The 72,089-nt window shown below is 45.6% G+C and overlaps 1 protein-coding gene across 1 annotated transcript; it reads right to left on the reverse strand.

The window, feature by feature from the left end:
- Nucleotides 1-7,446: 7,446 nt before the first annotated feature.
- Nucleotides 7,447-34,522, reverse strand: LOC119963599 (collagen alpha-1(XII) chain-like). The gene is made up of 9 exons (XM_038792931.1): nt 34,510-34,522; nt 33,644-33,776; nt 26,427-26,566; nt 25,561-25,693; nt 18,340-18,479; nt 17,474-17,606; nt 10,251-10,390; nt 9,385-9,517; nt 7,447-7,520 (listed from the first exon to the last, which is right to left on the reverse strand). Exons 2-9 carry the CDS (start codon nt 33,774-33,776, stop codon nt 7,447-7,449), a joined length of 1,026 nt encoding a protein of 341 aa, XP_038648859.1. The 5' UTR covers nt 34,510-34,522.
- Between the last annotated feature and the right edge of the window lie 37,567 nt (nt 34,523-72,089).

The raw sequence follows: 72,089 nt of genomic DNA on the forward strand, positions 1-72,089 counted from the left end.
TTAGATAGGGTGGACAGTGAGAGCCTTCTCCCGCGGATGGAGGTGGCTAGCACGAGGGGACATAGCCTTAAATTGAGGGGTAATAGATATCGGACAGACGTCAGAGGTAGGTTTTTTACGCAAAGAGTGGTGAGGCCGTGGAATGCCCTACCTACAACAGTAGTGAACTCGCCAACATTGAGGGCATTTAAAAGTTTATTGGATAAGCGTATGGATGATAATGCCATAGTGTAGGTTAGATGGCCTTTAGTTTTTGACTTCCCATGTCGGTGCAACATCGTGGGCCGAAGGGCCTGTACTGCGCTGTATCGTTCTATGTTCTATGTTCTATGTTCTATCACCATCCGAGGAAAAAGGCTCTCACTGTCCACCCTATCTAATCCTCTGATCATCTTGTATGCCTCAATTAAGTTACTCTTAACCTTCTTCTCTCTAACAAAAACAGCCTCAAGTCCTTCAGACTTCCCTCATAAGACCTTCCCTCCATACCAGGCAACATCCTGGTAAATCTCCTCTGCCCCCTTTCCAATGCTTCCACATCCTTCCTATAATGCCGCGACCAGAACTGTGGTAATAATCCAAATGCGGCCACACCAGAGATTTGTACAGCTGCAACATGACCTCATGGCTCCCAAACTTAATCCCTCTACCAATAAAAGCTAACACACTGTGCGCCTTCTTAATAACCCTATCAACCTGGGTGGGAACTTTCAGGGATCTATGTACATGGACACCGATATCTCTCTGCTCATCCAAACTACCAAGAATCTTACCATTAGCCCAGTACTCTGTCTTCCTGTTATTCCTTCCAAAACGAATCACCTCACACTTTTCTGCATTAATCTCCATTTGCCAGCTCTCAGCCGAGGTCTGCAGCTTATCTATGTCCCTCTGTAGCTTGCAACATCCTTCCGCACTGTCCACAACTCCACCAACTTTAGTGTCCTCTGAAAATTTACTCACACATCCTTCTCCGCCCTCCTTCAGGTCATTTATAAAAATGATAAACAGAAGCGGCATCAAAACAGATCTTTGTCGTACACCACTAGAAACTGAACTCCAGGCTGAACCTTTCCCATCAACCGCCACCCTTTGTCTTCTTCCACCTAGTCAATTTCTGATTCAAACTGCTAAATCACCCTGAATCCCATGCCTCCGTATTTTCTGCAATAGCCTACCATGGGGAACCTTATCAAAAGCTTTACTTAAATGAAAAAAAATGAAATGAAAATCGCTTTTTATCATGAGCAGGCTTCAATGAAGTTACTGTGAAAAGCCCCTAGTCGCCACATTCCAGCGCCTGTCCGGGGAGGCTGGTACGGGAATTGAACCATGCTGCTGGCTTGCTTGGTCTGCTTTAAAAGCCCGCGATGTAGCCCAGTGAGCTAAACAATACACCACATCCACTGCTTTACTCAAGTCCACCTGTTTGTTCACCTTCTCGAAGAACTCAATAAGGTTTGTGAGGCACGACCTACCCTTCACAAAACCGTGTTGACTATCGCTAATTAAATTATTCCTTTCCAGATGATAAGATCATAAGAACTAGGAGCAGGAGTAGGCCATCTGGCCCCTCGAGCCTGCTCCGCCATTCAATGAGATCATGGCTGATCTTTTGTGGACTCAGCTCCACTTTCTGGCCTGAACACCATGACCCTTAATCTCTTTATTCTTCAAAAAACTATCTATCTTTACCTTAAAAGCATTTAATGAAGGAGCTTCAACTGCTTCACTGGGCATGGAATTCCATATGTTCACAACCCTTTGGGTGAAGAAGTTCCTCCTCAACTCTTTCATAAATCTACTTCCCGTTATTTTGAGGCTATGTCCTATCTGTTATGAACCTTTCCAAGACTTTTCCCACAACAGAAGTAAGGCATGCTGGTCTATAGTTACGGGGGTTGTCTACACTCCCCTTCTTGAACAAGGGGACAACATTTGCTATACTCCAGTCAAAGGCTCAGCAATCTCTTCCCTCAGTTCGCAGAGAATCCTAGGATAAGTCCCATCCTGCCCAGGGGACTTATCTATTTTCACACTTTCCAGAATTGCTGACACCTCCTCCTTATGTACCTCAAGCCCTTCTAGTCTAGTAGCCTGTATCTCAGTATTCTCCTCAAAAACATTGTCTTTTTCCTGTGTGAATACTGACGAAAAATATTCATTTATCACCTCTCCTACCTCCTCGGACTCCATGCAGAACTTCCCACTACTGTACATGATTGGCCCTAGTCTTACCCTAGTCACTCTTGTTATCCTGACATACCTATAGATAGCTTGAGGGTTATCCTTGATGCTACCTGCCAAAGGCTTCTAATGTGGAGGGGGATTGGGGCAGAGTGAATTGAGGGTGGTTCACAAAGTAGTAACAGACCCAGCGCTCTGGCCCCCGTGGAGAGATGCAATCGTCTTATTACAACTTGACCCCCAAACTGTGCCAGTATCTGAACGGACTGCTGATACCTGCCGTATTGTAATGATCTACCTATGCCCCCTCCCCCAACAGGACAAGACCGCTCACAACACTCGTGAGCGGAACAAGACTGGAGGGGGTTCGCCCATCCTGCACACCCTCACCACGTTTGAGCAGAGGGAACTGGACCTTGTTGGGGGATCTGCAATGCGAGGTTGGCGGAGCTGCAACAAGTGAGACAACCCTGCATGACAAACACCCCCCCTCCCCCATCCTCTGTCCCTTCACACTCTGCCCACTGGAACACCTACCCCATCCTCTGTCCCTTTACACACCCTGCCCACTTGGACACCTCCCCCATCCTCTGTCCCTTCACACACCCTGCCCACTTGGACACCTCTCCCATCCTCTGTCCCTTCACACACCCTGCCCACGAGGACACCTCCCCCATCCTCTGTCCCTTCACACACCCTACCCACTTGGACACCTCCCCCATCCTCTGTCCCTTCACTCCCTGCCCACTTGGACACCTCCCCCATCCTCTGTCCCTTAACACACCCTGCCCACTGGGACACCTCCCCCATCCTCTGTCCCTTCACACCCTGCCCACTGGGATACCTCCCCCATCCTCTGTCCCTTAACACACCCTACCCACTTGGACACCTCCCCCATCCTCTGTCCCTTCACACACCCTGCCCACTTGGACACCTCCCCCATCCTCTGTCCCTTCACACCCTGCCCACTGGGACCGTCCAGCGCCCGGCCGAGCGTCTCTAAATAACCCGTTTATTCTCTTCCCTAGGACGTGATGCCGAACGACCAGGGCCGTCTGCCTCCAGGCAGACACAGGCATCTGCCCCCACCTCACCCACGGCCGCACGACAGAGGGTGCCCGATCAGCGGGGAGTCTCATCCTCCCCAACCAAATCTGTGGAGCAGGACGCCCAGAGGGCGGCGAGAGAGGAAGAGAGAGTAATGGCCCGCGAACGCCCTGTGGCCTCTCAGCGGGCCGATGACATTGAGGAGACATCCACCCAAGACGACCTCGAGCTTGCGGCACAGCTATCTCCCACACCATCCACCATCCCAGAGACACTCACCCCGGCTGGCCTATTTAGTGATGAGGCTCCTGGGTCACAGTCTGGGTCGCACATCACAGCTGAGCAGGTACAGCAGGTGGAGGTCGGAGCAGCCGAGGGCCCGGACTGGCGGAGGGCATGTCAGGCCCAGCATGCAGCTGGCTCCCAGACGTTTTCCGAGTTCCTGGAGTTTCACAACCCACCCGCATAGCCGATGCATCAAGAAACCCAGGGACACAATGAAGGGATGAGGGCTGTTTTCCAGACTCTGCAGACGGTGTTAGAGGAGTCGAACCGCGTCCACGAGCAGGGAGTGGTGCCGCTCATGGCAGTAACCCAGGCCAACACCGCACGGGTGGCATCCGCGGTGGAGGCAATGGGTCAGGTTATGCAAGGCATTGGGCTTAATGTGCACACGTCATCCTCGGCCCTGGACAGGGTTGCCCTCTCACAGGCAGCAATGCGCCAGTGCCAACACGACATTGCCGGCGCGCTGCGGGCCTTGGCCGAGTCTCAGCAGGTCATGGCCAGTCGCAGCACGCCATGGCACAGTCACAGCAGTCGATGGCACAGTCCCAGCAGTCAGTCACGGAGAGCATCAACCGCCTGACACTTGTGCTGGATGGCGTTGTGCACTCACAGGTTGAGATCGCACAGTCCCTGGCGGGAATGTCTAACTCCCTGGACTCCGTCTCTGCAAACCTTCGGATCCTGGTCGATACCGTTGCAGGCCTCCAGGACTGGCAGCGCCAGGTGTCGGTGGTGCGACGGGGCACCTCCCCGCTCGCACCTCTGTCCCAAAGTGAGGCCCGGGGGCCACCGGGCTCCCCGAGGGAGGAGGAGGTTTCGGGGCCCGTCCCATTAACTCCATCACGGGACGTCCCGGAATTCTCGGCCTCCCCCCGTCCCATCCCTGGTGCATCGGGTGGGCAGCAGGCAGAGCAGGGTGGCACAATGTCACCCGAGACGCCCGCAGAGCAGACTGGCCCATCAAGGCCGGGTCGCCCCAGGAAACGCTTGCCGAAGGAGAAACGAGTCGAAGGGGGCGATTCGCAGCAATCCGCCTCCACTCCTGCTGTATCATCTGGGGAATCACTTAGACGTAGTGGTAGGGCCCGTAAGGCAACAAAGAGGGACACTGAGTAAGTTGGCACGGGTGAAGGGCACAGTTTAGTTGTAGAGGCTAGGGCACCTGTAAATTATTGTTAACATTAAACGCACTGTTCCACCTTACTTGTAATACCGTGTGATTGTTCCACAGCCACAGGAATCGTGATGTTGACCGAGTGTCGCTGGGGTTGACGAGCTGTGAAACTTCGGTGCCGGGTGTGCAGTCCCTGCCCCTCCCCCCACCTCCTCCCACAGTTAGCCCACGCGGGCACGTGATGGAGTGTCCGTGACGAACTCAGCGACCACCAAGGTGGATGGTTCAGCTATTGCCACGGGTCAGACTCTCTCTAACGATTCTGAGCTCACAGCTCTTCGCAGAGCGGGCTGTCATCATTCCACATGGCACTGATCACACAACGCTGACACTGCCATCAATGTTGTGCCATACCGTCTGGACCCAGTGGTAAGAGTGATGTCGAAGTGGAGCAGTGTACACTGAGAGGGGGTGGGGGGTGGGGGGGTGGTTGTGGTGGTGGCAGTTGTGTGTTGACCCTCTGCACGACTAGCGATGCAGGTGGTGGTTTGGTGTTCAGCGGGGACATCGCATGCGACGCGTGAACCGTGCTGCCAGCAAGGCGTTACGTGCCCGCCGTCCTCGCCGGGTCTGTCGTGCCGCCTCCTGGACATCACCAGCACCTGGGTCGTGTCTGCGTGCTGCGCCCGCCACTCCGCCAGCCTCCTCCTCCTCCTGCTCCTCCCTCTCCTCCTTCTCCTCCTCTGTGCTGGCACCACTGCCACTGGCTTCTCCCTCCGCCTCCTGCAGCAGGTCATCTCCCCTCTGCATCGCGATGTTGTGCAGCGCACAGCAGACCACAACAATGCGAGCGACCCTGTCGGGCTGGTACTGCAGGGCCCCTCCGGAGCGGTCCAGGCACCTGAATCTCATCTTCAGGAGGCCAAGGCAGCGCTCCACCACACCCCTGGTTGCTGCATGGGCCTCATTGTATTGTGTTTCCGCATTGGTCTGAGGCTTCCGTATAGGCGTCATCAGCCAAGACCTCAGCGGATAACCCCTGTTGCCTAGCAACCAGCCCTCAGCCGGGGGGGACGTCCCTCAAACATCGCAGGGATGTACGACTGGGCCAGTATGTAGGAGTCATGCACACTCCCTGGGAACCTTGCACAGACGTTCATGAACGTCATGTGGGGGTCGCATACCACCTGGATATTCATGGAGTATGACCCCCTCCTGTTTCTGAACACCTCCCTGTCCCCTGCAGGCAGGCGCATGGGGACATGAACACAATCGATTGCCCCCTGCACCATCGGTATCCTGGCCACGCTGGCAAATCCACGAGCTCGTGAGTCTTGAGTTGCTCGGCCCTCGGGAAAGGTGATATAGCGGTCCGCGATGGCAGAGAGGGCGTCGGTCACATCCCGGATGCACCTGTGGACCGATGACTGGGAGATCCCGGAGAGGTCCCCTCTCGGAGACTGGAAGGAGCCGGTCGCAAAGAAGTTAAGAGCGACCGTCACCTTGATGGCAACCGGGATCGCGTGTCCTCCCCCCTTTCCACGTGGGGCGAGGTGCGCCACGAGGTGACAGATATGTATCACCGTCCGCCTACTCAGCCGGAGTCTCCTCCTGCAGGTGATGTCCGTCATTGTTAGGAAAGAGATCCGGGCACGGTACACCCTCGGCCTTGGTCGTCGCCTCTGGTGCCGTGGCTGCACCCTCACTCACTCCTCCTCCCCCTCCCCCCCCGCCCCCCCCCCATGCTGCTCGACGACTGGCAACTCCTCGGCCCTTCCCTCTGCTGCTGCAGCTGGCCCTGCATCCACTGCGGGTTGTGGCTGTGGATGCTGCTCCATCTCCAAATGCAGTGCAGCGGCCCCAACCTCTGCGCAGAACATAGCCGTTCTGTTCGCAGACATTGTGCTAACCTACAGAAGGGTGGTGGGGGCAGAGAAACGGGACATGTTAGACGGAGGTTAGTCGACACATCGGCACCCGCCTGCCACGGGATACCTGTGTGTCCCGGTGGCCTGGTCGCGCTGCTGACACGCGGGCAGCCTAACCCCTGGTCACTTTCTGCATCCAACGGGCAGTTAACTACGTCCTCTTCACCGGTGCGTCAGTGGCCTGTGGCCGTAAGCCACAGGGGAACCAGCGGCCGTGTACTCGTGACCGGCACGCCATGGCATGGTGGCAGACATTTTGTAACCGGGTTTGGACGAGTCACTTGCTCACTCACTCCCTACCCCCCCCCCCCACTCCCACTCCCCCCCGTCTCTCCCACTCCCCCCCCCGTCTCCCCCACTCCCCCCTCAGTCTCCCCTACTCCCCCATCAGTCTCCCCCACTCCCCCCTCCGTCTTCCCCACTCACCCCCGCTCTGGACACCCTCCCGTTCTCGGGGATGCCTTCCCCGTTGTGGCCAGACTCCAGCGGAGCGCTGAGCAGTGCGCTGAGCGGTGCGCTGAGCGGTGCGCTCACCTCCTCGAAGCTCTCGTCAGCCGGCACGACTGGTTGCCGAACTTGAAAAGCAGGTGTGTTGGCCGGCGTGAAAACAGTGCGTGATGACGTCGGGACTTCGGCCCATCCGGGCCGGTGAATAGCGGGGGGCCAATAAGTCGGGCTTATGGTCGTGTCGGGGGGTCTGTCAAGGCCTTTGCCGGGAATGCCGACGTGTAGTTTGTGCGGGGTTCGGAGAATAGCGGGAGGGCGTCGGACCGGCGTCGCCGTGAAAATATGCGCGGCCCGCTATTCTCCGAACTGGCGTGAGAGCGGAGAATTGCGCCCTATGTGTTTCACTGGAGAATGAAGTTTGAGGAATATTGTGAGTCAATAGGGTAACATTCCATAAAATAAGGGCAAGTTTACTGCGATTGATTGTCGTTTCCCTGTCACCTTACATACTGTGTAAAAATAAAATTAGAGTACCCAATTATTGCTTTTTTACAATTAAAGGGGAATTTAGCGTGGCCAATCCATTTAACCTGCACATCTTTGGGTTGTGGGGTTGAAACCCACGCTGACATGGGGAGAATGTGCAAACTCCACATGCACAGTGACCCAGGGCCGGGATCGAACCCGGCTCCTCATGGAACATAGAACCTACCTCGGATATCCCTCCTATATCTCCCAGCCTGAATCTTATAGTTATGCCCCCTTGTAACAGCTGCATCCAGCCGAGGAAATAGTCTCTGAACGTCAACTCTATCACCCTCATCATCTTATACACCTCTATTAAGTCGCCTCTCATCTTTCTCCGCTCCAAAGAGAAAAGCCCTAGCTCCCTCAACCTTACCTCATAAGACCTATCCTGCAGATCAGGCAGCATCTTGGTAAATCTCCTTCACAACCTTTCCAATGCTTCCACATCCTTCCTGTAATGAGGTGACCAGAACTGCACACAATGCTCCAAATGTGGTCTCACCAGGGAGTTGCAGCAGAACCCCGCGACTCTGAAACTCAAGCCCCCTGTTAATAAACGCTAACACACTATAAGCCTTCTTCACGGCTCCATCGACTCGAGTGGCAATCTTCAGAGATCTGTGGACATGAACACCAAGATCTCTCTGTTCCTCCACATTCCTCAGAACCCTGCCATTGACCCTGTAATCCGCATTCAAATTTTGTCGACCAAAATGAATCACCTCACACTTATCAGGGTTAAACTCCATCTGCCATTTTTCGGTCCAGCTCTGCATCCTATCAATGTCATTGATAAAAATCACACATAGCAGAGGACCCAGTACTGATCCCTGTGTTACACCGCTGGTAACAGGTCCCCAGTCCGAAAATTTTCCATCCATCACCACCCTCTGTCTTCTCAGTGCCGCAGTCCCAGTGCTAGCCACTGTGCCACATGGCGCCCCTTTCACCTTCAGCAAAACGGGATGGGGCAATATTGTTTCAAGTTCTATAAATACAAACATCACTAGTTTAACTTAAATGATTAGCAATCTGCTGATGTCATCCAGTAAAGTTACTTGAGACTGTTAATATATGTTAGATATATGCAAATATGATTGTTATTTATCTTTGTACAGACAAGTCACGCCCAGGTAGTGGGGAAATGGGGTGAGGCCAATCATTTTTCTATAAGGAATAGATAAGGGGTTGGGGAAGCGGGTCCATCAATAAAAGTGGAGGCAAGTTGAAGGAGGCATAAATTAATCAGGGCTTGGGTTATCACTGCTGCCTCACAGCGCCAGAGAATTGGGTTCAATTCCTGCCTCGGTAGATTGTCTGTGTGGCGCTTGTACGTTCTCTCCGTGTCTTTGTGGGTTTCCTCTGGGTCCTCCGATTTCCTCCCACAATCCAAAGATGTGCACATTAGGTGGATTGGTCATGCTAAATATTCCCAGATGTGCCAGTAAGGTGGGGTTTCAGGGATTGGGCAGGGGAGTGGGCCTAGTTCGATTGCTCTTTCAGAGGGTCGGTGCAGACACACAAGGCCAAATGGCCTCTTTCTACACTGTCGGAATTCTATGGTTTTATAGATTTATCTGGCTGAAGGTGCAGTATGGCCCAGGAATATTGGGCACAAGCAGGCCAGCCAATGAAGCCAATAGATACACTTTGCTACAGCAGAAGCAGAGAATCCAGGGGAACATACTAATCCCACACCCCATCCTGAAGGATATTATGATATGCTGCACGTCACAATATGCAGTATGTGCTTTCCATGTCACTTTGTCCTGTTTTCAATATTTGAACATAATTGTTAAGGGGGTAGAAAAGACTAATGGAGATTTTTATATACTGAAGACTTACATGTACGCTGGGAGGCTGAGACGTCTTCACTTTCCGTCTTGTCTGGGTAGATGGCAGTAATGGAAACATCATACAAGGTGTCAGGATCCAGGTTATCTAAAACCTGGCTTGTCGCATTGCCATTTATAATCATCTGGAAGAAAAGGCATAAAGCGAAGGTCAAGATACGTTCAGTGCATGAAACCAATTTGTTTTCTGCAAACTGATTCCCTGAATTAAATGGGGATGTTTGAATTTGATAACACTCAGGGGGCCGCAATGACCTTAAAATCCTTTACCAACCCTTGGCTGCAGCCACCTTTCCCAGTGGCATTCCCTCATGGTCATGTGGAGTATTTCTGCAGAAAATTAAATTGAAGGAATAAACTAATTTGGACTGTTTTGTTCATTGCGCAAATGCTCTTCTTTGAGTGGGCAACTGAGCCCAACATCTCAATACTAAAGAGCATAGGGTACGTGCGGAAAGCTGTTTTCTGATCACCTTCTAGTACAGTAATGCCATTCAGAAAGAATGTGCTGATGTTTCTGCAGGTTACTGTTCAAAGAGCTCATCCCACCCAATTGAGTTTTGGCCGATCTCCACATTTTCCAGTCCTGCCCGTGACTTTGCCTGTCCCAGTTGGGAAAGGAAAATACCTGCTGTTTTCAGTGTGATCATGCCCCCACGACCAACAGAGAATGCAACTCATTAGCAAGTGTGGAAAGGATTACAAGGATGCAATGAAACATCGTTGCTGGAAAGGAGGAACATTTTCATACATATACAGATCTGGCTGACAGCGGTTTTGCTTCACACTCGCATGTTGCAAGGCAAATTTAAAAATCAGCTACAGATACACTGAAGCAGAAAGTATGGATTTCATCACCTCTTTTTTGTCCCCTCCCCCAGATGGAACCCAGCTGATTCTGTATTGGTCCACATCCTCCGATCCATGATCCCAGTCCATCCGGATACTGTCCCCCGTGATGTCCGAGAAGCGTAGGTTTGATGGTGCTGGAACACCCGCTGTGTGACAAGAATGAGACCTTAAATGTACACACGTAGCAGAGAGGTAACAGAATCTGACAGAGTAGAAATGGTGAGGGAAGGGAGGCCATCTGAGCAAAGATTTGAGATACTGGCACTGATCACCAACAACGTGCATTTGTAATAGTGCCTTTAATGCAGTAAAATGTCCCGAAGCACTTCAGAACATAGACAATAGAATATTACAGTGCAGTACAGGCCCTTCGGCCCTCCATGTTGCGCCGACCTGTGAAACCACTCTGAAGCCCATCTACACTATTCCCTTATCATACATATGTTTATCCAATGACCATTTAAATGCCCTTAACACTGGTGAGTCGACTACTGTTGCAGGTCAGGTATTTCACGCCCTTACTACTCTCTGAGTAATGAACCTATCTCTGACATCTGACTTATATCTATCTCTCCTCAATTTAAAGCTATGTCCCCTCGTGCTAGCCATCGCCATCCGAGGAAAAAGGCTCTCACAATCCACCCTATCTAATCCTCTGATCATCTTGTCTGCCTCAATTAAGTTACCTCTTAACCTTCTTCTCTCTAACGAAAAGAGCCTCAAGTCCTTCAGACTTCCCTCATAAGATCTTCCCTCCATACCAGGCAACATCCTGGTAAATCTCCTCTGCACCCTTTCCAATGCTTCCACATCCTTCCTATAATGCGCGGACCAGAACTGCACGGAATACTCCAAATGCGGCCGCACCAGAGTTTTGTACAGCTGCAACATGACCTCATGGCTTCCAAACTTAATCCCTCTGCCAATAAAAGCTAACACACTGTGCGCCTTCTTAATAACCCTATCTACCTGGGTGGCAACTTTCACGGATCTATGTTCATGGACACCGGGATCTCTCTGCTCATCCAAACTACCAAGAATCTCACCATTAGCCCAGTACTCTGTCTTCCTGTTATTCCTTCCAAAACGAATCACCTCACACTTTTCTGCATTAAACTCCATTTGCCACCTCTCAGCCCAGCTCTGCAGCTTATCTAACTCCACCGACTTTAGGGTCATCTGAAAATTTACTCACACATCCTTCTACTCGCTCCTTCAGGTCATATATAAAAATGACAAACAGCAGTGGCCCCAAAACAGATCTTTGTGATACACCACTAGAAACTGAACTCCAGGCTGAACATTTCCCATCAATCACCACCCTTTGTCTTCTTCCACCTAGCCAATTTCTGATTCAAACTGCTAAATCACCCTAAATCCCATGCCTCCGTATTTTCTGCAGTAGCCTACCAGGGCGAACCTTATCAAACGCTTTACTGAAATGAAAAAAATGATATGAAAATCGCTTATTGTCATGAGTAGGCTTCAGTGAAGTTACTGTGAAAAGCCCCTAGTTGCCACATTCCGGCACCAGTACAGGAATCGAACCGTGCTGATGGCCTGCTTGGTCTGCTTTAAAAGCCAGTGATTTAACCCAGTGAACTAAACCAACCAGCACTTGGTCCCCAACTCCAAATCATCTATGTAAATTGTGATCAATTGTGGGCCCAACACTGATCCCTGAGGGCCACCACGTGCGACTGATTGCCTACCAGAGAAGCACCCATTAATCCCCACTCTTTGCTTTCTATTAATTAACCAATCCTCTATCCATGCTACTACTTTACCCTTAATGCCATGCATCTTTATCTGATGTAGCAACCTTTTGTGTGGCACCTTGCCAAAGATTTTCTGGCAATCCAGATATATCACATCCATTGGCTTCCCAATATCTATGGCTCTGGTAAGCTCCTCAAAAAATTAGTATGGCATGTCCTGCCCTTTATGAACCCATGCTGCGTCTTCCCAATGGGACAATTACTATCCAGGTGCCTCGCTATCTCTTCTTTGATGATAGATTCCAGCATCTTCCCTACTACCGAAGTTAAGCTAACTGGCCTATAATTACCTGCTCTATGCCTACCTCCTTTTTTAAACAGTGGTGTCACGTTTGCTAATTTCCAATCCGCCGGGCCCACCCCAGAGTCTAGTGAATTTTGGTAAATTATCAATAGTGCATTTGTAATTTCTCTAGCCATCTCTTTTAGCACTCTGGTATGCATTCCATCAGTGCCAGGAGACTTGTCCACCTTTAGCCCCATTAGCTTGCCCATCACTACCTCCTTAGTGATAACAACCATCCCAAGGTCCTCACCTGTCATAGCCTCATTTCTATCAGTCACTGGCATGTTACTTGTGTCTTCCACTGTGAAGACCGACCCAAAAAACCTGTTATGTTCCTCAGCCATTTCCTCATCTCCCATTATTAAATCACGATTCTCGTCTTCTGAAGGACCAATATTTACCTTCGCCAATCTTTTTTGTTTTATATATTTGGAGAAACTTTTACTATCTGTTTTTATATTCTGAGCAACCTTACTCTCATAATCTATCTTACTTTTCTTTATAGCTTTTTTAATAGTGTTCTGTTGCCCCCTAAAAATTTCCCAGTCCTCTAGTCTCCCACTAATTTGCCACTTTGTATGCTTTTTCCTTCAATTTGATACTCTCCCTTATTTCCTTAGAAACCCACGTTCGATTTTCCCTCTTTCTCCTGTCCTTCCTTTTTGTTGGTATAAACTGTGAAAAATCGCTTGGATGGTTCTCCACTGTTCCTCAACTGTTTGACCATAAAGTCTTTGCTCCCAGTCTACCTTAGCTAGCTCTTCTATCATCCCATTGTAATCTGCTTTTTTTGAGCGCAAAACACTAGTGTTTGATTTTACCTCATCCTCCATCTGTATTTTAAATTCCACCATATTGTGATCACTCCTTCCGAGAGGATCCCTAACTATGAGATCATTAGTCAATCCTGTCTCATTGCACACGACCAGATCTAGGTCAGCTTGTTCCCTTGTAGGTTCTATTACATACTTTTCCAGGAAACTATTACGGATACATTCTATAAACTCCTCCTCCAGGCTGCCTTGACCGACCTGGTTAAACCAATTGACATGTAGATTAAAATCCACCATGATAACTACTGTACCATTTCTACATGAATCAGTTATTTCTTTGTTTATTTCCTGCCCTAACATATTGTTACTATTTGGTGGCCTATAGACTACTCCTATCAGTGACTTTTTCGCCTTACTATTCCTAATTTCCACCCAAATGGATTCAACCTTGTCCTCCATGGCACCGATGTCATCCTTTACTATTGCCCGGATGTCATCCTTTAATAACAGAGCTACACCACCTCCCTTACCATCCACTCTGTCCTTCCGAATAGTTTGATATTTATCAAGGACGACTATAAATGTCCCGAAGGTCTTGCTCACCCCCTCTGAGTCCCCAACTAAGTTCCCATCCCCATCAACCTATTTCCCTATTTCCCTCGCTGCCTCCCTTTTTCTGTGCTGCTGTGCAAGCAACCTACTGGCCTTTTCCCCATGCTCGTACACCGCTTCCTTCACCTTCCTGAGCTGCTCCACTGCCCGACCTGTAGTTAACAAACTAAATTCCGCCTGCAGCATCCGGCTTTCTCTCAATAGCCCCACCTCTGGAGCCCCCGCATACCTCCTATCCATTCGTAAAATCTCTCTTACCAGTCGGTCCGTCTCTGCCCTATCTGTCCTGTATCTGTGAGCCCGGATTGAGATCAGCTCCCCTCTCACCACCGCCTTCTGCGCTTCGCAGACCACCGCTGCTGAGACCTCCCCCGTATCGTTTACTTGCAGGTAGTTCAGCATCCACTTCCTCAATCTCTTGCAGACCACTTCGTCTGCCAACAGCCCCACATCCAATCTCCAGTGTGGGCGCTGCTTACAATCCATACTGACCTGCAGGTCCACCCAGTGCGGAGCATGGTCCAAGGTCGTAATTGCCCAATAGCCCGTATCCACCACCCTCGCCAACAGGGCCCTGCCAACAACAAAGAAATCTATCCGGGAATACACCATGTGAACATGGGAGAAGAAAGAAAATTCCCTGGCTCTCGGCTGCCTAAATCTCCACGGATCAACCCCCCCTCCCCCCCCCCCCCCCCCCCCCTCCCCCATCTGCTCCATGAACCCTTTCAGCTCCATGGCCATTGCTGGCACCTTGCGCGTTCTCGAACATGATCTCTCCAGGCTTTGATCAATAACCGTGTTGAAATGCCCACCGATAATCAGCCTGTGCGATCATCCCAGGTTGAGGGTCCCACTGAACTGTTAACTTTGGGAAAGGTTGACAGAAACAGCATTTATTGCTGCTGTTGGACGGTATGAAAATTCAACAAAAAATCCATCCCCCACAAAAGCCAAGGTAAAAGTGATGTAAAAACAGAAATTGCTGAAAATGCCCAGCTGGTCTGGCAACACCTGAAGAGGGAGAAAAAAAGTCAACAGGTTTTAAGCAGATGGGAGGTTATTAAAAAAATTGGGAAGGTCTGTCACAGGGTGGAAGGCAGGAGAAATTAAATGACAAAAGCATTGTCAATGTGGGGAATGGGACAAGATGTGGGCAGAGGAGGCGTGAATCGCAGAATAATGAGCAGCTGCTGTCTCAAAGCAGAAACAAGAGAAAAAAGGGTTAAAATCAAACTTGCAAATGGAAAGGAACCAAAATGGGGCCTGGATAATGATGTAAAATTGCTGAACACGGTGTTGAGTCCAGGATGCTATAAAGCACCTCATCGAAAGTTGAGGCGGTGTTCGTCAAGCTCTATTGGAATAATGCTGCTGATCAAGGACAGAGAGATCAGCAAGACAGCAAGGCTAAATAAAGGAGATGCAAGCTGAAATGTTGGATACTGGAATAAAGTAGAGCGACTTCACATGCAGCACGGTTCAATTCCCGTACCAGCCTCCCCGAACAGGCGCTTGAATATGGCGACTGGGGGCTTTTCACAGTAACTTAATTGAAGCCTACTTATGACAATAAGCAATTTTCAGTTCATTTCATGTATGGGTAATGGATTGGGGGTGGGGGAAAGGGATTGAAGTGAGTTACTGCAAAGGATCACTAAGCTCAACAGTAGAAGCAGATCCAAAAAAATATGTTTCACTGGAGAATGAAGTTTGAGGAATATTGCGAGTCAATAGGGTAACATTCCATAAAATACGGGCCGATTTACTGCGGTTGATTGTTTTTTCCCTGTCACCTTACATACTGTGTAAAATTTTTTTTTAGAGTACCCAATTATTGCTTTTTTCCAATTAAAGGGGAATTTAGCGTGGCCAATCCATTTAACCTGCACATCTTTGGTTTGTGGGGCTGAAACCCACGCTGACATGGGGAGAATGTGCAAACTCCACACGCACAGTGATCCAGGGCCGGGATTCAAACCCGACTCCTCATGGAACATAGAACCTACCTCGGATATCCCTCCGATATATCGCAGCCTGAATCTTATAGTTATGCCCCCTTGTAACAGCTGTATCCACCCGAGGAAATAGTCTCTTAACGTCCACTCTATCCCCCTCATCATCTCATAAACCTCTATTAAGTCGCCTCTCATCCTCCTCCGCTCCAAAGTGAAAAGGCCTAGCTCCCTTAACCTTTCCTCATAACACCTATTCTGCAAACCAGGCAGCATCCTCGTAAATCTCCTTTGCATCCTTTCCAATGTTTCCACATCCTTCCTGTAATGAGGTGACCAGAACTGCACACAATACTCCTGATGTGGCCTCTCCAGGGTCATGTGGAGTTGCAGCCTAACCCCGCGGCTCTCAAACTCAAGCCCCATGTCAATAACTGCTAACACACTATAGGCCTTCTTCACGGCTCTGTCCACTTGAGTGGCAACCTTCAGAGATCTGTGGACATGAACCCCAAGATCTCTCTGTTCCTCCACATTCCTCAGAACCCTGCCGTTGACCCTGAAATCCGCATTCAAATTTTCTCGACCATAATGAATCACCTAGCACTTATCAGGGTTAAACTCCATCTGCCATTTTTCGGCACAGCTCTGCATCCTATCAATGTCTCTTTGCAGCCTACAGCAGCCCTCTAACTCATCCACGACTCCGCCAATCTTGGTGTCATCAGCAAATTTACTGACCCAGCCTTCAGCCCCGTCCTCCAAGTCATTGATAAAAATCACAAATAGCAGAGGACCCAGCACTGATCCCTGTGGTTCACCGCTGGTAACTGGTCTCCAGTCTGAAAATTTGCCATCCACAACCACCCTCTGTCTTCTCAGTGCCGCAGTCCCAGTGCTAGCCACTGTGCCACATGGCGCCCCTTTCACCTTCAGCAAAACGGTATGGGGCAATATTGTTTCAAGTTCTATAAATACAAACATCACTAGTTTAACTTAAATGATTAGCAATCTGCTGATGTCATCCAGTAAAGTTACTTGAGACTGTTAATATATGTTAGATATATGCAAATATGATTGTTATTTATCTTTGTATAGACAAGTTACGCCCAGGTAGTGGGGAAATGGGGTGAGGCCAATCATTTTTCTATAAGGAATAGATAAGGGGTTGGGGAAGCGGGTCCATAAATAAAAGTGGAGGCAAGTTGAGGGAGGCATAAATTAATCAGGGGTTGGGTTATCACTGCTGCCTCACAGCGCCAGAGAACTGGGTTAAATTCCTGCCTCGGTAGATTGTCTGTGTGGTGCTTGTACATTTTCTCCGTGTCTTTGTGGGTTTCCTCTGGGTCCTCCGATTTCCTCCCACAGTCCAAAGATGTGCACATTAGGTGGATTGGTCATGCTAAATAGTCCCAGATGTGCAGGTTAGGGGGGGTTTCAGGGATTGGGCAGGGGAGTGAGCCTAATTAGGTTCCTCTTTCAGAGGGTCGGTGCAGACACACAAGGCCAAATGGCCTCTTTCTACACGGTCGGAATTCTATGGTTTTATAGATTTATCTGGCTGAAGGTGCTGTATGGCCCAGGAATATTGGACACAAGCAGGCTAGCCAATGAAGCCAATAGATACACTTTGCTACAGCAGAAGCAGAGAATCCAGGGGAACATACTAATCCCACACCCCATCCTGAAGGATATTATGATATGCTGCACGTCACAATATGCAGCATGTGCTTTCCATGTCACTTTGTCCTGTTTTCAATATTTGAACATAATTGTTAAGGGGGTAGAAAAGACTAATGGAGATTTTTATATACTGAAGACTTACATGTACTCTGGGAGGCTGAGACGTCTTCACTTTCCGTCTTGTCTGGGTAGATGGCAGTAATGGAAACATCATACAAGGTGTCAGGATCCAGGTTATCTAAAACCTGGCTTGTCGCATTGCCATTTATAATCATCTGGAAGAAAAGGCATAAAGCGAAGGTCAAGACACGTTCAGTGCATGAAACCAATTTGTTTTCTGCAAACTGATTCCCTGAATTAAATGGGGATGTTTGAATTTGATAACACTCAGGGGGCCGCAATGACCTTAAAATCCTTTACCAACCCTTGGCTGCAGCCACCTTTCCCAGTGGCATTCCCTCATGGTCATGTGGAGTATTTCTGCAGAAAATTAAATTGAAGGAATAAACTAATTTGGACTGTTTTGTTCATTGCGCAAATGCTCTTCTTTGAGTGGGCAACTGAGCCCAACATCTCAATACTAAAGAGCATATGGTCCGTGCGGAAAGCTGTTTTCTGATCACCTTCTAGTACAGTAATGCCATTCAGAAAGAATGTGCTGATTTTTCTGCAGGTTACTGTTCAAAGAGCTCATCCCACCCAATTGAGTTTTGGCCGATCTCCACATTTTCCAGTCCTGCCCGTGACTTTGCCTGTCCCAGTTGGGAAAGGAAAATACCTGCTGTTTTCAATGTGATCATGCCCCCACGACCAACAGAGAATGCAACTCATTAGCAAGTGTGGAAAGGATTACAAGGATACAATGAAACATTGTTCCTGGAAAGGAGGAACATTTTCATACATATACAGATCTGGCTGACAGCGGTTTTGCTTCACACTCGCATGTTGCAAGGCAAATTTAAAAATCAGCTACAGATACACTGAAGCAGAAAGTATGGATTTCATCACCTCTTTTTTGTCCCCTCCCCCAGATGGAACCCAGCTGATTCTGTATTGGTCCACATCCTCCGATCCATGATCCCAGTCCATCCGGATACTGTCCCCCGTGATGTCTGAGAAGCGTAGGTTTGATGGTGCTGGAACACCCGCTGTGTGACAAGAATGAGACCTTAAATGTACACACATAGCAGAGAGGTAACAGAATCTGACAGAGTAGAAATGGTGAGGGAAGGGAGGCCATCTGAGCAAAGATTTGAGATACTGGCACTGATCACCAACAACGTGCATTTGTAATAGTGCCTTTAATGCAGTAAAATGTCCCGAAGCACTTCAGAACGTAGACAATAGAATATTACAGTGCAGTACAGGCCCTTCGGCCCTCCATGTTGCGCCGACCTGTGAAACCACTCTGAAGCCCATCTACACTATTCCCTTATCATACATATGTTTATCCAATGACCATTTAAATGCCCTTAATACTGGTGAGTCGACTCCTGTTGCAGGTCAGGTATTTCACGCCCTTACTACTCTCTGAGTAATGAACCTATCTCTGACATCTGACTTATATCTATCTCTCCTCAATTTAAAGCTATGTCCCCTCGTGCTAGCCATCGCCATCCGAGGAAAAAGGCTCTCACAATCCACCCTATCTAATCCTCTGATCATCTTGTCTGCCTCAATTAAGTTACCTCTTAACCTTCTTCTCTCTAACGAAAACAGCCTCAAGTCCCTCAGCCTTCCCTCATAAGATCTTCCCTCCATACCAGGCAACATCCTGGTAAATCTCCTCTGCACCCTTTCCAATGCTTCCACATCCTTCCTATAATGCGCGGAATAGAACTGCACGGAATACTCCAAATGCGGCCACACCAGAGTTTTGTACAGCTGCAACATGACCTCATGGCTTCCAAACCTAATCCCTCTGCCAATAAAAGCTAACACACTGTGCGCCTTCTTAATAACCCTATCTACCTGGGTGGCAACTTTCACGGATCTATGTTCATGGACACCGGGATCTCTCTGCTCATCCAAACTACCAAGAATCTCACCATTAGCCCAGTACTCTGTCTTCCTGTTATTCCTTCCAAAACGAATCACCTCACACTTTTCTGCATTAAACTCCATTTGCCACCTCTCAGCCCAGCTCTGCAGCTTATCTAACTCCACCGACTTTAGGGTCATCTGAAAATTTACTCACACATCCTTCTACTCGCTCCTTCAGGTCATATATAAAAATGACAAACAGCAGTGGCCCCAAAACAGATCTTTGTGGTACACCACTAGAAACTGAACTCCAGGCTGAACATTTCCCATCAATCACCACCCTTTGTCTTCTTCCACCTAGCCAATTTCTGATTCAAACTGCTAAATCACCCTAAATCCCATGCCTCCGTATTTTCTGCAGTAGCCTACCAGGGCGAACCTTATCAAACGCTTTACTGAAATGAAAAAAATGATATGAAAATCGCTTATTGTCATGAGTAGGCTTCAGTGAAGTTACTGTGAAAAGCCCCTAGTCGCCACATTCCGGCACCAGTACAGGAATCGAACCGTGCTGATGGCCTGCTTGGTCTGCTTTAAAAGCCAGTGATTTAACCCAGTGAACTAAACCAACCAGCACTTGGTCCCCAACTCCAAATCATCTATGTAAATTGTGATCAATTGTGGGCCCAACACTGATCCCTGAGGGCCACCACGTGCAACTGATTGCCTACCAGAGAAGCACCCATTAATCCCCACTCTTTGCTTTCTATTAATTAACCAATCCTCTATCCATGCTACTACTTTACCCTTAATGCCATGCATCTTTATCTTATGTAGCAACCTTTTGTGTGGCACCTTGCCAAAGATTTTCTGGCAATCCAGATATATCACATCCATTGGCTTCCCAATATCTACGGCTCTGGTAAGCTCCTCAAAAAATTAGTATGGCACGACCTGCCCTTTATGAACCCATGCTGCGTCTTCCCAATGGGACAATTACTATCCAGGTGCCTCGCTATCTCTTCTTTGATGATAGATTCCAGCATCTTCCCTACTACCGAAGTTAAGCTAACTGGCCTATAATTACCTGCTCTATGCCTACCTCCTTTTTTAAACAGTGGTGTCACGTTTGCTAATTTCCAATCCGCCGGGCCCACCCCAGAGTCTAGTGAATTTTGGTAAATTATCAATAGTGCATTTGTAATTTCTCTAGCCATCTCTTTTAGCACTCTGGTATGCATTCCATCAGTGCCAGGAGACTTGTCCACCTTTAGCCCCATTAGCTTGCCCATCACTACCTCCTTAGTGATAACAACCATCCCAAGGTCCTCACCTGTCATAGCCTCATTTCTATCAGTCACTGGCATGTTACTTGTGTCTTCCACTGTGAAGACCGACCCAAAAAACCTGTTATGTTCCTCAGCCATTTCCTCATCTCCCATTATTAAATCACGATTCTCGTCTTCTGAAGGACCAATATTTACCTTCGCCAATCTTTTTGTTTTATATATTTGGAGAAACTTTTACTATCTGTTTTTATATTCTGAGCAACCTTACTCTCATAATCTATCTTACTTTTCTTTATAGCTTTTTTAATAGTGTTCTGTTGCCCCCTAAAAATTTCCCAGTCCTCTAGTCTCCCACTAATTTGCCACTTTGTATGCTTTTTCCTTCAATTTGATACTCTCCCTTATTTCCTTAGAAACCCACGGTCGATTTTCCCTCTTTCTCCTGTCCTTCCTTTTTGTTGGTATAAACTGTGAAAAATCGCTTGGATGGTTCTCCACTGTTCCTCAACTGTTTGACCATAAAGTCTTTGCTCCCAGTCTACCTTAGCTAGCTCTTCTATCATCCCATTGTAATCTGCTTTTTTTGAGCGCAAAACACTAGTGTTTGATTTTACCTCAACCTCCATCTGTATTTTAAATTCCACCATATTGTGATCACTCCTTCCGAGAGGATCCCTAACTATGAGATCATTAGTCAATCCTGTCTCATTGCACACGACCAGATCTAGGGCAGCTTGTTCCCTTGTAGGTTCTATTACATACTTTTCCAGGAAACTATTTCGGATACATTCTATAAACTCCTCCTCCAGGCTGCCTTGACCGACCTGGTTAAAGCAATTGACATGTAGATTAAAATCCACCATGATAACTACTGTACCATTTCTACATGCATCAGTTATTTCTTTGTTTATTTCCTGCCCTAACATATTGTTACTATTTGGTGGCCTATAGACTACGCCTATCAGTGACTTTTTCGCCTTACTATTCCTAATTTCCACCCAAATGGATTCAACCTTGTCCTCCATGGCACCGATGTCATCCTTTACTATTGCCCGGATGTCATCCTTTAATAACAGAGCTACACCACCTCCCTTACCATCCACTCTGTCCTTCCGAATAGTTTGATATTTATCAAGGACGACTATAAATGTCCCGAAGGTCTTGCTCACCCCCTCTGAGTCCCCAACTAAGTTCCCATCCCCATCAACCTATTTCCCTATTTCCCTCGCTGCCTCCCTTTTTCTGTGCTGCTGTGCAAGCAACCTACTGGCCTTTTCCCCATGCTCGTACACCGCTTCCTTCACCTTCCTGAGCTGCTCCACTGCCCTACCTGTAGTTAACAAACTAAATTCCGCCTGCAGCATCCGGCTTTCCCTCAATAGCCCCACCTCTGGAGCCCCCGCATACCTCCTATCCATTCGTAAAATCTCTCTTACCAGTCGGTCCGTCTCTGCCCTATCTGTCCTGTATCTGTGAGCCCGGATTGAGATCAGCTCCCCTCTCACCACCGCCTTCTGCGCTTCGCAGACCACCGCTGCTGAGACCTCTCCCGTATCGTTTACCTGCAGGTAGTTCAGCATCCACTTCCTCAATCTCTTGCAGACCACTTCGTCTGCCAACAGCCCCACATCCAATCTCCAGAGTGGGCGCTGCTTACTATCCATACTGACCTGCAGGTCCACCCAGTGCGGAGCATGGTCCAAGGTCGTAATTGCCCAATAGCCCGTATCCACCACCCTCGCCAACAGGGCCCTGCCAACAACAAAGAAATCTATCCGGGAATACACCATGTGAACATGGGAGAAGAAAGAAAATTCCCTGGCTCTCGGCTGCCTAAATCTCCACGGATCAACCCCCCCTCCCCCCCCCCCCCCCCCCCCCCCCCATCTGCTCCATGAACCCTTTCAGCTCCATGGCCATTGCTGGCACCTTGCGCGTTCTCGAACATGATCTCTCCAGGCTTTGATCAATAACCGTGTTGAAATGCCCACCGATAATCAGCCTGTGCGATCATCCCAGGTTGAGGGTCCCACTGAACTGTTAACTTTGGGAAAGGTTGACAGAAACAGCATTTATTGCTGCTGTTGGACGGTATGAAAATTCAACAAAAAATCCATCCCCCACAAAAGACAAGGTAAAAGTGATATAAAAACAGAAATTGCTGAAAATGCCCAGCTGGTCTGGCAACACCTGAAGAGGGAGAAAAAAAGTCAACAGGTTTTAAGCAGATGGGAGGTTATTAAAAAAATTGGGAAGGTCTGTCACAGAGTGGAAGGCAGGAGAAATTAAATGACAAAAGCATTGTCAATGTGGGGAATGGGACAAGATGTGGGCAGAGGAGGCGTGAATCGCAGAATAATGAGCAGCTGCTGTCTCAAAGCAGAAACAAGAGAAAAAAGGGTTAAAATCAAACTTGCAAATGGAAAGGAACCAAAATGGGGCCTGGATAATGATGTAAAATTGCTGAACACGGTGTTGAGTCCAGGATGCTATAAAGCACCTCATCGAAAGTTGAGGCGGTGTTCGTCAAGCTCTATTGGAATAATGCTGCTGATCAAGGACAGAGAGATCAGCAAGACAGCAAGGCTAAATAAAGGAGATGCAAGCTGAAATGTTGGATACTGGAATAAAGTAGAGCGACTTCACATGCAGCACGGTTCAATTCCCGTACCAGCCTCCCCGAACAGGCGCTTGAATTTGGCGACTGGGGGCTTTTCACAGTAACTTAATTGAAGCCTACTTATGACAATAAGCAATTTTCAGTTCATTTCATGTATGGGTAATGGATTGGGGGTGGGGGAAAGGGATTGAAGTGAGTTACTGCAAAGGATCACTAAGCTCAACAGTAGAAGCAGATCCAAAAAAATATGTTTCACTGGAGAATGAAGTTTGAGGAATATTGCGAGTCAATAGGGTAACATTCCATAAAATACGGGCCGATTTACTGCGGTTGATTGTTTTTTCCCTGTCACCTTACATACTGTGTAAAAAATTTTTTTAGAGTACCCAATTATTGCTTTTTTCCAATTAAAGGGGAATTTAGCGTGGCCAATCCATTTAACCTGCACATCTTTGGGTTGTGGGGCTGAAACCCACGCTGACATGGGGAGAATGTGCAAACTCCACACGCACAGTGATCCAGGGCCGGGATTCAAACCCGACTCCTCATGGAACATAGAACCTACCTCGGATATCCCTCCGATATATCGCAGCCTGAATCTTATAGTTATGCCCCCTTGTAACAGCTGTATCCACCCGAGGAAATAGTCTCTTAACGTCCACTCTATCCCCCTCATCATCTCATAAACCTCTATTAAGTCGCCTCTCATCCACCTCCGCTCCAAAGTGAAAAGGCCTAGCTCCCTTAACCTTTCCTCATAACACCTATTCTGCAAACCAGGCAGCATCCTCGTAAATCTCCTTTGCATCCTTTCCAATGTTTCCACATCCTTCCTGTAATGAGGTGACCAGAACTGCACACAATACTCCTGATGTGGCCTCTCCAGGGTCATGTGGAGTTGCAGCCTAACCCCGCGGCTCTCAAACTCAAGCCCCATGTCAATAACTGCTAACACACTATAGGCCTTCTTCACGGCTCTGTCCACTTGAGTGGCAACCTTCAGAGATCTGTGGACATGAACCCCAAGATCTCTCTGTTCCTCCACATTCCTCAGAACCCTGCCGTTGACCCTGAAATCCGCATTCAAATTTTCTCGACCATAATGAATCACCTAGCACTTATCAGGGTTAAACTCCATCTGCCATTTTTCGGCACAGCTCTGCATCCTATCAATGTCTCTTTGCAGCCTACAGCAGCCCTCTAACTCATCCACGACTCCGCCAATCTTGGTGTCATCAGCAAATTTACTGACCCAGCCTTCAGCCCCGTCCTCCAAGTCATTGATAAAAATCACAAATAGCAGAGGACCCAGCACTGATCCCTGTGGTTCACCGCTGGTAACTGGTCTCCAGTCTGAAAATTTGCCATCCACAACCACCCTCTGTCTTCTCAGTGCCGCAGTCCCAGTGCTAGCCACTGTGCCACATGGCGCCCCTTTCACCTTCAGCAAAACGGTATGGGGCAATATTGTTTCAAGTTCTATAAATACAAACATCACTAGTTTAACTTAAATGATTAGCAATCTGCTGATGTCATCCAGTAAAGTTACTTGAGACTGTTAATATATGTTAGATATATGCAAATATGATTGTTATTTATCTTTGTATAGACAAGTTACGCCCAGGTAGTGGGGAAATGGGGTGAGGCCAATCATTTTTCTATAAGGAATAGATAAGGGGTTGGGGAAGCGGGTCCATAAATAAAAGTGGAGGCAAGTTGAGGGAGGCATAAATTAATCAGGGGTTGGGTTATCACTGCTGCCTCACAGCGCCAGAGAACTGGGTTAAATTCCTGCCTCGGTAGATTGTCTGTGTGGTGCTTGTACATTTTCTCCGTGTCTTTGTGGGTTTCCTCTGGGTCCTCCGGTTTCCTCCCACAGTCCAAAGATGTGCACATTAGGTGGATTGGTCATGCTAAATAGTCCCAGATGTGCAGGTTAGGGGGGTGCTTCAGGGATTGGGCAGGGGAGTGAGCCTAATTAGGTTCCTCTTTCAGAGGGTCGGTGCAGACACACAAGGCCAAATGGCCTCTTTCTACACTGTCGGAATTCTATGGTTTTATAGTTTTATCTGGCTGAAGGTGCAGTATGGCCCAGGAATATTGGGCACAAGCAGGCTAGCCAATGAAGCCAATAGATACACTTTGCTACAGCAGAAGCAGAGAATCCAGGGGAACATACTAATCCCACACCCCATCCTGAAGGATATTATGATATGCTGCACGTCACAATATGCAGTATGTGCTTTCCATGTCACTTTGTCCTGTTTTCAATATTTGAACATAATTGTTAAGGGGGTAGAAAAGACTAATGGAGATTTTTATATACTGAAGACTTACATGTACTCTGGGAGGCTGAGACGTCTTCACTTTCCGTCTTGTCTGGGTAGATGGCAGTAATGGAAACATCATACAAGGTGTCAGGATCCAGGTTATCTAAAACCTGGCTTGTCGCATTGCCATTTATAATCATCTGGAAGAAAAGGCATAAAGCGAAGGTCAAGACACGTTCAGTGCATGAAACCAATTTGTTTTCTGCAAACTGATTCCCTGAATTAAATGGGGATGTTTGAATTTGATAACACTCAGGGGGCCGCAATGACCTTAAAATCCTTTACCAACCCTTGGCTGCAGCCACCTTTCCCAGTGGCATTCCCTCATGGTCATGTGGAGTATTTCTGCAGAAAATTAAATTGAAGGAATAAACTAATTTGGACTGTTTTGTTCATTGCGCAAATGCTCTTCTTTGAGTGGGCAACTGAGCCCAACATCTCAATACTAAAGAGCATAGGGTACGTGCGGAAAGCTGTTTTCTGATCACCTTCTAGTACAGTAATGCCATTCAGAAAGAATGTGCTGATTTTTCTGCAGGTTACGGTTCAAAGAGCTCATCCCACCCAATTGAGTTTTGGCCGATCTCCACATTTTCCAGTCCTGCCCGTGACTTTGCCTGTCCCAGTTGGGAAAGGAAAATACCTGCTGTTTTCAATGTGATCATGCCCCCACGACCAACAGAGAATGCAACTCATTAGCAAGTGTGGAAAGGATTACAAGGATGCAATGAAACATCGTTGCTGGAAAGGAGGAACATTTTCATACATATACAGATCTGGCTGACAGCGGTTTTGCTTCACACTCGCATGTTGCAAGGCAAATTTAAAAATCAGCTACAGATACACTGAAGCAGAAAGTATGGATTTCATCACCTCTTTTTTGTCCCCTCCCCCAGATGGAACCCAGCTGATTCTGTATTGGTCCACATCCTCCGATCCATGATCCCAGTCCATCCGGATACTGTCCCCCGTGATGTCTGAGAAGCGTAGGTTTGATGGTGCTGGAACACCCGCTGTGTGACAAGAATGAGACCTTAAATGTACACACATAGCAGAGAGGTAACAGAATCTGACAGAGTAGAAATGGTGAGGGAAGGGAGGCCATCTGAGCAAAGATTTGAGATACTGGCACTGATCACCAACAACGTGCATTTGTAATAGTGCCTTTAATGCAGTAAAATGTCCCGAAGCACTTCAGAACATAGACAATAGAATATTACAGTGCAGTACAGGCCCTTCGGCCCTCCATGTTGCGCCGACCTGTGAAACCACTCTGAAGCCCATCTACACTATTCCCTTATCATACATATGTTTATCCAATGACCATTTAAATGCGCTTAACTCTGGTGAGTCGACTACTGTTGCAGGTCAGGTATTTCACGCCCTTACTACTCTCTGAGTAATGAACCTATCTCTGACATCTGACTTATATCTATCTCTCCTCAATTTAAAGCTATGTCCCCTCGTGCTAGCCATCGCCATCCGAGGAAAAAGGCTCTCACAATCCACCCTATCTAATCCTCTGATCATCTTGTCTGCCTCAATTAAGTTACCTCTTAACCTTCTTCTCTCTAACGAAAAGCAGCCTCAAGTCCCTCAGCCTTCCCTCATAAGATCTTCCCTCCATACCAGGCAACATCCTGGTAAATCTCCTCTGCACCCTTTCCAATGCTTCCACATCCTTCCTATAATGCGCGGAATAGAACTGCACGGAATACTCCAAATGCGGCCACACCAGAGTTTTGTACAGCTGCAACATGACCTCATGGCTTCCAAACCTAATCCCTCTGCCAATAAAAGCTAACACACTGTGCGCCTTCTTAATAACCCTATCTACCTGGGTGGCAACTTTCACGGATCTATGTTCATGGACACCGGGATCTCTCTGCTCATCCAAACTACCAAGAATCTCACCATTAGCCCAGTACTCTGTCTTCCTGTTATTCCTTCCAAAACGAATCACCTCACACTTTTCTGCATTAAACTCCATTTGCCACCTCTCAGCCCAGCTCTGCAGCTTATCTAACTCCACCGACTTTAGGGTCATCTGAAAATTTACTCACACATCCTTCTACTCGCTCCTTCAGGTCATATATAAAAATGACAAACAGCAGTGGCCCCAAAACAGATCTTTGTGGTACACCACTAGAAACTGAACTCCAGGCTGAACATTTCCCATCAATCACCACCCTTTGTCTTCTTCCACCTAGCCAATTTCTGATTCAAACTGCTAAATCACCCTAAATCCCATGCCTCCGTATTTTCTGCAGTAGCCTACCAGGGCGAACCTTATCAAACGCTTTACTGAAATGAAAAAAATGATATGAAAATCGCTTATTGTCATGAGTAGGCTTCAGTGAAGTTACTGTGAAAAGCCCCTAGTCGCCACATTCCGGCACCAGTACAGGAATCGAACCGTGCTGATGGCCTGCTTGGTCTGCTTTAAAAGCCAGTGATTTAACCCAGTGAACTAAACCAACCAGCACTTGGTCCCCAACTCCAAATCATCTATGTAAATTGTGATCAATTGTGGGCCCAACACTGATCCCTGAGGGCCACCACGTGCAACTGATTGCCTACCAGAGAAGCACCCATTAATCCCCACTCTTTGCTTTCTATTAATTAACCAATCCTCTATCCATGCTACTACTTTACCCTTAATGCCATGCATCTTTATCTTATGTAGCAACCTTTGTGTGGCACCTTGCCAAAGATTTTCTGGCAATCCAGATATATCACATCCATTGGCTTCCCAATATCTACGGCTCTGGTAAGCTCCTCAAAAATTAGTATGGCACGACCTGCCCTTTATGAACCCATGCTGCGTCTTCCCAATGGGACAATTACTATCCAGGTGCCTCGCTATCTCTTCTTTGATGATAGATTCCAGCATCTTCCCTACTACCGAAGTTAAGCTAACTGGCCTATAATTACCTGCTCTATGCCTACCTCCTTTTTTAAACAGTGGTGTCACGTTTGCTAATTTCCAATCCGCCGGGCCCACCCCAGAGTCTAGTGAATTTTGGTAAATTATCAATAGTGCATTTGTAATTTCTCTAGCCATCTCTTTAGCACTCTGGTATGCATTCCATCAGTGCCAGGAGACTTGTCCACCTTTAGCCCCATTAGCTTGCCCATCACTACCTCCTTAGTGATAACAACCATCCCAAGGTCCTCACCTGTCATAGCCTCATTTCTATCAGTCACTGGCATGTTACTTGTGTCTTCCACTGTGAAGACCGACCCAAAAAACCTGTTATGTTCCTCAGCCATTTCCTCATCTCCCATTATTAAATCACGATTCTCGTCTTCTGAAGGACCAATATTTACCTTCGCCAATCTTTTTTGTTTTATATATTTGGAGAAACTTTACTATCTGTTTTTATATTCTGAGCAACCTTACTCTCATAATCTATCTTACTTTTCTTTATAGCTTTTTTAATAGTGTTCTGTTGCCCCCTAAAAATTTCCCAGTCCTCTAGTCTCCCACTAATTTGCCACTTTGTATGCTTTTTCCTTCAATTTGATACTCTCCCTTATTTCCTTAGAAACCCACGGTCGATTTTCCCTCTTTCTCCTGTCCTTCCTTTTTGTTGGTATAAACTGTGAAAAATCGCTTGGATGGTTCTCCACTGTTCCTCAACTGTTTGACCATAAAGTCTTTGCTCCCAGTCTACCTTAGCTAGCTCTTCTATCATCCCATTGTAATCTGCTTTTTTTGAGCGCAAAACACTAGTGTTTGATTTTACCTCAACCTCCATCTGTATTTTAAATTCCACCATATTGTGATCACTCCTTCCGAGAGGATCCCTAACTATGAGATCATTAGTCAATCCTGTCTCATTGCACACGACCAGATCTAGGGCAGCTTGTTCCCTTGTAGGTTCTATTACATACTTTTCCAGGAAACTATTCGGATACATTCTATAAACTCCTCCTCCAGGCTGCCTTGACCGACCTGGTTAAAGCAATTGACATGTAGATTAAAATCCACCATGATAACTACTGTACCATTTCTACATGCATCAGTTATTTCTTTGTTTATTTCCTGCCCTAACATATTGTTACTATTTGGTGGCCTATAGACTACGCCTATCAGTGACTTTTTCGCCTTACTATTCCTAATTTCCACCCAAATGGATTCAACCTTGTCCTCCATGGCACCGATGTCATCCTTTACTATTGCCCGGATGTCATCCTTTAATAACAGAGCTACACCACCTCCCTTACCATCCACTCTGTCCTTCCGAATAGTTTGATATTTATCAAGGACGACTATAAATGTCCCGAAGGTCTTGCTCACCCCCTCTGAGTCCCCAACTAAGTTCCCATCCCCATCAACCTATTTCCCTATTTCCCTCGCTGCCTCCCTTTTCTGTGCTGCTGTGCAAGCAACCTACTGGCCTTTTCCCCATGCTCGTACACCGCTTCCTTCACCTTCCTGAGCTGCTCCACTGCCCTACCTGTAGTTAACAAACTAAATTCCGCCTGCAGCATCCGGCTTTCCCTCAATAGCCCCACCTCTGGAGCCCCCGCATACCTCCTATCCATTCGTAAAATCTCTCTTACCAGTCGGTCCGTCTCTGCCCTATCTGTCCTGTATCTGTGAGCCCGGATTGAGATCAGCTCCCCCTCTCACCACCGCCTTCTGCGCTTCGCAGACCACCGCTGCTGAGACCTCTCCCGTATCGTTTACCTGCAGGTAGTTCAGCATCCCACTTCCTCAATCTCTTGCAGACCCACTTCGTCCGCCAACAGCCCCACATCCAATCTCCAGAGTGGGCGCTGCTTACTATCCATACTGACCTGCAGGTCCACCCAGTGACGGAGCATGGTCCAAGGTCGTAATTGCCCAATAGCCCGTATCCACCACCCTCGCCAACAGGGCCCTGCCAACAACAAAGAAATCTATCCGGGAATACACCATGTGAACATGGGAGAAGAAAGAAAATTCCCTGGCTCTCGGCTGCCTAAATCTCCACGGATCAACCCCCCCCTCCCCCCCCCCCCCCCCCCTCCCCCATCTGCTCCATGAACCCTTTCAGCTCCATGGCCATTGCTGGCACCTTGCGCGTTCTCGAACATGATCTCTCCAGGCTTTGATCAATAACCGTGTTGAAATGCCCACCGATAATCAGCCTGTGCGATCATCCCAGGTTGAGGGTCCCACTGAACTGTTAACTTTGGGAAAGGTTGACAGAAACAGCATTTATTGCTGCTGTTGGACGGTATGAAATTCAACAAAAAATCCATCCCCCACAAAAGACAAGGTAAAAGTGATATAAAAAACAGAAATTGCTGAAAATGCCCAGCTGGTCTGGCAACACCTGAAGAGGGAGAAAAAAAGTCAACAGGTTTTAAGCAGATGGGAGGTTATTAAAAAAATTGGGAAGGTCTGTCACAGAGTGGAAGGCAGGAGAAATTAAATGACAAAAGCATTGTCAATGTGGGGAATGGGACAAGATGTGGGCAGAGGAGGCGTGAATCGCAGAATAATGAGCAGCTGCTGTCTCAAAGCAGAAACAAGAGAAAAAAGGGTTAAAATCAAACTTGCAAATGGAAAGGAACCAAAATGGGGCCTGGATAATGATGTAAAATTGCTGAACACGGTGTTGAGTCCAGGATGCTATAAAGCACCTCATCGAAAGTTGAGGCGGTGTTCGCCAAGCTCTATTGGAATAATGCTGCTGATCAAGGACAGAGAGATCAGCAAGACAGCAAGGCTAAATAAAGGAGATGCAAGCTGAAATGTTGGATACTGGAATAAAGTAGAGCGACTTCACATGCAGCACGGTTCAATTCCCGTACCAGCCTCCCCGAACAGGCGCTTGAATATGGCGACTGGGGGCTTTTCACAGTAACTTAATTGGAAGCCTACTTATGACAATAAGCAATTTTCAGTTCATTTCATGTATGGGTAATGGATTGGGGTGGGGGAAAGGGATTGAAGTGAGTTACTGCAAAGGATCACTAAGCTCAACAGTAGAAGCAGATCCAAAAAAATATGTTTCACTGGAGAATGAAGTTTGAGGAATATTGCGAGTCAATAGGGTAACATTCCATAAAATACGGGCCGATTTACTGCGGTTGATTGTTTTTTCCCTGTCACCTTACATACTGTGTAAAAATTTTTTTAGAGTACCCAATTATTGCTTTTTTCCAATTAAAGGGGAATTTAGCGTGGCCAATCCATTTAACCTGCACATCTTTGGGTTGTGGGGCTGAAACCCACGCTGACATGGGGAGAATGTGCAAACTCCACACGCACAGTGATCCAGGGCCGGGATTCAAACCCGACTCCTCATGGAACATAGAACCTACCTCGGATATCCCTCCGATATATCGCAGCCTGAATCTTATAGTTATGCCCCCGTGTAACAGCTGTATCCACCCGAGGAAATAGTCTCTTAACGTCCACTCTATCCCCCTCATCATCTCATAAACCTCTATTAAGTCGCCTCTCATCCACCTCCGCTCCAAAGTGAAAAGGCCTAGCTCCCTTAACCTTTCCTCATAAGCACCTATTCTGCAAACCAGGCAGCATCCTCGTAAATCTCCTTTGCATCCTTTCCAATGTTTCCACATCCTTCCTGTAATGAGGTGACCAGAACTGCACACAATACTCCTGAGTGGCCTCTCCAGGGTCATGTGGAGTTGCAGCCTAACCCCGCGGCTCTCAAACTCAAGCCCCATGTCATAACTGCTAACACACTATAGGCCTTCTTCACGGCTCTGTCCACTTGAGTGGCAACCTTCAGAGATCTGTGGACATGAACCCCAAGATCTCTCTGTTCCTCCACATTCCTCAGAACCCTGCCGTTGACCCTGAAATCCGCATTCAAATTTTCTCGACCATAATGAATCACCTAGCACTTATCAGGGTTAAACTCCATCTGCCATTTTTCGGCACAGCTCTGCATCCTATCAATGTCTCTTGCAGCCTACAGCAGCCTCTAACTCATCCACGACTCCGCCAATCTGGTGTCATCAGCAAATTTACTGACCCAGCCTTCAGCCCCGTCCTCCAAGTCATTGATAAAAATCACAAATAGCAGAGGACCCAGCACTGATCCCTGTGGTTCACCGCTGGTAACTGTCTCCAGTCTGAAAATTTGCCATCCACAACCACCCTCTGTCTTCTCAGTGCCGCAGTCCCAGTGCTAGCCACTGTGCCACATGGTGCCCCTTTCACCTTCAGCAAAACGGTATGGGGCAATATTGTTTCAAGTTCTATAAATACAAACATCACTAGTTTAACTTAAATGATTAGCAATCTGCTGATGTCATCCAGTAAAGTTACTTGAGACTGTTAATATGTGTTAGATATATGCAATATGATTGTTATTTACCTTTGTATAGACAAGTTACGCCCAGGTAGTGGGGAAATGGGGTGAGGCCAATCATTTTTCTATAAGGAATAGATAAGGGGTTGGGGAAGCGGGTCCATAAATAAAAGTGGAGGCAAGTTGAGGGAGGCATAAATTAATCAGGGGTTGGGTTATCACTGCTGCCTCACAGCTGCCAGAGAACTGGGTTAAATTCCTGCCTCGGTAGATTGTCTGTGTGGTGCTTGTACATTTTCTCCGTGTCTTTGTGGGTTTCCTCTGGGTCCTCCGGTTTCCTCCCACAGTCCAAAGATGTGCACATTAGGTGGATTGGTCATGCTAAATAGCCCCAGATGTGCAGGTTAGGGGGGTGCTTCAGGGATTGGGCAGGGAGTGGGCCTAATTAGGTTCCTCTTTCAGAGGGTCGGTGCAAGACACACAAGGCCAAATGAGCCTCTTTCTACACTGTCGGAATTCTATGGTTTTATAGATTTATCTGGCTGAAGGTGCTGTATGGCCCAGGAATATTGGGACACAAGCAGGCTGGCCAATGAAGCCAATAGATACACTTTGCTACAGCAGAAGCAGAGAATCCAGGGGAACATACTAATCCCACACCCCATCCTGAAGGATATTATGATATGCTGCACGTCACAATATGCAGCATGTGCTTTCCATGTCACTTTGTCCTGTTTTCAATATTTGAACATAATTGTTAAGGGGGTAGAAAAGACTAATGGAGATTTTTATATACTGAAGACTTACATGTACTCTGGGAGGCTGAGACGTCTTCACTTTCCGTCTTGTCTGGGTAGATGGCAGTAATGGAAACATCATACAAGGTGTCAGGATCCAGGTTATCTAAAACCTGGCTTGTCGCATTGCCATTTATAATCATCTGGAAGAAAAGGCATAAAGCGAAGGTCAAGACACGTTCAGTGCATGAAACCAATTTGTTTTCTGCAAACTGATTCCCTGAATTAAATGGGGATGTTTGAATTTGATATCACTCAGGGGGCCTGCAATGACCTTAAAATCCTTTACCAACCCTTGGCTGCAGCCACCTTTCCCAGTGGCATTCCCTCATGGTCATGTGGAGTATTTCTGCAGAAAATTAAATTGAAGGAATAAACTAATTTGGACTGTTTTGTTCATTGCGCAAATGCTCTTCTTTGAGTGGGCAACTGAGCCCAACATCTCAATACTAAAGAGCATAGGGTACTGCGGAAAGCTGTTTTCTGATCACCTTCTAGTACAGTAATGCCATTCAGAAAGAATGTGCTGATGTTTCTGCAGGTTACGGTTCAAAGAGCTCATCCCACCCAATTGAGTTTTGGCCGATCTCCACATTTTCCAGTCCTGCCCGTGACTTTGCCTGTCCCAGTTGGGAAAGGAAAATACCTGCTGTTTTCAATGTGATCATGCCCCCACGACCAACAGAGAATGCAACTCATTAGCAAGTGTGGAAAGGATTACAAGGATGCAATGAAACATCGTTGCTGGAAAGGAGGAACATTTTCATACATATACAGATCTGGCTGACAGCGGTTTTGCTTCACACTCGCATGTTGCAAGGCAAATTTAAAAATCAGCTACAGATACACTGAAGCAGAAAGTATGGATTTCATCACCTCTTTTTTGTCCCCTCCCCCAGATGGAACCCAGCTGATTCTGTATGGTCCACATCCTCCGATCCATGATCCCAGTCCATCCGGATACTGTCCCCCGTGATGTCCGAGAAGCGTAGGTTTGATGGTGCTGGGATAGCCCGCTGTGTGAGCAAGAATGAGACCTTAAATGTACACATTAGCAGAGAGGTAACAGAATCTGTCAGAGTAGAAATGGTGAGGGAAGGGAGGCCATCTGAGCAAAGATTTGAGATACTGGCACTGATCATCCAACAACTTGCATTTGTAATAGTGCCTTTAATGCAGTAAAATGTCCCGAAGCACTTCAGAACATAGACAATAGAATATTACAGTGCAGTACAGGCCCTTCGGCCCTCCATGTTGCGCCGACCTGTGAAACCACTCTGAAGCCCATCTACACTATTCCCTTATTATACATATGTTTATCCAATGACCATTTAAATGCCCTTAATACTGGTGAGTCGACTGCTGTTGCAGGTCAGGTATTTCACGCCCTTACTACTCTCTGAGTAATGAACCTATCTCTGACATCTGACTTATATCTATCTCTCCTCAATTTAAAGCTATGTCCCCTCGTGCTAGCCATCGCCATCCGAGGAAAAAGGCTCTCACAATCCACCCTATCTAATCCTCTGATCATCTTGTCTGCCTCAATTAAGTTACCTCTTAACCTTCTTCTCTCTAACGAAAGAGCCTCAAGTCCTTCAGACTTCCCTCATAAGATCTTCCCTCCATACCAGGCAACATCCTGGTAAATCTCCTCTGCACCCTTTCCAATGCTTCCACATCCTTCCTATAATGCGCGACCAGAACTGCACGGAATACTCCAAATGCGGCCGCACCAGAGATTTTGTACAGCTGCAACATGACCTCATGGCTTCCAAACTTAATCCCTCTGCCAATAAAGGCTAACACACTGTGCGCCTTCTTAATAACCCTATCTACCTGGGTGGCAACTTTCACGGATCTATGTTCATGGACACCGGGATCTCTCTGCTCATCCAAACTACCAAGAATCTCACCATTAGCCCAGTACTCTGTCTTCCTGTTATTCCTTCCAAAACGAATCACCTCACACTTTTCTGCATTAAACTCCATTTGCCACCTCTCAGCCCAGCTCTGCAGCTTATCTAACTCCACCGACTTTAGGGTCATCTGAAAATTTACTCACACATCCTTCTACTCGCTCCTTCAGGTCATATATAAAAATGACAAACAGCAGTGGCCCCAAAACAGATCTTTGTGGTACACCACTAGAAACTGAACTCCAGGCTGAACATTTCCCATCAATCACCACCCTTTGTCTTCTTCCACCTAGCCAATTTCTGATTCAAACTGCTAAATCACCCTAAATCCCATGCCTCCGTATTTTCTGCAGTAGCCTACCAGGGCGAACCTTATCAAACGCTTTACTGAAATGAAAAAATGATATGAAAATCGCTTATTGTCATGAGTAGGCTTCAGTGAAGTTACTGTGAAAAGCCCCTAGTCGCCACATTCCGGCACCAGTACAGGAATCGAACCGTGCTGATGGCCTGCTTGGTCTGCTTTAAAAGCCAGTGATTTAACCCAGTGAACTAAACCAACCAGCACTTGGTCCCCAACTCCAAATCATCTATGTAAATTGTGATCAATTGTGGGCCCAACACTGATCCCTGAGGGCCACCACGTGCGACTGATTGCCTACCAGAGAAGCACCCATTAATCCCCACTCTTTGCTTTCTATTAATTAACCAATCCTCTATCCATGCTACTACTTTACCCTTAATGCCATGCATCTTTATCTTATGTAGCCACCTTTTGTGTGGCACCTTGCCAAAGATTTTCTGGCAATCCAGATATATCACATCCATTGGCTTCCCAATATCTACTGGCTCTGGTAAGCTCCTCAAAAAAATTAGTATGGCATGACCTGCCCTTTATGAACCCATGCTGCGTCTTCCCAATGGGACAATTACTATCCAGGTGCCTCGCTATCTCTTCTTTGATGATAGATTCCAGCATCTTCCCTACTACCGAAGTTAAGCTAACTGGCCTATAATTACCTGCTCTATGCCTACCTCCTTTTTAAACAGTGGTGTCACGTTGCTAATTTCCAATCCGCCGGGCCCACCCCAGAGTCTAGTGAATTTTGGTAAATTATCAATAGTGCATTTGTATTTCTCTAGCCATCTCTTTTAGCACTCTGGTATGCATTCCATCAGTGCCAGGAGACTTGTCCACCTTTAGCCCCATTAGCTTGCCCATCACTACCTCCTTAGTGATAACAACCATCCCAAGGTCCTCACCTGTCATAGCCTCATTTCTATCAGTCACTGGCATGTTACTTGTGTCTTCCACTGTGAAGACCGACCCAAAAAACCTGTTATGTTCCTCAGCCATTTCCTCATCTCCCATTATTAAATCACGATTCTCGTCTTCTGAAGGACCAATATTTACCTTCGCCAATCTTTTTTGTTTTATATATTTGTAGAAACCTTTTACTATCTGTTTTTATATTCTGAGCAACCTTACTCTCATAATCTATCTTACTTTTCTTTATAGCTTTTTAATAGTGTTCTGTTGCCCCCTAAAAATTTCCCAGTCCTCTAGTCTCCCACTAATTTGCCACTTTGTATGCTTTTTCCTTCAATTTGATACTCTCCCTTATTTCCTTAGAAACCCACGGTCGATTTTCCCTCTTTCTCCTGTCCTTCCTTTTTGTTGGTATAAACTGTGAAAAATCGCTTGGATGGTTCTCCACTGTTCCTCAACTGTTTGACCATAAAGTCTTTGCTCCCAGTCTACCTTAGCTAGCTCTTCTATCATCCCATTGTAATCTGCTTTTTTTGAGCGCAAAACACTAGTGTTTGATTTTACCTCATCCTCCATCTGTATTTTAAATTCCACCATATTGTGATCACTCCTTCCGAGAGGATCCCTAACTATGAGATCATTAGTCAATCCTGTCTCATTGCACACGACCAGATCTAGGGCAGCTTGTTCCCTTGTAGGTTCTATTACATACTTTTCCAGGAAACTATTACGGATACATTCTATAAACTCCTCCTCCAGGCTGCCTTGACCGACCTGGTTAAACCAATTGACATGTAGATTAAAATCCACCATGATAACTACTGTACCATTTCTACATGCATCAGTTATTTCTTTGTTTATTTCCTGCCCTAACATATTGTTACTATTTGGTGGCCTATAGACTACTCCTATCAGTGACTTTTTTCGCCTTACTATTCCTAATTTCCACCCAAATGGATTCAACCTTGTCCTCCATGGCACCGATGTCATCCTTACTATTGCCCGGATGTCATCCTTTAATAACAGAGCTACACCACCTCCCTTACCATCCACTCTGTCCTTCCGAATAGTTTGATATTTATCAAGGACGACTATAAATGTCCCGAAGGTCTTGCTCACCCCCTCTGAGGTCCCCAACTAAGTTCCCATCCCCATCAACCTATTTCCCTATTTCCCTCGCTGCCTCCCTTTTTCTGTGCTGCTGTGCAAGCAACCTACTGGTCTTTTCCCCATGTTCGTACACCGCTTCCTTCACCTTCCTGAGCTGCTCCACTGCCCGACCTGTAGTTAACAAACTAAATTCCGCCTGCAGCATCCGGCTTTCCCTCAATAGCCCCACCTCTGGAGCCCCCGCATACCTCCTATCCATTCGTAAAATCTCTCTTACCAGTCGGTCCGTCTCTGCCCTATCTGTCCTGTATCTGTGAGCCCGGATTGAGATCAGCTCCCCTCTCACCACCCTTCTGCGCTTCTGCCACCGCTGCTGAGACCTCCCCCGTATCGTTTACCTGCAGGTAGTTCAGCATCCACTTCCTCAATCTCTTGCAGACCACTTCGTCTGCCAACAGCCCCACATCCAATCTCCAGTGTGGGCGCTGCTTGCTATCCATACTGACCTGCAGGTCCACCCAGTACGGAGCATGGTCCAAGGTCGTAATTGCCCAATAGCCCGTATCCACCACGCTCTGCCAACAGGGCCCTGCCAACAACAAAGAAATCTATCCGGGAATACACCATGTGAACATGGGAGAAGAAAGAAAATTCCCTGGCTCTCGGCTGCCTAAATCTCCACGGATCAAACCCCCCTCCCCCCCCCCCCCCCCCCCCCCTCCCCCATCTGCTCCATGAACCCTTTCAGCTCCATGGCCATTGCTGGCACCTTGCGCGTTCTCGAACATGACTCGGTCCAGGCTTTGATCAATAACCGTGTTGAAATGCCCCACCCATAATCAGCCTGTGCGATCATCCCAGGTTGAGGGTCCCACTGAACTGTTAACTTTGGGAAAGGTTGACAGAAACAGCATTTATTGCTGCTGTTGGACGGTATGAAAATTCAACAAAAAATCTATCCCCCACAAAAGACAAGGTAAAAGTGATGTAAAAACAGAAATTGCTGAAAATGCCCAGCTGGTCTGGCAACACCTGAAGAGGGAGAAAAAAAGTCAACAGGTTTTAAGCAAATGGGAGGTTATTAAAAAAATTGGGAAGGTCTGTCACAGGGTGGAAGGCAGGAGAAATTAAATGACAAAGCATTGTCAATGTGGGGAATGGGACAAGATGTGGCCAGAGGAGGCGTGAATCACAGAATAATGAGCAGCTGCTGTCTCAAAGCAGAAACAAGAGAAAAAAGGGTTAAAATCAAACTTGCAAATGGAAAGGAACCAAAATGGGGCCTGGATAATGATGTAAAATTGCTGAACACGGTGTTGAGTCCAGGATGCTATAAAGCACCTCATCGAAAGTTGAGGCGGTGTTCGTCAAGCTCTATTGGAATAATGCTGCTGATCAAGGACAGAGAGATCAGCAAGACAGCAAGGCTAAATAAAGGAGATGCAAGCTGAAATGTTGGATACTGGAATAAAGTAGAGCGACTTCACATGCAGCACGGTTCAATTCCCGTACCAGCCTCCCCGAACAGGCGCTTGAATATGGCGACTGGGGGCTTTTCACAGTAACTTAATTGAAGCCTACTTATGACAATAAGCAATTTTCAGTTCATTTCATGTATGGGTAATGGATTGGGGGTGGGGGAAAGGGATTGAAGTGAGTTACTGCAAAGGATCACTAACTCAACAGTAGAAGCAGATCCAAAAAAATATGTTTCACTGGAGAATGAAGTTGGAGGAATATTGCGAGTCAATAGGGTAACATTCCATAAAATACGGGCCGATTTACTGCGGTTGATTGTTTTTTCCCTGTCACCTTACATACTGTGTAAAAATTTTTTTAGAGTACCCAATTATTGCTTTTTTTCCAATTAAAGGGGAATTTAGCGTGGCCAATCCATTTAACCTGCACATCTTTGGGTTGTGGGGCTGAAACCCACGCTGACTTGGGGAGAATGTGCAAACTCCACACGCACAGTGATCCAGGGCCGGGATTCAAACCCGACTCCTCATGGAACATAGAACCTACCTCGGATATCCCTCCGATATATCGCAGCCTGAATCTTATAGTTATGCCCCCTTGTAACAGCTGTATCCACCCGAGGAAATAGTCTCTTAACGTCCACTCTATACCCCTCATCATCTCATAAACCTCTATTAAGTCGCCTCTCATCCTCCTCCGCTCCAAAGTGAAAAGGCCTAGCTCCCTTAACCTTTCCTCATAACACCTATTCTGCAAACCAGGCAGCATCCTCGTAAATCTCCTTTGCATCCTTTCTAATGTTTCCACATCCTTCCTGTAATGAGGTGACCAGAACTGCACACAATACTCCTGATGTGGCCTCTCCAGGGTCATGTGGAGTTGCAGCCTAACCCCGCGGCTCTCAAACTCAAGCCCCATGTCAATAACTGCTAACACACTATAGGCCTTCTTCACGGCTCTGTCCACTTGAGTGGCAACCTTCAGAGATCTGTGGACATGAACCCCAAGATCTCTCTGTTCCTCCACATTCCTCAGAACCCTGCCGTTGACCCTGAAATCCGCATTCAAATTTTCTCGACCATAATGAATCACCTAGCACTTATCAGGGTTAAACTCCATCTGCCATTTTTCGGCACAGCTCTGCATCCTATCAATGTCTCTTTGCAGCCTACAGCAGCCCTCTAACTCATCCACGACTCCGCCAATCTTGGTGTCATCAGCAAATTTACTGACCCAGCCTTCAGCCCCGTCCTCCAAGTCATTGATAAAAATCACAAATAGCAGAGGACCCAGCACTGATCCCTGTGGTTCACCGCTGGTAACTGGTCTCCAGTCTGAAAATTTGCCATCCACAACCACCCTCTGTCTTCTCAGTGCCGCAGTCCCAGTGCTAGCCACTGTGCCACATGGCACCCCTTTCACCTTCAGCAAAACGGTATGGGGCAATATTGTTTCAAGTTCTATAAATACAAACATCACTAGTTTAACTTAAATGATTAGCAATCTGCTGATGTCATCCAGTAAAGTTACTTGAGACTGTTAATATATGTTAGATATATGCAAATATGATTGTTATTTATCTTTGCATAGACAAGTTACGCCCAGGTAGTGGGGAAATGGGGTGAGGCCAATCATTTTTCTATAAGGAATAGATAAGGGGTTGGGGAAGCGGGTCCATAAATAAAAGTGGAGGCAAGTTGAGGGAGGCATAAATTAATCAGGGGTTGGGTTATCACTGCTGCCTCACAGTGCCAGAGAACTGGGTTAAATTCCTGCCTCGGTAGATTGTCTGTGTGGTGCTTGTACATTTTCTCCGTGTCTTTGTGGGTTTCCTCTGGGTCCTCCGGTTCCTCCCACAGTCCAAAGATGTGCACATTAGGTGGATTGGTCATGCTAAATAGTCCCAGATGTGCAGGTTAGGGGGGTGCTTCAGGGATTGGGCAGGGGAGTGAGCCTAATTAGGTTCCTCTTTCAGAGGGTCGGTGCAGACACACAAGGCCAAATGGCCTCTTTCTACGCTGTCGGAATTCTATGGTTTTATAGTTTTATCTGGCTGAAGGTGCAGTATGGCCCAGGAATATTGGGCACAAGCAGGCTAGCCAATGAAGCCAATAGATACACTTTGCTACAGCAGAAGCAGAGAATCCATGGGGAATATACTAATCCCACACCCCATCCTGAAGGCATTGTGATCTGCTGCACATCACAATATGCAGCATGTGCTTTCCATGTCACTTTGTCCTCTTTTCAATATTTGAACATAATTGTTAAGGGGGTAGAAAAGACTAATGGAGATTTTTATATACTGAAGACTTACATGTACTCTGGGAGGCTGAGACGTCTTCACTTTCCGTCTTGTCTGGGTAGATGGCAGTAAGGGTAAACATCATACAAGGTGTCAGGATCCAGGTTATCTAAAACCTGGCTTGTCGCATTGCCATTTATAATCATCTGGAAGAAAAGGCATAAAGCGAAGGTCAAGACACGTTCAGTGCATGAAACCAATTTAGTTTTCTGCAAACTGATTCCCTGAATTAAATGGGGATGTTTGAATTTGATATCACTCAGGGGGCCTGCAATGACCTTAAAATCCTTTACCAACCCTTGGCTGCAGCCACCTTTCCCAGTGGCATTCCCTCATGGTCATGTGGAGTATTTCTGCAGAAAATTAAATTGAAGGAATAAACTAATTTGGACTGTTTTGTTCATTGCGCAAATGCTCTTCTTTGAGTGGGCAACTGAGCCCAACATCTCAATACTAAAGAGCATAGGGTACGTGCGGAAAGCTGTTTTCTGATCACCTTCTAGTACAGTAATGCCATTCAGAAAGAATGTGCTGATTTTTCTGCAGGTTACGGTTCAAAGAGCTCATCCCACCCAATTGAGTTTTGGCCGATCTCCACATTTTCCAGTCCTGCCCGTGACTTTGCCTGTCCCAGTTGGGAAAGGAAAATACCTGCTGTTTTCAATGTGATCATGCCCCCACGACCAACAGAGAATGCAACACATTAGCAAGTGTGGAAAGGATTACAAGGATGCAATGAAACATCGTTGCTGGAAAGGAGGAACATTTTCATACATATACAGATCTGGCTGACAGCGGTTTTGCTTCACACTCGCATGTTGCAAGGCAAATTTAAAAATCAGCTACAGATACACAGAAGCAGAAAGTATGGATTTCATTACCTCTTTTTTGTCCCCTCCCCCAGATGGAACCCAGCTGATTCTGTATTGGTCCACATCCTCCGATCCATGATCCCAGTCCATCCGGATACTGTCCCCCGTGATGTCCGAGAAGCGTAGGTTGATGGTGCTGGAACACCCGCTGTGTGACAAGAATGAGACCTTAAATGTACACACGTAGCAGAGAGGTAACAGAATCTGACAGAGTAGAAATGGTGAGGGAAGGGAGGCCATCTGAGCAAATGATTTGAGATACTGGCACTGATCACCAACAACTTGCATTTGTAATAGTGCCTTTAATGCAGTAAAATGTCCCGAAGCACTTCAGAACATAGACAATAGAATATTACAGTGCAGTACAGGCCCTTCGGCCCTCCATGTTGCGCCGACCTGTGAAACCACTCTGAAGCCCATCTACACTATTCCCTTATCATACATATGTTTATCCAATGACCATTTAAATGCCCTTAACTGTGGCGAGTCGACTGCTGTTGCAGGTCAGGTATTTCACGCCCTTACTACTCTCTGAGTAATGAACCTATCTCTGACATCTGACTTATATCTATCTCTCCTCAATTTAAAGCTATGTCCCCTCGTGCTAGCCATCGCCATCCGAGGAAAAAGGCTCTCACAATCCACCCTATCTAATCCTCTGATCATCTTGTCTGCCTCAATTAAGTTACCTCTTAACCTTCTTCTCTCTAACGAAAAGAGCCTCAAGTCCTTCAGACTTCCCTCATAAGATCTTCCCTCCATACCAGGCAACATCCTGGTAAATCTCCTCTGCACCCTTTCCAATGCTTCCACATCCTTCCTATAATGCGCGGACCAGAACTGCACGGAATACTCCAAATGCGGCCGCACCAGAGATTTGTGCAGCTGCAACACGACCTCATGGCTTCCAAACTTAATCCCTCTGCCAATAAAGCTAACAGCACTGTGCGCCTTCTTAATAACCCTATCTACCTGGGTGGCAACTTTCACGGATCTATGTTCATGGACACCGGGATCTCTCTGCTCATCCAAACTACCAAGAATCTCACCATTAGCCCAGTACTCTGTCTTCCTGTTATTCCTTCCAAAACGAATCACCTCACACTTTTCTGCATTAAACTCCATTTGCCACCTCTCAGCCCAGCTCTGCAGCTTATCTAACTCCACCGACTTTAGGGTCATCTGAAAATTTACTCACACATCCTTCTACTCGCTCCTTCAGGTCATATATAAAAATGACAAACAGCAGTGGCCCCAAAACAGATCTTTGTGGTACACCACTAGAAACTGAACTCCAGGCTGAACATTTCCCATCAATCACCACCCTTTGTCTTCTTCCACCTAGCCAATTTCTGATTCAAACTGCTAAATCACCCTAAATCCCATGCCTCCGTATTTTCTGCAGTACCCTACCAGGGCGAACCTTATCAAACGCTTTACTGAAATGAAAAAAATGATATGAAAATCGCTTATTGTCATGAGTAGGCTTCAGTGAAGTTACTGTGAAAAGCCCCTAGTCGCCACATTCCGGCACCAGTACAGGAATCGAACCGTGCTGATGGCCTGCTTGGTCTGCTTTAAAAGCCAGTGATTTAACCCAGTGAACTAAACCAACCAGCACTTGGTCCCCAACTCCAAATCATCTATGTAAATTGTGATCAATTGTGGGCCCAACACTGATCCCTGAGGGCCACCACGTGCGACTGATTGCCTACCAGAGAAGCACCCATTAATCCCCACTCTTTGCTTTCTATTAATTAACCAATCCTCTATCCATGCTACTACTTTACCCTTAATGCCATGCATCTTTATCTGATGTAGCAACCTTTTGTGTGGCACCTTGCCAAAGAGTTTCTGGCAATCCAGATATATCACATCCATTGGCTTCCCAATATCTATGGCTCTGGTAAGCTCCTCAAAAAATTAGTATGGCACTGTCCTGCCCTTTATGAACCCATGCTGCGTCTTCCCAATGGACAATTACTATCCAGGTGCCTCGCTATCTCTTCTTTGATGATAGATTCCAGCATCTTCCCTACTACCGAAGTTAAGCTAACTGGCCTATAATTACCTGCTCTATGCCTACCTCCTTTTTTAAACAGTGGTGTCACGTTTGCTAATTTCCAATCCGCCGGGCCCACCCCAGAGTCTAGTGAATTTTGGTAAATTATCAATAGTGCATTTGTAATTTCTCTAGCCATCTCTTTTAGCACTCTGGTATGCATTCCATCAGTGCCAGGAGACTTGTCCACCTTTAGCCCCATTAGCTTGCCTATCACTACCTCCTTAGTGATAACAACCATCCCAAGGTCCTCACCTGTCATAGCCTCATTTCTATCAGTCACTGGCATGTTACTTGTGTCTTCCACTGTGAAGACCGACCCAAAAAACCTGTTATGTTCCTCAGCCATTTCCTCATCTCCCATTATTAAATCACGATTCTCGTCTTCTGAAGGACCAATATTTACCTTCGCCAATCTTTTTTGTTTTATATATTTGTAGAAACCTTTACTATCTGTTTTTATATTCTGAGCAACCTTACTCTCATAATCTATCTTACTTTTCTTTATAGCTTTTTTAATAGTGTTCTGTTGCCCCCTAAAAATTTCCCAGTCCTCTAGTCTCCCACTAATTTGCCACTTTGTATGCTTTTTCCTTCAATTTGATACTCTCCCTTATTTCCTTAGAAACCCACGGTCGATTTTCCCTCTTTCTCCTGTCCTTCCTTTTTGTTGGTATAAACTGTGAAAAATTGCTTGGATGGTTCTCCACTGTTCCTCAACTGTTTGACCATAAAGTCTTTGCTCCCAGTCTACCTTAGCTAGCTCTTCTATCATCCCATTGTAATCTGCTTTTTTTGAGCGCAAAACACTAGTGTTTGATTTTACCTCATCCTCCATCTGTATTTTAAATTCCACCATATTGTGATCACTCCTTCCGAGAGGATCCCTAACTATGAGATCATTAGTCAATCCTGTCTCATTGCACACGACCAGATCTAGGGCAGCTTGTTCCCTTGTAGGTTCTATTACATACTTTTCCAGGAAACTATTACGGATACATTCTATAAATTCCTCCTCCAGGCTGCCTTGACCGACCTGGTTAAACCAATTGACATGTAGATTAAAATCCACCATGATAACTACTGTACCATTTCTACATGCATCAGTTATTTCTTTGTTTATTTCCTGCCCTAACATATTGTTACTATTTGGTGGCCTATAGACTACTCCTATCAGTGACTTTTTCGCCTTACTATTCCTAATTTCCACCCAAATGGATTCAACCTTGTCCTCCATGGCACCGATGTCATCCTTTACTATTGCCCGGATGTCATCCTTTAATAACAGAGCTACACCACCTCCCTTACCATCCACTCTGTCCTTCCGAATAGTTTGATATTTATCAAGGACGACTATAAATGTCCCGAAGGTCTTGCTCACCCCCTCTGAGTCCCCAACTAAGTTCCCATCCCCATCAACCTATTTCCCTATTTCCCTCGCTGCCTCCCTTTTTCTGTGCTGCTGTGCAAGCAACCTACTGGTCTTTTCCCCATGTTCGTACACCGCTTCCTTCACCTTCCTGAGCTGCTCCACTGCCCGACCTGTAGTTAACAAACTAAATTCCGCCTGCAGCATCCGGCTTTCCCTCAATAGCCCCACCTCTGGAGCCCCCGCATACCTCCTATCCATTCGTAAAATCTCTCTTACCAGTCGGTCCGTCTCTGCCCTATCTGTCCTGTATCTGTGAGCCCGGATTGAGATCAGCTCCCCTCTCACCACCGCCTTCTGCGCTTCGCAGACACCGCTGCTGAGACCTCCCCCGTATCGTTTACCTGCAGATAGTTCAGCATCCACTTCCTCAATCTCTTGCAGACCACTTCGTCTGCCAACAGCCCCACATCCAATCTCCAGTGTGGGCGCTGCTTGCTATCCATACTGACCTGCAGGTCCACCCAGTACGGAGCATGGTCCAAGGTCGTAATTGCCCAATAGCCCGTATCCACCACCCTCGCCAACAGGGCCCTGCCAACAACAAAGAAATCTATCCGGGAATACACCATGTGAACATGGGAGAAGAAAGAAAATTCCCTGGCTCTCGGCTGCCTAAATCTCCACGGATCCCCCCCCCCCCCCCCCCCCCCCCCCCCATCTGCTCCATGAACCCTTTCAGCTCCATGGCCATTGCTGGCACCTTGCGCGTTCTCGAACATGATCCTCTCCAGGCTTTGATCAATAACCGTGTTGAAATGCCCACCCATAATCAGCCTGTGCGATCATCCCAGGTTGAGGGTCCCACTGAACTGTTAACTTTGGGAAAGGTTGACAGAAACAGCATTTATTGCTGCTGTTGGACGGTATGAAAATTCAACAAAAAATCCATCCCCCACAAAAGCCAAGGTAAAAGTGATGTAAAAACAGAAATTGCTGAAAATGCCCAGCTGGTCTGGCAACACCTGAAGAGGGAGAAAAAAGTCAACAGGTTTTAAGCAGATGGGAGGTTATTAAAAAAATTGGGAAGGTCTGTCACAGGGTGGAAGGCAGGAGAAATTAAATGACAAAAGCAGTTGTCAATGTGGGGAATGGGACAAGATGTGGGCAGAGGAGGCGTGAATCGCAGAATAATGAGCAGCTGCTGTCTCAAAGCAGAAACAAGAGAAAAAAGGGTTAAAATCAAACTTGCAAATGGAAAGGAACCAAAATGGGGCCTGGATAATGATGTAAAATTGCTGAACACGGTGTTGAGTCCAGGATGCTATAAAGCACCTCATCGAAAGTTGAGGCGGTGTTCGTCAAGCTCTATTGGAATAATGCTGCTGATCAAGGACAGAGAGATCAGCAAGACAGCAAGGCTAAATAAAGGAGATGCAAGCTGAAATGTTGGATACTGGAATAAAGTAGAGCGACTTCACATGCAGCACGGTTCAATTCCCGTACCAGCCTCCCCGAACAGGCGCTTGAATATGGCGACTGGGGGCTTTTCACAGTAACTTAATTGAAGCCTACTTATGACAATAAGCAATTTTCAGTTCATTTCATGTATGGGTAATGGATTGGGGGTGGGGGAAAGGGATTGAAGTGAGTTACTGCAAAGGATCACTAAGCTCAACAGTAGAAGCAGATCCAAAAAAATATGTTTCACTGGAGAATGAAGTTTGAGGAATATTGCGAGTCAATAGGGTAACATTCCATAAAATACGGGCCGATTTACTGCGGTTGATTGTTTTTTCCCTGTCACCTTACATACTGTGTAAAAAATTTTTTAGAGTACCCAATTATTGCTTTTTTCCAATTAAAGGGGAATTTAGCGTGGCCAATCCATTTAACCTGCACATCTTTGGGTTGTGGGGCTGAAACCCACGCTGACATGGGGAGAATGTGCAAACTCCACACGCACAGTGATCCAGGGCCGGGATTCAAACCCGACTCCTCATGGAACATAGAACCTACCTCGGATATCCCTCCGATATATCGCAGCCTGAATCTTATAGTTATGCCCCCTTGTAACAGCTGTATCCACCCGAGGAAATAGTCTCTTAACGTCCACTCTATCCCCCTCATCATCTCATAAACCTCTATTAAGTCGCCTCTCAACCTCCTCCGCTCCAAAGTGAAAAGGCCTAGCTCCCTTAACCTTTCCTCATAACACCTATTCTGCAAACCAGGCAGCATCCTCGTAAATCTCCTTTGCATCCTTTCCAATGTTTCCACATCCTTCCTGTAATGAGGTGACCAGAACTGCACACAATACTCCTGATGTGGCCTCTCCAGGGTCATGTGGAGTTGCAGCCTAACCCCGCGGCTCTCAAACTCAAGCCCCATGTCAATAACTGCTAACACACTATAGGCCTTCTTCACGGCTCTGTCCACTTGAGTGGCAACCTTCAGAGATCTGTGGACATGAACCCCAAGATCTCTCTGTTCCTCCACATTCCTCAGAACCCTGCCGTTGACCCTGAAATCCGCATTCAAATTTTCTCGACCATAATGAATCACCTAGCACTTATCAGGGTTAAACTCCATCTGCCATTTTTCGGCACAGCTCTGCATCCTATCAATGTCTCTTTGCAGCCTACAGCAGCCCTCTAACTCATCCACGACTCCGCCAATCTTGGTGTCATCAGCAAATTTACTGACCCAGCCTTCAGCCCCGTCCTCCAAGTCATTGATAAAAATCACAAATAGCAGAGGACCCAGCACTGATCCCTGTGGTTCACCGCTGGTAACTGGTCTCCAGTCTGAAAATTTGCCATCCACAACCACCCTCTGTCTTCTCAGTGCCGCAGTCCCAGTGCTAGCCACTGTGCCACATGGCGCCCCTTTCACCTTCAGCAAAACGGTATGGGGCAATATTGTTTCAAGTTCTATAAATACAAACATCACTAGTTTAACTTAAATGATTAGCAATCTGCTGATGTCATCCAGTAAAGTTACTTGAGACTGTTAATATATGTTAGATATATGCAAATATGATTGTTATTTATCTTTGTATAGACAAGTTACGCCCAGGTAGTGGGGAAATGGGGTGAGGCCAATCATTTTTCTATAAGGAATAGATAAGGGGTTGGGGAAGCGGGTCCATAAATAAAAGTGGAGGCAAGTTGAGGGAGGCATAAATTAATCAGGGGTTGGGTTATCACTGCTGCCTCACAGCGCCAGAGAACTGGGTTAAATTCCTGCCTCGGTAGATTGTCTGTGTGGTGCTTGTACATTTTCTCCGTGTCTTTGTGGGTTTCCTCTGGGTCCTCCGGTTTCCTCCCACAGTCCAAAGATGTGCACATTAGGTGGATTGGTCATGCTAAATAGTCCCAGATGTGCAGGTTAGGGGGGTGCTTCAGGGATTGGGCAGGGGAGTGAGCCTAATTAGGTTCCTCTTTCAGAGGGTCGGTGCAGACACTTTGCTACAGCAGAAGCAGAGAATCCAGGGGAACATACTAATCCCACACCCCATCCTGAAGGATATTATGATATGCTGCACGTCACAATATGCAGCATGTGCTTTCCATGTCACTTTGTCCTGTTTTCAATATTTGAACATAATTGTTAAGGGGGTAGAAAAGACTAATGGAGATTTTTATATACTGAAGACTTACATGTACTCTGGGAGGCTGAGACGTCTTCACTTTCCGTCTTGTCTGGGTAGATGGCAGTAATGGAAACATCATACAAGGTGTCAGGATCCAGGTTATCTAAAACCTGGCTTGTCGCATTGCCATTTATAATCATCTGGAAGAAAAGGCATAAAGCGAAGGTCAAGACACGTTCAGTGCATGAAACCAATTTGTTTTCTGCAAACTGATTCCCTGAATTAAATGGGGATGTTTGAATTTGATATCACTCTGGTGGCCTGCAATGACCTTAAAATCCTTTACCAACCCTTGGCTGCAGCCACCTTTCCCAGTGGCATTCCCTCATGGTCATGTGGAGTATTTCTGCAGAAAATTAAATTGAAGGAATAAACTAATTTGGACTGTTTTGTTCATTGCGCAAATGCTGTTCTTTGAGTGGGCAACTGAGCCCAACATCTCAATACTAAAGAGCATATGGTCCGTGCGGAAAGCAGTTTTCTGATCACCTTCTAGTACAGTAATGCCATTCAGAAAGAATGTGCTGATTTTTCTGCAGGTTACGGTTCAAAGAGCTCATCCCACCCAATTGAGTTTTGGCCGATCTCCAAATTTTCCAGTCCTGCCCGTGACTTTGCCTGTCCCAGTTGGGAAAGGAAAATACCTGCTGTTTTCAATGTGATCATGCCCCCACGACCAACAGAGAATGCAACACATTAGCAAGTGTGGTAAGGATTACAAGGATGCAATGAAACATCGTTGCTGGAAAGGAGGAACATTTTCATACATATACAGATCTGGCTGACAGCGGTTTTGCTTCACACTCGCATGTTGCAAGGCAATTTAAAAATCAGCTACAGATACACAGAAGCAGAAAGTATGGATTTCATTACCTCTTTTTTGTCCCCTCCCCCAGATGGAACCCAGCTGATTCTGTATTGGTCCACATCCTCCGATCCATGATTCCAGTCCATCCGGATACTGTCCCCCGTGATGTCCGAGAAGCGTAGGTTTGATGGTGCTGGAACATCCGCTGTGTGAGAAGAATGAGACCTTAAATGTACACATGTAGCAGAGAGGTAACAGAATCTGACAGAGTAGAAATGGTGAGGGAAGGGAGGCCATCTGAGCAAAGGTTTGAGATACTGGCACTGATCTCCAACAACTTGCATTTGTAATAGTGCCTTTAATGCAGTAAAATGTCCCGAAGCACTTCAGAACATAGACAATAGAACATTACAGTGCAGTACAGGCCCTTCGGCCCTCCATGTTGCGCCGACCTGTGAAACCACTATAAAGCCCATCTACACTATTCCCTTATCATACATATGTTTATCCAATGACCATTTAAATGCCCTTAATACTGGTGAGTCGACTACTGTTGTAGGTCAGGTATTTCACGCCCTTACTACTCTCTGAGTAATGAACCTATCTCTGACATCTGACTTATATCTATCTCTCCTCAATTTAAAGCTATGTCCTCTCGTGCTAGCCATCGCCATCCGAGGAAAAAGGCTCTCACAATCCACCCTATCTAATCCTCTGATCATCTTGTCTGCCTCAATTAAGTTACCTCTTAACCTTCTTCTCTCTAACGAAAAGAGCCTCAAGTCCTTCAGACTTCCCTCATAAGATCTTCCCTCCATACCAGGCAACATCCTGGTAAATCTCCTCTGCACCCTTTCCAATGCTTCCACATCCTTCCTATAATGCGCGGACCAGAACTGCACGGAATACTCCAAATGCGGCCGCACCAGAGATTTGTGCAGCTGCAACATGACCTCATGGCTTCAAACTTTTTTTTAATGAATTTAGATTACCCAATTATTTTGTCTAATTAAGGGTCAATTTAGCGTGGCCAATCCACCTAGTCTGCACATCTTTGGGTTGTCGGGGTGAAACCCACGCAGACACGGGGAGAATGTGCAAACTCCACACGGGCAGTGACCCAGAGCCGGGATCGAACCTGGGACCTCAGCGCTGTGAGGCAGCTGTGCTAACCACTAGGCCACCATGCTGCCCCTTGGCTTCCAAACTTAATCCCCCTGCCAATAAAAGCTAACACACTGTGCGCCTTCTTAATAACCCTATCAACCTGGGTGGCAACTTTCACGGATCTATGTTCATGGACACCGGGGGCGCGATTCTCCGGACTCACGACGGGTCGGAGAATGGCGGGCGTCGCAAATTTTTACGACGACGCTGGTCCGACGCCCTCCCGCTATTCTCCGAACCCCGCAAAATCTCCGAGTCGCCATTCCCACCAAACGCCTCCATCACGCCCCCGACACGACCAGAGTCGCTACAAATTGCCCCCCCCCGCCGCTATTCACCGGCCCGCATGGGCCGAAGTCCCGACGTCATCGCGCACTGTTTACACGGTGTCAAACACACCTGCTTTTTAAGTTCGTCAACCAGTCGTGCCGGCTGACGACAGCTTCGAGGAGGTTAGCGCACCGCTCAGCGCACCGCTCAGCGCACCGCTCAGCGCACCGCTCAGCGCACCGCTCAGCGCACCGCTCAGCTCACCGCTCAGCGCACCGCTCAGCGCACCGCTCAGCGCACCGCTCAGCGCACCGCTCAGCGCACCGCTCAGCTCACCGCTCAGCGCACCGCTCAGCGCACTGCTCAGCGCACCGCTCAGCTCACCGCTCAGCGCACCGCTCAGCCCACCGCTCAGCGCACCGCTCAGCGCACCGCTCAGCCCACCGCTCAGCCCACCGCTCAGCCCACCGCTCAGCCCACCGCTCAGCCCACCGCTCAGCCCACCGCTCAGCCCACCGCTCACCGCACCGCTCAGCGCACCGCTCAGCCCACCGCTCAGCGCACAGCTCAGCGCACCGCTCAGCGCACCGCTCGAGTCTGGCCACAACGGGGAAGGCATCCCTGAGACCGGGAGGGGGGTCCAGAGCGGGGGGAGTGGGGGAGACGGAGGGGGCAGTGGGGGGGACGGAGGGGGCAGTGGGGGAGATGGGGGGGACAGTGGGGGAGATGGAGGGGGGGTGAGGGAGATGGAGGGGGGGCAGTGGGGGAGATGGAGTGGGGGGTTGGGGGAGATGGAGGGGTGGCGGTGGGGGAGATGGGGGGGGAGTGGGAGAGATGGAGGGGGGGAGTGGGAGTGGGAGTGGGGGGGGGTTATGTAGAGAGTGAGCGAGTGAGCCGTCCAACCCCGGTTACAAAATGTCTGCCACCATGCCATGGCGTGCCGGTCACGAGTACACGGCCGCTGGTTCCCCTGTGGCTTACGGCCACAGGCCACTGACGCACCGGTGAGGAGGACATAGTTTACTGGCCGTTGGATGCAGAAAGTGACCAGGGGTTAGGCTGCCCGCATGTCAGCAGCGCGACCAGGCCACCGGGACACACAGGTATCCCGTGGCAGGCGGCTGCTGAGTTGTCGACTAACCTCCGTCTAACATGTCCCGTTTCTCTGCCCCCCACCACCCTTCTGTAGGTTAGCACAATGTATGTGAACAGAACGGCTATGTTCTGCGCAGTGGTTGGGGCCGCTGCACTGCATTTGGCGATGCAGCAGCATCCACACCCACAACCCGCAGTGGATGCAGGGCCAGCTACAGCAGCAGAGGGAAGGGCTGAGGAGTTGCCAGTCGTCGAGCAGCATGGGGAGGAGGAGGAGGAAGAGAAAGAGGAGAGAGTGAGGGTGCAGCCACGGCGACAGAGGCGACGACCAAGGCCGAGGGTGTACCGTGTCCGGGTCTCTTTTCTAACAATGACGGACATCACCTGCAGGAGGAGACTCCGGCTGCGTAGGCGGACGGTGATACATATCTGTCACTTCGTGGCGCACCTCGCCCCACGTGGAACGGGGGGAGGACACGCGATCCCGGTTGCCATCAAGGTGACGGCCGCTCTTAACTTCTATGCTACCGGCTTCTTCCAGTCTCCGAGCGGGGACGTCTCCGGGATCTCCCAGTCATCGGTTCACAGGTGAATGTTGGGCACTTTCTGTCAGTAAAGGGCAATGTTGGACACTATCTGTCAGTATCTGTCAGTAACAATATTGGACACTATCTGTCAGTAACAATGTTGGACACTATCTGTAAGTAACAATGTTGGACAATATCTGTCAGTAACAGACAATGTTGGACACTATCTGTCAGTAACAATGTTGGACACTAGCTGTCAGTAAAAGACAATGTTGGACACTATCTGTCAGTAACAGACACTGTTGGACACTATCTGTCAGTAACAATGTTGGACACTATCTGTCAGAAAAAGGCAATGTTGGACACTATCTGTCAGTAAAGGACAATGTTGGACACTATCTGATAGTAACAGACACTGTTGGACACTATCTGTCAGTAACAATGTTGGACACTATCTGTCAGTAAAAGACAATGTTGGACACTATCTGTCAGTAACAGACAATGTTGGACACTATCTGACAGTAACAATGTTGGACACTATCTATCAGTAACAGACAATGTTGGGCACTACCTGTCAGTAACAGACAATGTTGGACACTATCTGTCAGTGGAGGAAAATGTTGGACACTTTCTGTCAGTCAAGGACAATGTTGGACACTATCTGTCAGTAACAATGTTGGACACTATCTGTCAGTAACAATGTTGGACACTATCTGTCAGTAACAGACAATGTTGGACACTGTCTGTCAGTAACTGACAACGTTCGACACTATCTGTCAGTATCAGTCAGTAACAGACAATGTTGTACAGTATCTGTCAATATCTGTCACTAACAGACAGTGTTGGACACTATCTGTCAGTAACAGACAATTTTGGACACTATCTGTTAGTATCTGTCAGTACAGACAATGTTGGGCACTATCTGTCAGTAACAGACAATGTTGGACACTATCTGTCAGTAACAATGTTGGACACTGTCAGTAACAGACAATGTTGTACACTATCTGTCAGTAACAGACAATGTTGGACACTATCTGTCAGTGGAAGACAATGTTGGACACTTTCTGTCAGTAAAGGACAATGTTGGACACTATCTGTCAGTAACAATGTTGGACACTATCTGTCAGTAACAATGTTGGACACAATCTGTCAGTAACAGACAATGTTCGACACTATCTGTCAGTAACAATGTTGGACACTATCTGTCAGTAAAGGACAATGTTGGACACTATCTGTCAGTAACAGACACTGTTCGACACTATCTGTCAGTAACAATGTTGGACACTATCTGTCAGTAAAAGACAATGTTGGACACTATCTGTCAGTAACAGACAATGTTGGACACTATCTGTTAGTAACAGACACTGTTCGACACTATCTGTCAGTAACAATGTTGGACACTATCTGTCAGTAAAAGACAATGTTGGACACTATCTGTCAGTAACAGACAATGTTGGACACTATCTGTCAGTAACAGACAATGTTGGGCTCTATCTGTCAGTAACAGTCAATGTTGGACACTATCTGTCAGTAACAATGTTGGACACTATCTATCAGTAACAGACAATGTTTGACACTGTCTATCAGTATCTGTCAGTGGAGGCCAATGTTTGACACTTTCTGTCTGTAAAAGACAATGTTGGTCACTATCTGTCAGTAACAGACAATGTTGGACAATATCTGTCAGTAACAGACAATGTTGGACACTTTCTGTCAGTAAAGGACAATGTTGGACACTATCTGTCAGTATCTGTCAGTAACAATTTTGAACACTATCTGTCAGTAACAATGTTGGACACTATCTGTCAGTAACAGACAATGTTGGACACTATCTGTCAGTAACAATGTTGGACACTATCTGTCAGTAAAAGACAATGTTGGACACTATCTGTCAGTAACAGACAATGTTGGACACTATCTGTCAGTAACAGACAATGTTGGACACTGTCAGTAACAGAGGATTTTGGACACTATCTGTCAGTAAAGAAAAATGTTGGACACTGTCAGTAAAAGACGATGTTGGACTCTATCTGTCAGTATCTGTCAGTAACAGACAATGTTGGACAGTAACACTATCTGTCAGTAACAGACAATTTTGGACACTGTCAGTAACAGACAATCTTGGACACTATCTGTCAGTAACAGACAATGTTGGGCACTATCTGTCAGTAACAGACAATGTTGGGCACTATCTGTCAGGAACAGACAATGTTGGACACTATCTGTTAGTAACAATGTTGGACACTATCTATCAGTAACAGACAATGTTGGGCACTATCTGTCAGTATCTGTCAGTAACAGACAATGTTGGACACTATCTGTTAGTAACAATGTTGGACACTATCTCTCAGTTACAGACAATGTTGGACACTATCTGTCAGTGGAGGCCAATGTTGGACATTTTCTGTCAGTAACAATGTTGGACACTATCTGTCAGTAACAATGTTGGACACTATCTGTCAGTAACAAACAATGTAGGAAAATATCTGTCAGTAACAGACAATGTTGGACAATATCTGTCAGTAAAGGAAAACGTTCGACACTGTCTGTCAAAAAAGATAATGTTGGCCACTACTGTCAGAAACAGACAATGTTGGACACTATCTGTCAGTAACAATGTTGGACACTATCTGTCAGTAACAGACAATGTTGGACACTATTTATAAGGAACAGACAATGTTGGACACTATCTGTCAGTAACAGACAATGTTGGACACTATCTGTCAGTATCTGTCAGTAACAAACACTGTTGGACACTATCTGTCAGTAACAATGTTGGACACTATCTGTCAGTAAAAGACAATGTTGGACACTATCTGTCAGTAACAGACAATGTTGGACAGTAACACTATCTGTCAGTAACAATGTTGGACACTATCTGTCAGAAATAGGCAATGTTGGACACTATCTGTCAGTAACAGACAATGTTGAACACTATCTGACAGTAACAATGTTGGACACTATCTATCAGTAACAGACAATGTTGGACACTATCTGTCAGTGGAGGAAAATGTTGGACACTTTCTGTCAGTCAAGGACAATGTTGGACACTATCTGTCAGTAACAATGTTGGACACTATCTGTCAGTAACAATGTTGGACACTATCTGTCAGTAACAGACAATGTTGGACACTGTCTGTCAGTAACTGACAACGTTCGACACTATCTGTCAGTATCAGTCAGTAACAGACAATGTTGTACAGTATCTGTCAATATCTGTCACTAACAGACAGTGTTGGACACTATCTGTCAGTAACAGACAATTTTGGACACTATCTGTTAGTATCTGTCAGTACAGACAATGTTGGGCACTATCTGTCAGTAACAGACAATGTTGGACACTATCTGTCAGTAACAATGTTGGACACTGTCCGTAACAGACAATGTTGTACACTATCTATCAGTAACAGACATTGTTGGGCACTATCTGTCAGTAACAGACAATGTTGGACACTATCTGTCAGTGGAAGACAATGTTGGACACTTTCTGTCAGTAAAGGACAATGTTGGACACTATCTGTCAGTATCTGTCAGTAACAATGTTGGACACTATCTGTCAGTAACAATGTTGGACACTATCTGTCAGTAAAAGACAATGTTGGACACTATCTGTCAGTAACAGACAATGTTGGACACTATCTGTTAGTAACAGACACTGTTCGACACTATCTGTCAGTAACAATGTTGGACACTATCTGTCAGTAAAAGACAATGTTGGACACTATCTGTCAGTAAAAGACAATGTTGGACACTATCTGTCAGTAACAGACAATGTTGGGCACTATCTGTCAGTAAAAGACAATGTTGGACTCTATCTGTCAGTAAGAGACAATGTTGGACACTATCTGTCAGTAAAAGACAATGTTGGACTCTATCTGTCAGTAAGAGACAATGTTGGACACTATCTGTCAGTAAAAGACAATGTTGGACACTATCTGTCAGTAACAGACAATGTTGGGCACTATCTATCAGTAACAGACAATGCTGGACACTATCTGTCAGTAACAGTCAATGTTGGACACTATCTGTCAGTAACAATGTTGGACACTATCTATCAGTAACAGACAATGTTTGACACTGTCTGTCAGTATCTGTCAGTGGAGGCCAATGTTTGACACTTTCTGTCTGTAAAAGACAATGTTGGTCACTATCTGTCAGTAACAGACAATGTTGGACAATATCTGTCAGTAACAGACAATTTTGGGCACGATCTGTCAGTGGAGGACAATGTTGGACACTTTCTGTCAGTAACAGACAATGTTGGACACTATCTGTCAGTGGAGTACAATGTTGGACACTTTCTGTCAGTAAAGGACAATGTTGGACACTATCTGTCAGTATCTGTCAGTAACAATTTTGAACACTATCTGTCAGTAACAATGTTGGACACTATCTGTCAGTAACAGACAATGTTGGACACTATCTGTCAGTAGCAATGTTGGACACTATCTGTCAGTAAAAGACAATGTTGGACACTATCTGTCAGTAACAGACAATGTTGGACACTGTCAGTAACAGAGAATTTTGTACACTATCTGTCAGTAAAGAAAAATGTTGGACACTGTCAGTAAAAGACGATGTTGGACTCTATCTGTCAGTATCTGTCAGTAACAGACAATGTTGGACAGTAACACTATCTGTCAGTAACAGACAATTTTGGACACTGTCAGTAACAGACAATGTTGGACACTATCTGTCAGTAACAGACAATGTTGGGCACTATCTGTCAGTAACAGACAATGTTGGGCACTATCTGTCAGGAACAGACAATGTTGGACACTATCTGTTAGTAACAATGTTGGACACTATCTATCAGTAACAGACAATGTTGGGCACTATCTGTCAGTATCTGTCAGTAACAGACAATGTTGGACACTATCTGTTAGTAACAATGTTGGACACTATCTCTCAGTTACAGACAATGTTGGACACTATCTGTCAGTGGAGGCCAATGTTGGACATTTTCTGTCAGTAACAATGTTGGACCTTATCTGTCAGTAACAGACAATGTAGGAAAATATCTGTCAGTAACAGACAATGTTGGACAATATCTGTCAGTAACAGACAATGTTGGACATTATCTGTCAGTAAAGGAAAACGTTCGACACTGTCTGTCAAAAAAGATAATGTTGGCCACTACTGTCAGAAACAGACAATGTTGGACACTATCTGTCAGTAACAGACAATGTTGGACACTATTTATAAGGAACAGACAATGTTGGACACTATCTGTCAGTAACAGACAATGTTGGACACTATCTGTCAGTATTTGTCAGTAACAATATTGGACACTATCTGTCAGTAACAATGTCCGACACTATCTGTCAGTAACAATGTTGGACAATATCTGTCAGCAACAGACAATGTTGGACACTATCTGTCAGTAAAGGGCAATGTTGGACACTATCTGCTAGTAACAAACACTGTTGGACACTATCTGTCAGTAACAATGTTGGACACTATCTGTCAGTAAAAGACAATGTTGGACACTATCTGTCAGTAACAGACAATGTTGGACAGTAACACTATCTGTCAGTAACAATGTTGGACACTATCTGTCAGAAATAGGCAATGTTGGACACTATCTGTCAGTAACAATGTTGGACACTATCTGTCAGTAAAGGACAATGTTGGACACTATCTGCTAGTAACAGACAATGTTGGACACTATCTGTCAGTAACAATGTTGGACACTATCTGTCAGTAAAAGACAATGTTGGAAACTATCTGTCAGTAACAGACAGTATTGGACAGTAACACTATCTGTCAGTAACAGACAATGTTGGAAAATATCTGTCAGAAACAGACAATGTTGGACACTATCTGTCAGTAACAGACAATGTTGGAAAATATCTGTCAGTAACAGACAATGTTGGGCACTATCTGTCACTATCTGTCAGTAACAGACAATGTTGGACACTATCTGTCAGTAACAATGTTGGACACTATCTATCAGTAACAGACAATGTTGAGCACTATCTGTCAGAAACAGACAATGTTGGACACTTTCTGTCAGTCAAGGACAATGTTGGACACTATCTGTCAGAAACAATGTTGGAAACTATCTGTCAGTAAAAGACAATGCTGGACACTATCTGTCAGTAACAGACAATGTTGGGCACTATCTGTCAGTAACAGACAATGTTGGACACTATCTGTCAGTATCTGTCAGTAACAATATTGGACACTATCTGTCAGTAACAATGTTCGACACTATCTGTCAGTAACAATGTTGGGCACTATCTGTCAGTAACAGACAATGTTGGACACTGTCAGTAAAAATGTTGGTCACTATCTGTCAGTAAAAGACAATGTTGGACACTATCTGTCAGTAAAGGACAATGTTGGACACTATCTGTCAGTAACAATGTTGGACACTATCTGTCAGTAACAATGTTGGACACTATCTATCAGTAACAGACAATGTTGGGCACTATCTGTCAGTAACAGACAATGTTTGACACTGTCTGTGAGTATCTGTCAGTGGAGGCCAATGTTGGACACTTTCTGTCTGTAAAAGACAATGTTGGTCACTATCTGTCAGTAACAGACAATGTTGGACACTATCTGTCAGTATCTGTCAGTAACAATGTTGGACATACCTGTCAGTAACAATGTTGGGCACTATCTGTCAGTAAAGGACAATGTTGGACACTATCTGTCAGTATCTGTCAGTAACAATGTTGGACATACCTGTCAGTAACAATGTTGGACACTATCTGTCAGTAACAATGTTGGACACTATCTGTCAGTAACAGACAATGTTGGACACTATCTGTCAGTAACAATGTTGGGCACTATCTGTCAGTAAAGGACAATGTTGGACACTATCTGTCAGTAACAATGTTGGACATACCTGTCAGTAACAATGTTGGACACTATCTGTCAGTAACAATGTTGGACACTATCTGTCAGTAAAAGACAATGTTGGACACTATCTGTCAGTAACAGACAATGTTGGGCACTATCTGTCACTATCTGTCAGTAACAGACAATGTTGGACACTATCTGTCAGTAACAGACAATGTTGGACAATATCTGTCAGTAACAGACAATGTTGGACATTATCTGTCAGTAAAGGAAAACGTTCGACACTGTCTGTCAAAAAAGATAATGTTGGCCACTACCTGTCAGTAACAGACAATGTTGGACACTATCTGTCAGTAACAATGTTGGACACTATCTGTCAGTAACAGACAATGTTGGACACTATTTATAAGGAACAGACAATGTTGGGCACTATCTGTCAGTAACAGACAATGTTGGACACTATCTGTCAGTGAAGGACAATTTTGGACACTTTCTGTCAGTAAAGGACAATGTTGGACACTATCTGTCAGTATCTGTCAGTAACAATATTGGACACTATCTTTCAGTAACAATGTCCGACACTATCTGTCAGTAACAATGTTGGACACTATCTGTCAGCAACAGACAATGTTGGACACTATCTGTCAGTAAAGGGCAATGTTGGACACTATCTGCTAGTAACAGACACTGTTGGACACTATCTGTCAGTGACAATGTTGGACACTATCTGTCAGTAAAAGACAATGTTGGACACTATCTGTCAGTGACAGAGAATGTTGGACAGTAACACTATCTGTCAGTAACAATGTTGGACACTATCTGTCAGAAATAGGCAATGTTGGACACTATCTGTCAGTAAAGGACAATGTTGGACACTATCTGCTAGTAACAGACACTGTTTGAACTTATCTGTCAGTAACAATGTTGTACACTATCTATCAGTAAAGGACAATGTTGGACACTATCTGTCAGTAACAGACAATGTTGGACAGTAACACTATCTATCAGTAACAGACAATGTTGGTCACTACCTGTCAGTAACAGACAATGTTGGACACTATCTGTCAGTAACAGACAATTGTGGAAAATATCTGTCAGTAACAGACAATGTTGGGCACTATCTGTCACTATCTGTCAGTAACAGACAATGTTGGACACTATCTGTCAGTAACAATGTTGGACACTATCTATCAGTAACAGACAATGTTGAGCACTATCTGTCAGTAACAGACAATGTTGGACACTATCTGTCAGTAACAGACAATTGTGGAAAATATCTGTCAGTAACAGACAATGTTGGGCACTATCTGTCACTATCTGTCAGTAACAGACAATGTTGGACACTATCTGTCAGTAACAATGTTGGACACTATCTATCAGTAACAGACAATGTTGAGCACTATCTGTCAGTAACAGACAATGTTGGACACTATCTGTCAGTGGAGGACAATGTTGGACACTTTCTGTCAGTCAAGGACAATGTTGGACACTGTCTGTCAGTAACAATGTTGGAAACTATCTGTCAGTAAAAGACAATGCTGGACACTATCTGTCAGTAACAGACAATGTTGGGCACTATCTGTCAGTAACAGACAATGTTGGACACTATCTGTCAGTGGAGGATAATTTTGGACACGTTCTGTCAGTAAAGGACAATGTTGTACCCTATCTGTCAGTATCTGTCAGTAACAATATTGGACACTATCTGTCAGTAACAATGTTCGACACTATCTGTCAGTAACAATGTTGGGCACTATCTGTCAGTAACAGACAATGTTGGACACTGTCAGTAAAAATGTTGGACACTATCTGTCAGTAAAGGACAATGTTGGACACTATCTGATAGTAACAGACAATGTTGGACACTATCTGTCAGTAACAATGTTGGACACTATCTGTCAGAAAAAGGCAATGTTGGACACTAACTGTCAGTAAAGGACAATATTGGACACTATCTTTTAGTAACAGACACTGTTGGACACCATCTGTCAGTAACAATGTTGGACACTATCTGTCAGTAAAGGACAATGTTGGACACTATCTGTCAGTAAAAGACAATGTTGGACACGATCTGTGAGTAACAGACAATGTTTGGCACTATCTGTCACTATCTGTCAGTAACAGACAATGTTGGACACTATCTGTCAGTAACAATGTTGGACACTATCTATCAGTAACAGACAGTGTTGGGCACTATCTGTCAGTAACAGACAATGTTTGACACTGTCTGTCAGTATCTGTCAGTGGAGGCCAATATTGGACACTTTCTGTCTGTAAAAGACAATGTTGGTCACTATCTGTCCGTAACAGACAATGTTGGACAATATCTGTCAGTAACAGACAATTTTGGGCACTATCTGTCAGTGGAGGACAATGTTGGACACTTTCTGTCAGTAAAGGACAATGTTGGACACTATCTGTCAGTATCTGTCAGTAACAATGTTGGACACTATCTGTCAGTAACAATGTTGGACACTATCTGTCAGTAACAGACAATGTTGGACACTATCTGTCAGTAACAATGTTGGACTCTATCTGTCAGTATCTGTCAGTAAAAGACAATGTTGGACACTATCTGTCAGTAACAGACAATGTTGGACACTATCTGTCAGTAACAGAGAATGTTGGACACTATCTGTCAGTAAAGAAAAATGTTGGACACTGTGTGTCAGTAAAAGACGATGTTGCACTCTGTCAGTATCTGTCAGTAACAATGTTGGACACTACCTGTCAGTAACAATGTTGGAAACTATCTGTCAGTAACAATGTTGGACACTATCTGTCAGTAACAGACAATGTTGGACACTATCTGTCAGTAACAATGTTGGACACTATCTGTCAGTAAAAGACAATGTTGGACACTATCTGTCAGTAACAGACAATGTTGGACACTATCTGTCAGTAACAGACAATGTTGGACACTATCTGTCAGTAAAGAAAAATGTTGGACACTGTCTGTCAGTAAAAGACGATGTTGCACTCTATCTGTCAGTATCTGTCAGTAACAGACAATGTTGGACAGTAACACTATCTGTCAGTAACTGACAATGTTGGACACTATCTGTCAGTAGCAGACAATGTTGGACACTAACTCTCAGTAACAGACAATGTTGGGCACGATCTGTCAATATCTGTCAGTAACAGACAATGTTGCACTCTATCTGTCAGTATCTGTCAGTAACAATGTTGGACACTACCTGTCAGTAACAATGTTGGACACTATCTGTCAGTAACAATGTTGGACACTATCTGTCAGTAACAGACAATGTTGGACACTATCTGTCAGTAACAATGTTGGACACTATCTGTCAGTAAAAGACAATGTTGGACACTATCTGTCAGTAACAGACAATGTTGGACACTATCTGTCAGTAACAGACAATGTTGGACACTATCTGTCAGTAAAGAAAAATGTTGGACACTGTCTGTCAGTAAAAGACGATGTTGCACTCTATCTGTCAGTATCTGTCAGTAACAGACAATGTTGGACAGTAACACTATCTGTCAGTAACAGACAATTTTGGACACTATCTGTCAGTAACAGACAATGTTGGATACTATCTGTCAGTAACAGACAATGTTGGGCACTCTCTGTCAGTAAGAGACAATGTTGGACACTATCTGTCAGTAACAGACAATGTTGGAAAATATCTGTCAGTAACAGACAATGTTGGACACTATCTGTCAGTAACAGACAATGTTGGAAAATATCTGTCAGTAACAGACAATGTTGGGCACTATCTGTCACTATCTGTCAGTAACAGACAATGTTTGACACTATCTGACAGTAACAATGTTGGACACTGTCTATCAGTAACAGACAATGTTGGACACTATCTGTCAGTGGAGGACAATGTTGGACACTATCTGTCAGTAAAAGACAATGCTGGACACTATCTGTCAGTATAAGTCAGTAACTGACAATGTTGGACACTATCTGTCAGTAGCAGACAATGTTGGACACTATCTCTCAGTAACAGACAATGTTGGGCACTATCTGTCTATATCTGTCAGTAACAGACAATGTTGGACACTATCTGTCAGTATCTGTCAGTAACTGACAATGTTTGTACACTCTCTGTCAGTAAAAGACAATGCTGGACACTTTCTGTCAGTAACAGACACTGTCGGACACTATCTGTCAGTAACAATGTTGGACACTATCTGTCAGTAAAAGACAATGTTGGACACTATCTGTCACTAACATACAATGTTGGACACTATCTGTCAGTAACAGACCATGTTGGACACGATCTGTCAGTAACAGACAATGTTGGACACTATCTGACAGTAACAATGTTGGACAGTGTCTATCAGTAACAGACAATGTTGGGCACTATCTGTCAGTAACACACAATGTTGGACACTATCTGTCAGTGGAGGACAATGTTGGGACACTTTCTGTCAGTCAAGGACAATGTTGGACACTATCTGTCAGTAACAATGTTGGACACTATCTGTCAGTAAAATACAATGGTGGACACTATCTGTCAGTATAAGTCAGTAACTGACAATGTTGGACACTATCTGTCAGTAGCAAACAATGTTGGACACTATCTCTCAGTAACAGACAATGTTGGGCACTATCTGTCTATATCTGTCAGTAACAGACAATGTTGGACACTATCTGTCAGTATCTGTCAGTAACTGACAATGTTGGACACTATCTGTCAGTAAAAGACAATGCTGGACACTTTCTGTCAGGAACAGACACTGTTGGACACTATCTGTCAGTAACAATGTTGGACACTATCTGTCAGTAACAATGTTGGACACTACCTGTCAGTAACTGTCCGTAACAATATTGGACACCATCTGTCAGTAACAATGTTGGACACTATCTGTCAGTAAAGGACAATGTTGGACACTATCTGTCAGTCAAGGACAATGTTGGACACGATCTGTCAGTAACAATGTTGGACACTATCTGTCAGTAAAAGACAATGCTGGACACTATCTGTCAGTATCAGTCAGTAACTGACAATGTTGGACACTATCTGTCAGTAGCAGACAATGTTGGACACTAACTCTCAGTAACAGACAATGTTGGGCACGATCTGTCAATATCTGTCAGTAACAGACAATGTTGGACACTATCTGTCAGTAACTGACAATGTTGGACACGATCTGTCAGTAAAAGACAATGCTGGACACTATCTGTCAGTAACAGACACTGTTGGACACTATCTGTCAGTAACAATGTTGGACACTATCTGTCAGTAACAGACAAAGTTGGACACTATCTGTCAGTATCTGTCAGTAACAGACAATGTTGGACTCTATCTGTCACTATCTGTCAGTAACAGACAATGTTGGACACTATCTGACAGTAACAATGTTGGACACTGTCTATCAGTAACAGACAATGTTGGGCACTATCTGTCAGTAACAGACAATGTTGGACACTATCTGTCAGTGGAGGACAATGTTGGGACACTTTCTGTCAGTCAAGGACAATGTTGGACACTATCTGTCAGTAACAATGTTGGACACTATCTGTCAGTAAAAGACAATGCTGGACACTGTCTGTCAGTATAAGTCAGTAACTGACAATGTTGGACACTATCTGTCAGTAGCAGACAATGTTGGACACTATCTCTCAGTAACAGACAATGTTGGGCACTATCTGTCTATATCTGTCAGTAACAGACAATGTTGGACACTATCTGTCAGTATCTGTCAGTAACTGACAATGTTGGACACTATCTGTCAGTAAAAGACAATGCTGGACACTTTCTGTCAGGAACAGACACTGTTGGACACTATCTGTCAGTAACAATGTTGGACACTATCTGTCAGTAACAATGTTGGACACTACCTGTCAGTAACTGTTAGTAACAATATTGGACACCATCTGTCAGTAACAATGTTGGACACTATCTGTCAGTGGAGGACAATGTTGGACACTTTCTGTCAGTCAAGGACAATGTTGGACACGATCTGTCAGTAACAATGTTGGACACTATCTGTCAGTAAAAGACAATGCTGGACACTATCTGTCAGTATCAGTCAGTAACTGACAATGTTGGACACTATCTCTCAGTAACAGACACTGTTGGACACTAACTCTCAGTAACAGACAATGTTGGGCACGATCTGTCAATATCTGTCAGTAACAGACAATGTTGGACACTATCTGTCAGTACCTGTCAGTAACTGACAATGTTGGACACGATCTGTCAGTAAAAGACAATGCTGGACACTATCTGTCAGTAACAGACACTGTTGGACACTATCTGTCAGTAACAATGTTGGACACTATCTGTCAGTAACAGACAATGTTGGACACTATCTGTCAGTAAGAGACAAAGTTGGACACTATAGAACATAGAACATAGAACAGTACAGCACAGAACAGGCCCTTCGGCCCTCGATGTTGTGCCGAGCAATGATCACCCTACTTAAACCCACGTAACCCGAATACCCGTAACCCAACAATCCCCCCCATTAACCTTACACTACGGGCAATTTAGCATGGCCAATCCACCTAACCCGCACATCTTTGGACTGTGGGAGGAAACCGGAGCACCCGGAGGAAACCCACGCACACACGGGGAGGACGTGCAGACTCCACACAGACAGTGACCCAGCCGGGAATCGAACCTGGGACCCTGGAGCTGTGAAGCATTGATGCTAACCACCATGCTACCGTGAGGCCCCCTATCTGTCAGTATCTGTCAGTAACAGACAATGTTGGACAGTATCTGTCAATATCTGTCAGTAACAGACAGTGTTGGACACTATCTGTCAGTAACAGACAAGTTTGGACACTATCTGTCAGTATCTGTCTGTAAAAGACAATGTTGGTCACTATCTGTCAGTAACAGACAATGTTGGACAATATCTGTCAGTAACAGACAATTTTGGACACTATCTCTCAGTAACAATGTTGGACACTATCTGTCAGTAACAGACAATGTTGGACACTATCTGTCAGTGGAGGCCAATGTTGGACACTTTCTGTCAGTAAAGGACAATGTTGGACACTATCTGTCAGTAACAATGTTGGACACTATCTTTCAGGAACAGACAATGTTGGACACTATCTGTCAGCAAAGGACAATGTTGGACACTACCTGTTAGTAACAGACACTGTTGGACACTATCTGTCAGTAACAATTTTGGACACTATCTCTCAGTAACAGACAAGGTTGGACACTATCTGTCAGTAACAGACAATGTTGGACACTATCTGTCAGTAACAATGTTGGACACTATCTGTCAGTAACAGACAACGTTGGCCACTATCTGTCAGTATCTGTCAGTAACAGACAATGTTGGACACTATCTGTCAGTAACCGACAATGTTGGATAGTATCTGTCTTATCTGACAGTAACAGACAATGTTGGACACTAACTGTCAGTAACAGACAATGTTGGACACTACCTGTCAGAAACAGACAATGTTGGACACTATCTGTCAGTAACAGAAAGTGTTGGACACTATCTGTCAGTAACAGACAATTTTGGTCACTATCTGTCAGTATCTGTCAGTAAAAGATAATGTTGGTCACTATCTGTCAGTAACAGACAATGTTGGACACTATCTGTCAGTAACAGACAATTTAGGCCACTATCTGTCAGTATCTGTCAGTACACACAATGTTGGACACTATCTGTCAATATTTGTCAGTAACAGACAATTTTGGACACTATCTGTCAGTAACAGACAATGTTGGACACTTTCAGTAACAGACAATGATGGATAGTATCTGTCTAATCTGACAGTAACAGACATTGTTGGACACTATCTCTCAGTAACAGACAATGTTGGGTACATTGGGGCATTCGGGGCAGCAGGGTAGCATGGTGGTTAGCATAAATGCTTCACAGCTCCAGGGTCCCAGGTTCGATTCCCGACTGGGTCACTGTCTGTGTGGAGTCTGCACGTCCTCCCCCTGTGTGCGTGGGTTTCCTCCGGGTGCTCCGGTTTCCTCCCACAGTCCAAAGATGTGCGGGTTAGGTGGATTGGCCATGCTAAATTGCCCATAGTGTCCTAATAAAAGTAAGGTTAAGGGGGGGGGGTTGTTGGGTTACGGGTATAGGGTGGATACGTGGGTTTGAGTAGGGAGATCATGGCTCGGCACAACATTGAGGGCCGAAGGGCCTGTTCTGTGCTGTACTGTTCTATGTTCTATGTTCTATGTTCTATCTGTCAGTACCTGTCAGTAACAGACAATGTTGGACACTAACTGTCAGTAACAGACAATGTTGGACACTATCTGTCAGTAACAGACAATGTTGGGCACTATCTGTCTATATCTGTCAGTAACAGACAATGTTAGACACTATCTGTCAGTATCTGTCAGTAACTGACAATGTTGGACACTATCTGTCAGTAAAAGACAATGCTGGACACTTTCTGTCAGTAACAGACACTGTTGGACACTATCTGTCAGTAACAATGTTGGACACTATCTGTCAGTAACAATGTTGGACACTATCTGTCAGTAACTGTCAGTAACAATATTGGACACTATATGTCAGTAACAATGTTCGACACTATCTGTCAGTAAAGGACAATGTTGGACACTATCTGTCAGTATCTGTCAGTAACAATATTGGACACTATCTGTCAGTAACAATGCTCGACACTATCTGTCAGTAACAATGTTGGACACTATCTGTCAGTAACAGACAATGTTGGACACTGTCAGTAACAATGTTGGACACGATCTGTCAGTAACAATGTTGGACACTATCTGTCAGTAAAAGACAATGTTGGACACTATCTGTCAGTAAAAGACAATGCTGGACACTATCTGTCAGTATCAGTCAGTAACTGACAATGTTGGACACTATCTGTCAGTAGCAGACAATGTTGGACACTAACTCTCAGTCACAGACAATGTTGGGCACTATCTGTCTATATCTGTCAGTAACAGACAATGTTGGACCCTATCTGTCAGTATCTGTCAGTAACTGACAATGTTGGACACTATCTGTCAGTAAAAGACAATGCTGGACACTTTCTGTCAGTAACAGACACTGTTGGACACTATCTGTCAGTAACAATGTTGGACACTATCTGTCAGTAACAATGTTGGACACTATCTTTCAGTAACTGTCAGTAACAATATTGGACACTATATGTCAGTAACAATGTTCGACACTATCTGTCAGTAAAGGACAATGTTGGACACTATCCGTCAGTATCTGCAAGTAACAATATTGGACACTATCTGTCAGTAACAATGTTGGACACTATCTGTCAGTAACAATGTTGGACACTATCTGTCAGTAACAGACAATGTTTGACACTGTCAGTAACAATGTTGGACACTATCTGTCAGTAAAAGACAATGTTGGACTCTATCTGTCAGTAACAGACCATGTTGGACACTATCTGTCAGTAACAGAAAATGTTGGAAAATATCTGTCAGTAACAGACAATGTTGGGCACTATCTATCACTATCTGTCAGTAACAGACAATGTTGGACACTATCTGACAGTAACAATGTTGTACACTATCTATCAGTAACAGACAATGTTGGGCCCTATCTGTCAGTAACAGACAATGTTGGACACTATCTGTCAGTGGAGGACAATGTTGGACACTTTCTGTCAGTCAAGGACAATGTTGGACACGATCTGTCAGTAACAATGTTGGACACTATCTGTCAGTAAAAGACAATGCTGGACACTATCTGTCAGTATCAGTCAGTAACTGACAATGTTGGACACTATCTGTCAGTAGCAGACAATGTTGGACACTAACTCTCAGTAACAGACAATGTTGGGCACGATCTGTCAATATCTGTCAGTAACAGACAATGTTGGACACTATCTGTCAGTATCTGTCAGTAACTGACAATGTTGGACACGATCTATCAGTAAAAGACAATGCTGGACACTATCTGTCAGTAACAGACACTGTTGGACACTATCTGTCAGTAACAATGTTGGACACTATCTGTCAGTAACAATGTTGGACACTATCTGTCAGTAACAGACAATGTTGGACACTATCTGTCAGTAACAGACAAAGTTGGACACTATCTGTCAGTATCTGTCAGTAACAGACAATGTTGGACAGTATCTGTCAATATCTGTCAGTAACAGACAGTGTTGGACACTATCTGTCAGTAACAGACAATTTTGGACACTATCTGTCAGTATCTGTCTGTAAAAGACAATGTTGGTCACTATCTGTCAGTAACAGACAATGTTGGACAATATCTGTCAGTAACAGACAATTTTGGACACTATCTGTCAGTAACAACGTTGGACACTGTCAGTAACAGACAATGTTGGACACTATCTGTCAGTAACAGACAATGTTGGACACTATCTGTCAGTAACAACGTTGGACACTGTCAGTAACAGACAATGTTGGACATTATCTGTCAGTAACAGACAATGTTGGACACTATCTGTCAGTGGAGGACAATGTTGGACACTATCTGTCAGTAACAGAAAATGTTGGAAAATATCTGTCAGTAACAGACAATGTTGGGCACTATCTATCACTATCTGTCAGTAACAGACAATGTTGGACACTATCTGACAGTAACAATGTTGTACACTATCTATCAGTAACAGACAATGTTGGGCCCTATCTGTCAGTAACAGACAATGTTGGACACTATCTGTCAGTGGAGGACAATGTTGGACACTTTCTGTCAGTCAAGGACAATGTTGGACACGATCTGTCAGTAACAATGTTGGACACTATCTGTCAGTAAAAGACAATGCTGGACACTATCTGTCAGTATCAGTCAGTAACTGACAATGTTGGACACTATCTGTCAGTAGCAGACAATGTTGGACACTAACTCTCAGTAACAGACAATGTTGGGCACTATCTGTCAATATCTGTCAGAAACAGACAATGTTGGACACTATCTGTCAGTATCAGTCAATAACTGACAATGTTGGACACTATCTGTCAGTAGCAGACAATGTTGGACACTATCTCTCAGTTACAGACAATGTTGGGCACTATCTGTCAATATCTGTCAGAAACAGACAATGTTGGACACTATCTGTCAGTATCTGTCAGTAACTGACAATGTTGGACACTATCTGTCAGTAAAAGACAATGCTGGACACTTTCTGTCAGGAACAGACACTGTTGGACACTATCTGTCAGTAACAATGTTGGACACTATCTGTCAGTAACAATGTTGGACACTACCTGTCAGTAACTGTCAGTAACAATATTGGACACCATCTGTCAGTAACAATGTTCGACACTATCTGTCAGTAAAGGACAATGTTGGACACTATCTGTCCGAATCTGTCAGTAACTGACAATGTTGGACACTATCTGTCAGTAAAAGACAATGCTGGACACTATCTGTCAGTATCAGTCAGTAACTGACAATGTTGGACACTATCTCTCAGTAACAGACACTGTTGGGCACTATCTGTCTATATCTGTCAGTAACAGACAATGTTGGACACTATCTGTCAGTATCTGTCAGTAACTGACAATGTTGGACACTATCTGTCAGTAACAATGTTGGACACTATCTGTCAGTAACAATATTGGACACTTTCTGTCAGTAACAATGCTCAACACTATCTGTCAGTAAAGGACAATGTTGGACACTATCTGTCAGTATCTGTCAGTAACAATATTGGACACTATCTCTCAGTAACAATGTTGGACACTATCTGTCAGTAACAATGTTGGACACTATCTGTCAGTAACAGACAATGTTTGACACTGTCAGTAACAATGTTGGACACTATCTGTCAGTAAAAGACAATGTTGGACTCTATCTGTCAGTAA

The sequence above is a fragment of the Scyliorhinus canicula genome, chromosome 3 (genome assembly GCF_902713615.1).
Source record: "Scyliorhinus canicula chromosome 3, sScyCan1.1, whole genome shotgun sequence".
Classification (NCBI taxonomy): domain Eukaryota; kingdom Metazoa; phylum Chordata; class Chondrichthyes; order Carcharhiniformes; family Scyliorhinidae; genus Scyliorhinus; species Scyliorhinus canicula.

Bases quoted from the DNA above. Each gene is read 5' to 3' on its own strand.
- LOC119963599 (XM_038792931.1), bottom strand. From the start codon at position 33,776: ATGATTATAAATGGCAATGCGACAAGCCAGGTTTTAGATAACCTGGAT. The intron at 26,567-33,643 runs GTAAGTCTTCAG...CTTGTCACACAG, and splicing joins CTCAGCCTCCCAGAGTACAT to CGGGTGTTCCAGCACCATCA. The intron at 9,518-10,250 runs GTGATGAAATCC...CTTTTCTTCCAG, and splicing joins GGGGAGGGGACAAAAAAGAG to ATGATTATAAATGGCAATGC.